This window comes from Lampetra planeri, chromosome 9, assembly GCF_965212315.1.
Source record: "Lampetra planeri chromosome 9, kcLamPlan1.2.h2, whole genome shotgun sequence".
Classification (NCBI taxonomy): Eukaryota; Metazoa; Chordata; class Hyperoartia; order Petromyzontiformes; family Petromyzontidae; genus Lampetra; species Lampetra planeri.
The window spans coordinates 1,123,614-1,193,567 of NC_136115.1; the positions used below are offsets into that span (position 1 = coordinate 1,123,614).

At 54.3% G+C, this 69,954-nt stretch overlaps 4 protein-coding genes across 7 annotated transcripts in view; all 4 read right to left on the bottom strand.

Moving 5' to 3' along the window:
* Positions 1-8,115: 8,115 nt before the first annotated feature.
* On the bottom strand, positions 8,116-25,820 carry DAPP1 (dual adaptor of phosphotyrosine and 3-phosphoinositides 1). Its single transcript, XM_078597310.1, has 9 exons — positions 25,559-25,820; positions 22,683-22,799; positions 22,024-22,160; positions 19,891-20,021; positions 15,944-15,991; positions 14,958-15,020; positions 12,933-13,018; positions 11,614-11,701; positions 8,116-9,528 (listed from the first exon to the last, which is right to left on the bottom strand). The coding sequence occupies exons 1-9, from the start codon at positions 25,594-25,596 to the stop codon at positions 9,481-9,483; spliced, it is 756 nt and encodes a 251-aa protein (XP_078453436.1). The 5' UTR covers positions 25,597-25,820; the 3' UTR covers positions 8,116-9,480.
* A 4,391-nt stretch (positions 25,821-30,211) lies between these two features.
* Positions 30,212-33,710, bottom strand: ANAPC16 (anaphase promoting complex subunit 16). The gene is made up of 3 exons (XM_078597311.1): positions 33,571-33,710; positions 31,813-31,887; positions 30,212-31,002 (listed from the first exon to the last, which is right to left on the bottom strand). Exons 1-3 carry the CDS (start codon positions 33,629-33,631, stop codon positions 30,890-30,892), a joined length of 249 nt encoding a protein of 82 aa, XP_078453437.1. The 5' UTR covers positions 33,632-33,710; the 3' UTR covers positions 30,212-30,889.
* Positions 33,711-37,521: 3,811 nt separating this feature from the next.
* LOC144720531 (neurotrypsin-like) lies at positions 37,522-55,011 on the bottom strand. Of its 3 annotated transcripts, none has more exons than XM_078597314.1 (14): positions 54,549-55,011; positions 51,902-51,950; positions 51,143-51,296; positions 49,621-49,799; positions 48,817-48,958; positions 46,939-47,138; positions 46,050-46,191; positions 44,599-44,828; positions 43,955-44,033; positions 43,222-43,347; positions 40,279-40,451; positions 39,571-39,720; positions 38,886-39,096; positions 37,522-38,131 (listed from the first exon to the last, which is right to left on the bottom strand). In XM_078597314.1, exons 1-14 carry the CDS (start codon positions 54,591-54,593, stop codon positions 37,879-37,881), a joined length of 2,133 nt encoding a protein of 710 aa, XP_078453440.1. In that variant the 5' UTR covers positions 54,594-55,011; the 3' UTR covers positions 37,522-37,878. The 3 variants fall into 3 exon arrangements, with proteins under 3 accessions (XP_078453440.1, XP_078453438.1, XP_078453441.1); XM_078597312.1 differs by having other exon boundaries at positions 37,522-38,134; XM_078597315.1 differs by lacking the exons at positions 48,817-48,958; positions 49,621-49,799 and having other exon boundaries at positions 37,522-38,134.
* Positions 55,012-64,671: 9,660 nt separating this feature from the next.
* The window catches only part of LOC144720532 (eukaryotic translation initiation factor 4E-like), a 5,668-nt gene continuing 385 nt past the window's right edge, over positions 64,672-69,954 (bottom strand). The window contains exons 2-7 of one of the 2 annotated variants that reach the window (XM_078597316.1): positions 68,542-68,684; positions 68,228-68,323; positions 66,876-66,939; positions 66,454-66,567; positions 65,293-65,432; positions 64,672-64,900 (exon numbers count right to left, since the gene is read on the bottom strand). In XM_078597316.1, the coding sequence (XP_078453442.1) occupies positions 64,786-64,900; positions 65,293-65,432; positions 66,454-66,567; positions 66,876-66,939; positions 68,228-68,323; positions 68,542-68,684 (672 nt within the window). In that variant the 3' untranslated portion in view covers positions 64,672-64,785. The remainder of the gene's footprint in view (positions 64,901-65,292; positions 65,433-66,453; positions 66,568-66,875; positions 66,940-68,227; positions 68,324-68,541; positions 68,685-69,954) is intronic. The other variant, XM_078597317.1, reaches the window with a different exon arrangement.

Consider the following 69,954-nt stretch of genomic DNA (forward strand, 5'->3'; position numbering starts at 1 on the left):
GATTGATATCGAGCTCACAACTTCGTTACTCTCATTTGCTTTAGTAATATCAAAGCGATTATCAGCTCCAACGAGCACTGCAGCTGTGTGCTCATCTCTTGCCCGTTGTCGAAATCCCACATTGCTCCGGCGGGGTCAAATCATAACTTATAGACTACCCCACCGAGTGGTAGCAATTTTATCGACCCTGGAGGGGGGTTAATGATGTGCTGGCTCCACCGCCGTGCCGCGTGGCTGCCTGGCCGCGTTGTCAGTGCGCGTTAGTGACTGCCTCGAATGCCGCGGCCGTCCATGTCACGGAGTGGCGTTTTAAACATTTATATTTTACGACCCAGTGAATCCGCCCCCACTGTGGACGCGACACCTTGCCGTGGCAATTCCGCGTCTCACATGCACCGGCCCTCCTAGTGTCACTCCAAGGCTGGCTAGTGGGGGCGTGCACTTGACCATACTTCACCACGCTGGTCAGTGCGGGTCGGTGAACGGCGAGGGAGTACAGCATATAAATTGGATGTTGTTTTGCTGTGTGTATGTAGCGTATGTTGAACCTCTTTTGCACCGTACCTAGCCAACCGTGCTAATCGGAGGTGCGGGGAAGGACAACAAAATAAAGACACAAAGCAGTGGTAAAGAAATTCGTTTTCAATCTGGATGTAAAGGTGCATAGCTCCCGTGGCGGCCTAATATCAGAAGGAAGAGCGTTCCAGACGGCTGCAGGAGCACATGTGGCGCAGTGCGATGCGGTCACCGTCTTTGTTTGATGGCCGAGAGCCGCTGCTGCTGCGAGGACGACCACCGGAGCTCACGTGACGGGGGTTTACGTTGCTTGGAGAAGATCAGCGAGGTATTGTGGCAATCGCTTTGTGTGTGTAATGAGACTGACATCGTGGCGTATTGCCCCTCTGCAGAAGCAGCAGCCTATACATGTGCCGGGTTCCCTCGCTGCATGCGGTAGTAGATGCGTTACAAAAAAGTGAGGGGGGGGGGGCGCACAAAGCGAAATCGCATAGCTTGGGCCCCACGGCCACGCGGCCCTCCAACGTGGAGACACGCTCAGCGTTCATTGGTTGAAACATCTTAACATTAAATCCCAAGGAAGCGCCAGAACCCTCGTGGTAAAAATATAAAAAAAAACAGCCCAACGTCTCAGCGCGGCTCTCCTGCATAGAGAAGAAACATTTCCAATTTTCTTTGATGGAATGGACGAGAGTGGTGGACGCAGGGCAACAAACCCCTCCAACACGTCACGGCAGGGGTCACAGCAGGGGTCACGGCAGAGGTCACAGCAGGGGTCAGGGCCACGGGGCCGCGGTCGACCTCCCCCGCGGGGTGGACGCGCTTGTCACGTCACCCTGCGCGGCGAGGCTGTGACGATGGCTGTGATCTGGAGCGTGGGTTTCACAAGGGGAGCGAGAGAGAGAGGCTGGGGAGGAGGGAGGAGGAGGAGTTCCAGATGGTGGGGGCAGCAAGCGTGAGGCCGGTGGGGCGGGGGGGTGCAGCGGCCACCCACTGCGTTGGAGGTGGACGGGGAGGCGGGGGGTGCAGGAGGGTGACGGGCGCGAGTGTTTTGATGTCCAAATGTTTGCGGAGAGCCAGGGCGGCTCCCAGCAGCCTCCACCACTTCGTCACAAGAGTTACGACGACGACGACGAATAATAATAGAATCGGGATAATGGGGACAACAACATCCACGGGGTTATAAAATAACTGGGAGGGAAGGCAGAACTCTGGGACTGGATTGACATAGTAGCGTCTACTGCATGGGGCCGCATCTCAAGGATTGGTGGATCACCGCAAGACACGGTTGTGAAACTCCCTTCCCCTGGGCGTCGAGGAGGTGCCTTCCCCCGACTCGCCAGGAGAAGTCGGTAAAGCAAGTCGACTAATCGCCACCTGTTTCCATCTGTATGGGGATAGAGCGTTGCCTCCTCGCGCGTTGCGAGGTGGCAACGCTCCGGATTCCTTCTCGCGCTTGAACAATCAACACAAACTCATCATTACTTGGCCGGAAATATCTTACGAGCAAAAACCCCAAATGTAGCGACAGGACCCTCCTGAATAAGACTCCTGCGATAACCAAATATCAAGATGCGGCACGAAATGGGTGGGCATGCATTGACTTTATAGACAGAGTCAGTGCATAAGAAGGTATTGAGCCAGAACTTGAACATAGTAGCGTGGAGCCAACAGCACGGACGGCTGGAGGAAAGAGGCTCTCGACTAATTGAGGGGGAGGATGGCAGCAGAGGAGGAAGGGTCGCCTTTCCTCCTCTGAGGTTGTAATAAAATCTGAAGACGCTGCACAACAATCGTTGGCACATTACTGGGAAAGGAGGCACAGTCTTCGTTTCGTGAACAGAAAGAGCCGCGTGGGAGCATCGGCAGGAGAGGTAATGAAGGTGCTAAGCCTGGACGTGAGTACGGCGCATGGAGCCGACAGCACGGATGAATGGGGGAAGAATGCAGTTCCAGATTTGGAGGAGTGCCCTTCCAGCGAACTTGACTGAATTTTTCGATGGAATCGTAATAGTTCAGTCCATCAGCCTATGGGCCTTCCGTACCAATGTTGGTATCTACGGATAAAAGACGCCTTACAAATGTAAAATATTGTTATTTAAGCAAGCTGGACCGGTTTCGACTTTCAGATTCTCATCAAAAGAACCGTTCCCCCTTTGAAACGTCAACGCACTTCAGTGCGCATCATTCTCAACTTCCGGGCCGCATTTGAATTTATTCACACCCCGAGGTCTGGATTTAGTTGAGCGAGACAAATATTGCCAGCCAGTCACCGCCACCCCCAACGACAATCGCCACTGCCTCAGTATCTGTTTCTCTCCGTGTGTACTGTTCGTCTGCGTCTCTCTCTCTCTCTCTGTCGCCGTCTCTGTCACTCCGTGTCTCTCTCTGTGTCTCGGTCTGTGTGTGGCCCCGTGTTTGTCTTCTCGGTGAATCTGTTGTAGGAGCGGTGGCGCAGTGGTTCACGCGCTGCGCGACGGACCCCACCTCCCGATTTCGATTCCCGCTCACGAACACCAACACCATTGACGATTATTTGAACCGGTCTTGGGCCTGCCCTAGGTCGACTCAGCCTCAAATGAGTACCTGCTGCAGTATGTAAACATCGCTACTGGGGAGATAAATGCGGTCGGGCGTGGGACTGGCCACCCACCACCTCGTGTGCTAGCCAACAGCTCTTTCCCCAACAGTCTGTTCAGTCGATACGATGCATATTTGTCCACAAAATTTAATTCTCACTCAAATATCTTTGTGCAGGATGCATCTCAGTGCGTGTCTCTCTGCGCGTGGCCCGCTTAGCGCTGAGACAACTCCGCCCAACCCAACACCAATCCAGCTCATACTTCACCCCGTGGCCATGCCGGGCCGGTTAAACCGTCGGACAGGTGAGCTCCTGACGCGCCACGTGTCTCAGGTACGCGGTTCGGTCTCGCGTCGCCGCCTGGGGGTTACGAATCGCGACACGTGGGAGAGCCACCGAGACCTATACTGTACGTACCGTACCCCCCTCCCCCCACACCACGCGCCCCTCCCCACAACACCCCCTCCCTTCGCCTCCCCACCACAACACACACAGGTGCGCCGTACACGCGCCCGCCCAGGTGAGGAGTCTTACCTGCGGCTCATTGCGCGGTGATCGTGGCCGTTTGGGGGTCTGCGGGTGGGGGTGAGGAGGGGCGGGTTGGAGGGGGGTTGGGAGTGGAGGTGCACACACACACACCTGTACCGCAGGGTACACACACACACACACACCTGTACCGCAGGGTACAGGTGTGTGTGTGTGTGCGAGACGAGCAATAACTCAGAACCTTATCACGTGACGCCGCGGGCTCCTCCTGGAGGCAGAGCGGGTAGAGTTCGTGGCTCCAGGTTGAGGAGGGCTCCAGGAATTCCACTCCGAGTTTTTGGATTCTCAGGGACCGCGTCGCGGGTGGATTCGCTGATCGTAATGGCGAGGCGTCGTGCGATGACGATGATTGCGTGAAGTGATGCCGATTACAGATTCTTGGGGCGCCGCTGTGGCGAGTTGTCAACAAGCTTCGCTGGTGAAGAGCCGAGTTGTGTTTAGCTTGTTTGCCTTCCTCGCACCTCCGATGAAGCACGGTTGGCTACGTACGGTGCAAAAGAAGTTCGACATATATACATACATGATTGTATATTCATGAAGATTGTAGATTCATGATGATGATTGCAGATTCTTAATGATGATTGTAGTTTCTTAATGATGATTGAGGATTCTTAATGATGATTGTTTATTCGTGATTATGATGATTGCAGCTCCCCAAGTTTCCCTGGGGAAATGCGAGCGCCCGTCTGGTGCAGAACGCGTTGACGATGAAGCCAGCAGTTTCTCAGTGGGTCTCTATATGAGTCGGTGGGTCTCTATGTGAATCTGTGCTTCTCTGTATACGTCTCTGTGAGTCGATGGGTCTCTATGTGAGTCTTTGGGTTTCTGTGTGAGTATGCCATTCTATGGGTCTCTGTGTAAGTACCCCATATAGGTCTCTATATGAGTCTGGGTCTCTATGTAAGTCTAAAGTATTCGTGCCATTCTGTGGGTCCCCCGTGTGAATATCTGCGAGTCGATGGGTCTCTGTGTGAGTCGATGGGTCTCTGTGTGAGTCGATGTATGGGTCTCTACGTTCGCAGTCTACGGGTCTCTGTAACGAGGCAATGGGTCTCTTTGCAAGTCTGTAAATCTCCCTGGAGGAGAAATATATACATTCTCAACTGTTTTGTTATTTTACCAGGTAAGGCCCAAAGAGCAGTATAAAAAAAAATCGGAAGCGATCTGGCCACAAATGATAGGTCAACGAAGTGGCTTGTCATGTGTAACTGTATCGTAGCCAAATACTTCAAACGCACGTTTCTAAATGTGGAGGGAAAAAGCGGAGGACCCGGAGAAAAATCCACGCGACCACAGAGAGAGAGAGAGAGACCGCAAACTCCAAATATACAGCAAGCATCAGGGTCGGGATCGAACCCACCACCTCCTGCATGCCAGGCGAGGTAGTTAACATCTCCTAGGCACCGCGGCGCCCTAAAGCGCTGACGACAACGAATGCACCGCCAGCGCATTCCACTTCCTCGGTGACTCCCCCCCCCCCGTGCACGCGTCACCGCCTGAGAATGCAGAGCCCCGAGGTGGACTTTGCAGCCTCCTCAACCTGGAGCCACGAGGCGATCCTGGCCGTCGAGCGATGGGGGTTGGTGGTGAGGGGGGGGGACGGAATGGGGGGTGAGTGCTGGTCAGGGGGGGAGGGTGGGGAGAACGGGGAGGGGGGGGGGTTTGGGGGCTGGGCTCTGCGCGGGGCCCCCACGCCGAACAATCGCGGATCCTCGCCTCGTCAGCGATTTTGATCGCGATTGTGCGCGCGCGGCAGATGGCGGCGCACGGCACGGGGATGAATATTAATGCGTTAATTAGAGCTCGCGGGGGGGGGGGGGGCGACTCGGCGCTGGAACTACTGACGCAGTGGGGACACGAACTGCCCTCCCACCTCTTCATCACAATCCCAAAGCCCCCCCTCCTCTACGCCCCCCGGGGCAAAGCTTCACCCCCGGATTGGACCCGCGTGGGGCTTGGGGTGAAGTAATCGGGGATCAAACGTTGGTGACCCCCCCCCTCACTCCACTGCCCCCTCTGCAGCCCCCCCCCCCCACCCTCTCTGGTCAGCGACGCCGAGAAGCGAACGCGACGTGGAGAGAGGCGACGAGATGGGGGCGAGAGGTGCGGGCTCGTAAGTGATTGGGGCTAGGGCTAGCAAGATCGGACAAGTTGGTAGAGTTGGATCAGTGGCAGGGCTAGAACTAGTTAATGGTTGCTTAGTTTGGTTAAGATCGTTTGCAGAGCTATTGCTATTGACTGGTGGGATATCGTCAGATTGTGTTATGCCTCGTCCTTGTGGCTGCGTGACCAGCTGGTTATGGATGAGTTCTCGTGGCTGGCTCGGGTTCGTCCTATCGAGTTAGGTTCGTGGCATGGTTGCTAGTTGTCTAGGGTTATGGTCAGTCGAAGAAGGGCTCGGATCTGGTTGCAAAGCCTCGTGCTGATGACGGATTTGGGCGAGTTCCTTTGGGCTCGTACTCGACGATGATTGGCAGTTGTTTAGTGTTCGGCAGTAGGGATAGCACTAGTGGCTGGCTGCGGCTAATCGGCGACGGTAACTCGTGAGGCCTGTGACGAAGTGACGAGTTGGATGATCTTTTTCTTCTTCTTGGTTCTTTCGGTAAAGTCACGTAGAAGGGAAATAATAAAATAATACAAATAAAACATAATAAAGTAATATTAAAATAATATTATTTCCCTTCTACGTGACTTTACCGAAAGAACCAAGAAGATGAATCCCTGCAGTCACGAAAGCTTTAAATCGAGAGTTGGATGATGTTCGGAGCTTCGCAATCCCCTCCTCGTCTCGGCGCGTGGCCTCCGTGTTGGCGTGTCGCTCACGGCGCCACCCCGCGGTCTGTGTCGCCACCTGGCGGCGCGCCGCGGTACTGACTCGGGCGGCGTCACCCCCCCCCCCCACCGCGTGCGTGATCACGACGAGTCACACCACCACGTGATGCGACGAATCGTCACAATTAATGGGAATTGAATTTCGATTTGAAGCTTTCGTGACTGCAGGGATTCATCTTCTTGGTTCTTTCGGTAAAGTCACGTAGAAGGGAAATAAAAAAAAATACAAATAAAACAGAATACAAATGTTTTAATAAAATTTATAATAAAATAATACAAAATAAAACATAATACAAATGTTATTATGTTTTTTTTTATTTTTTTTATTATTTCCCTTCTACGTGACTTTACCGAAAGAAGCAAGAAGATAATGGAAATTGGTTTGATTAGATATTCGATGTTTTCTTTTCATTTCGTTTTTTGTACTGTTTGCTCGACGTGTACTTGGAAGCGTGTCATTTGTACCGGCCGACCATAATCGCATATGATACAAAATGAATATTTCCCATGACTTCGTAAATCCACTGCTGGATGAAGGCCTCGACAAGCCTTGTCGTTCGCGTGGCGACTGTTGGAGCAACAACTTGACCCGGCTGGCCACGAGTGCGAGTCGGGGTGGGGGAGGCGGGGGGGATTAGAGCTGCGCGGGTCGCCTCGTCAACTCTGGCACTCGCCACGGAATGGCAGCCGTGGGCAGGAAACAAACTCACCACACAGCACACACACAGCATACACACAGCACACGCACAGCATACACGCACAGCATACAGCACACACACAGCACACACACAGCATACACCACACACACAGCACACACACAGCATACACACAGCACACGCACAGCATACACGCACAGCATACAGCACACACACAGCACACACACAGCATACACCACACACACAGCACACACACAAAGCATACAGCACACACACAGCACACACACAGGATACACCACACACACAGCACACACACCACATCACACACACCACATCACACACACCACATCACACACACCACACACACCACATCACACACACCACACACACCACATCACACACACCACACACACCACACCACACACACCACACCACACACACCACACGAGACGGGAAACTCGCGACTCGGGTCGTTTAAAAATGTCGATTATTAAACTCGATGCACATCAACAATACAAGAACTAAAATAGTACAACAAACAATTACACAACAAACACAATAATAAGCAACAATAACAACACGCAATACAAATAACAACAAACAACACAATCATAAACAATAACAAACGACACAAACTTCAACAATAACAACACAATCATAAACAACAACAAACGGAACAACAACAATAACAAACACAATCATAAACAACAACAAACGGAACAACAACAATAACAACACAAGAATAAACAACAACAAACGGAACAACAACAATAACAACACAAGAATAAACAACAACAAACGAAAAAACAACAACAACCGCGACGCCATCCGCGTCCAGGAGCGCGCGCTCCAACCCGGATAAATACAGTGCGTACAGTAGAGAGGAACGTTCCTATGCCGGGAGCCGAAGATGCCCCCACTCAGCCCCCCCACCGCCCCCCAGCCCCCACGCGCCCCCCTCCCCCACCGCCCCCCAGCCCCCCACGCGCCTCTCCACCCCCAGACTCGCCCCCCATGTAGCGGCAGGAGCCTCGTGACAAGGAGCCATGCGACGCAGCGTGGGTCTCCTGGATGAACGCTTACAGAGTGAGTGCGTGGTGCACAGAGTGCGTGGTGTACAGAGTGAGTGAGTGGTGTACAGAGTGAGTGAGTGGCATAGGTGGGACAAAGTCATTGTTATGCAAGTCCAAGTCGAGTCGCAAGTCATCAAATTCATGACTCGAGTCTGACTCGAGTCCAAGTCACATGACTCGAGTCCACATCTCATAGGTGGGACAAAGTCATTGTTATGCAAGTCCAAGTCGAGTCGCAAGTCATCAAATTCATGACTCGAGTCTGACTCGAGTCCAAGTCACATAACTCGAGTCCACATCTCATAGGTGGGACAAAGTCATTGTTATGCAAGTCCAAGTCGAGTCGCAAGTCATCAAATTCATGACTCGAGTCTGACTCGAGTCCAAGTCACATGACTCGAGTCCACACCTCTGGTGAGTGGTGTACAGAGTGAGTGGTGCACAGAGTGAGTGAGTGGTGTACAGAGTGAGTGCGTGGTGCCGCTCGCCAGCGGACCCAACCGCGAGTGGAAACACACAAACACACACACACACAAACACACACACACACAAACACACACACACTAACACACACACACTAACACACACACAAACACACACACACACATACACTAACACACACACAAACACACACACTAACACACGCAAACACACACACAAACACACACTTAACACAAACAACAAAACTATCAACGCGAGAACAGGCTCGGCCCCGACTGGGAGTCCAACCCGTGTGGTTGAGGGTGCGTGGCCAGGTCCAAAGCAGTCGAGTCCGCGGGTCGCTGCTCTCTTGGCTGACCGAGTCCCCCTAGGTCGGCGCCACTCCAAGTAGACCCCTCAGGGGGTTCCCCAATCCCCTTCGCCCCCTCCCCGTGGCGAATGGTCTCCCCGAAGGCGTGGCGGGGAAGTGTTCATCTGTCCAGGCGTTCATCTGCCCTGGTGTTCAACACCTCGGGTGTTCTGTCCAGGTGATCGCTTACCCGGGTGTTCACCTCCAAAGATGTTCACCTTCACAGATGTTCGCCTACAAGGATGTTCAACGGCTTAGATGTTCGCCTACAAAGATGTTCACCAGCTCAGATGTTCACCTACAAAGATGTTCACCAGCTCAGATGTTCACCTACAAAGATGTTCACCTACAAAGATGTTCACCTTCACAGATGTTCGCCTACAAGGATGCTCACCGGCTTAGATGTTCACCTACAAAGATGATCAGCAGCTCAGATGTTCACCTTCCTAGATGTTCACCTACAAGGTGAATGTGTAGAATGTGCACCTACACGGTTTTGGTTTTCCGCAGCAACCTTTGTTTCTGTTCTTGATTCTGCCGATCAAACACACAACACGCGCACAAAGATAAAGATCCCCAATTTAGCCTGCATACATTGTTTGGGGCAAGTGTCGTTAGCACCGATGAAGGCCGGCACGGCACACGAGGACGTGGTTTGGACAACACCACACCCGGCCGCCTTTGTCTCCCAATGTACTGATGTTTACACACCGCATTAGGTAACTCGGATAATCGCTTGCCACTGATGTTGGCCGAAATTGAAGCCAGGTGGCCAGTTTAGTAGCACAGTGCGCTAACCACTCCGCCCTCACTTCACTTTACACGCGCACCACTTTACACACACCGACGCACACATGTACAACAACAACAACCGCCGCTCGCCACTAAGTGGCGGTGTCGTCATCACGGCGCTTGTGCCAGGCTAGGTGCACCTTGAGGCCATGTGAAGTGAGGAAGGCTCGCTGGCAGGTCATGGGACAAACCCAGCAGGTGCCATGGGTTGACCGACTGAGATTACGGGCAGATACACCATCTGTGATGCCCACTGTGCCAACTTGCTGCGTTTTAGCCGCCCGGCGCTCCGCTCATTGTTGTGAGCGTCGCTCCTCCGCCCTCCATTGATAATGGAGGGCGACTGCCTCCAACTGCCCATCAGCGTCCTTCATGAGCCTCCTCCTCCACAGAGGCCGATCTTGATACCGCTGGTACCAGTCTTTGGCAAGTCCACTCAGTTCCACATCCTCCTGTACCGCATTAGTCCATCTCTTCAGCAGCCCGTGTGGTGCCCGTCTACTACCCCCTCTATCTGGCCAAACAGAAGCTGCGGTGGCCACAGGAGCTCAATGATGCATCAGCACCACCCAATCATCGATCATTCATTCAATCAAAAGTAACTGGCAGCACCCCACCTATTGCCATCCTTAAGAGAAAGAATGGCGCTCCGCTCTCCGACCCTCAGGAACAGGGTTTTGAGCATTCCGTGAGGTGAAGCCACTCGGCTCAAATTCCATGGGGCAAGGCGATGTGGACCCGTTTGGGGCTGCCGTGCCGCAAATACCGGAGGAAGTAGCCACTTCCTGGCTGGCTGATGTGCACGTCCATACATGCGCGCACAGATGCATTTACACAAAGACACAGACGTCCCGCATAGCCTTGACAGACTGTTCGGTCAAGTGAAGGGCATGCACAGCACACGAGGGGATGGGTGGCGAGCACCACGCCTCACCGCCTTCGTCTCACCAGTGCTGATGTTGGTGCTGGTAGCACATTCACACAAACGCACAAACGCACACATGTATTCACACGCACACACACACACATGTATTCGCACGCAAGGGGAAGTGCGAGTCAGAGGAGCCTGACTGCACATGGGTGACCGCAGCAGTGCCAGGCTGCGTGTGGTGGCGACTCCCGTAGCAATGGTAATCAGTAAGACGCGGCTCATCTATCCAGCAGAGGCACGCTGAGTCGCAGGACTCTTTTTCAAGAGGAGCTTGCTGCTGCTGCTCCATTGGGTCTTTATCGAAAGATGTTTCCAGCCAATGAATGGTGAGTTCGTGTTGATTATACCACGTGGGAGGAAACCGGAGCGCCCGGAAAAAACCCCACACAGAGCGCGAGGGGGCAACGCTCTATCCCCGTACAGATGTAAACAGACGTCGATTAGTCGACTTCTTGTACTGCCTTCTCCTGGAAAGACAGGATATGGCACTCCCTCGACACTGACGGGTTGGGAGATGCACATAGATCTGTGTGACCCACCAACCCTCAGTGCCTCCACAGTGCTGGATGACAGGCCACGTGCACAGCCACCACTACCTGGCGAGATGGGACTCGGGGGGGGGGGGGGGTGCGTGTGGGAGCGGTGGTGCAGCGGTTACCGCACTGCGCTACAGACCCTGATACCCGAGTTCGATTCACGTTCACGGCCACCATCAGTGACGATCTTCTGAACCGGTCAAGGGCCTCCTCTATGTCGACTCGGCCTCAAATTAGCGTGTAAACATCGCCACTCGGGATACAAAGGCGGCCTTCGTAGGTGCTCGCTAGCAGCACTTTGCCCCAAACAGAGCGCTCGAGGGGGATCTTTGTCTTTGTGCCTCTGTGCGTGCCACTCACCATCTTCCAGCGCAGGAGCTTGATCCACTCGTCAGCCTCCAGCGCGTTCTTGGCGCACAGGAAGAACGTCCTCTCCGGGAACACGAGGCTGGGGGACAGCGGCACGAGCGTGGGGTGGAAGGTGACGGGGTGGAAGGTGACGACGGGGTGTGGGGGGGGGGGTCACGTTGACACTCGGGAAGCACTCGATACGCTCCTCGTCAGTAGCGCTTCTGTGGCCTCAGAAGGAGACATTTATCAGAGGCGACGTTTCGAGGGGCAATCTGATTTCGTTCACATTCAGGCGGCCAAGCCCAGAGAAGCCGCGGCAGGAGCAGCTGAGCTGCGTGTCGCTGCGATGTCTGCGTCGTGTTTGCGGTGAGTCCATTGGCGTCGCTGTTGTACGTCCTGTGCTGCGTGAGCAGAGTCGCACACGACCGCAGAGGCAATGGTCCTTCCTCGTAGCACGAACCATGGCTACGTGGTGTTTGCTTCCTGTGCTCGTGCACCACTGCCAACGCAGCAGCAGCAGCAGCACCAAATACTTTGACGCAAGTGGTGGCGATGGTGTACCTGGTACAATTGATGATGATGATGATGGTGGTGGTGAAAATGCTGATGATGATAGTAGTGGTGTTGATGGTGGTGATAGTGAGTAGTGATGAAGATTGTAGGTGATAATGACGGTGATCCTCATGGAATCGATTACAATGACGACGACGATGATGTTGTAGCAAGCCCCTCTTCGAGTCCAGCGTCTCGTTATTAGTGAGTGTGTGTTGGTGAGTGAGTGTGTGTGTGTTGGTGAGTGCGTGTTGGTGAGTGTGTGTTGGCGAGTGAGTGTGTGTGTGTTGGTGAGTGTGTGTTGGTGAGTGTGTGTTGGCGAGTGAGTGTGTGTTTGGTGAGTGTGTTTGGTGACAGAGTGTGTGTTGGTTAGTGTGTGTGTATTGGTGAGTGTGTGTGTGTGTTGGTGAGTGTGTATTGGTGAGTGTGTGTTGGTGAGTGTGTGCTGGTGAGTGAGTGTTGGTGAGTGTGTGTTGGTTAGTGTGTATTGGTGAGTGTGTGTGTTGGTGAGTGTGTGTGTGTGTTGGTGAGTGTGTATTGGTGAGTGTGTGTGTTGGTGAGTGTGTGTGTGTTGGTGAGTGAGTGTGTGTTGGTGAGTGTGTATTGGTGAGTGTGTGTGTTGGTGAGTGTGTGTGTGTGTTTGTGAGTGAGTGTGTGTGTGTTGGTGAGTGTGTATTGGTGAGTGTGTGTGTTGGTGAGTGTGTGTGTTGGTGAGTGTGTGTGTGTTGGTGAGTGTGCTGGTGAGTGAGAGGGCGAGAGGCACGTTGGATCCTCACCAGAAGCAGTTCACCTTCTCGCGGCTGTAGTCGAACTGCACCGCCGTGCACCGGCTCAGGTCCAGGGCTTTGATTGGCTCCTTGTCCTGGTCACGGGTCCCACCACAAGAAAACCAGACCACGTGGTGGTGGTGGTGGTGTTGGTGTTGTTGTTGGTGTTTCGGAAAATAACAACAACAACAACCAACAGCAACAGCCTCCACCAGCACCAGCTGAGTCAGCCGAAAAATGTCACTCATCGCAGCCCCACTGTAAACGTGGCCCCTGCCGTCGCTACCGAGATAGTAACTTTGTTGTTAATTCCCCTGACACCGTGCGCTGATGCAAACGACTTCCTGGTGCCATAGTCCAATGTTTAAAAGTAGAACGAGAGGCGCACTCATGCCGTGGTTTAATGTGAACCTGCCCATGGCACCGTGGTTTGATGTGAACTACCCATGGCACCGTGGTTTAGTGTGAACTACCCATGGCACCGTGGTTTAATGTGAACCTACCCATGGCACCGTGGTTTTATGTGAACCTACCCATGGCACCGTGGTTTGATGTGAACCTACCCATGGCACCGTGGTTTAATGTGAACTACCCATGGCACCGTGGTTTAGTGTGAACTACCCATGGCACCGTGGTTTAGTGTGAACTACCCATGGCACCGTGGTTTAGTGTGAACTACCCATGGCACCGTGGTTTAGTGTGAACTACCCATGGTACCGTGGTTTAGTGTGAACCTACCCATGGCATCGTGGTTTAGTGTGAACTACCCATGGCACCGTGGTTTAATGTGAACTACCCATGGTACCGTGGTTTAATGTGAACTACCCATGGCACCGTGGTTTATTAAATGGCATGGAGCCCGATGCCATCACTGGCCTCGTGGCACCGGCATAGAGGAGCCCTGGTATCAAGGCCGAATGCAAAACGACACCAAGTATGTGGTTAGAACTTCACTTGGGTCCTCGGTGTGGTTAAAGAGTAGGGGGCTGAGGGGAACAATAGTGGGGGAGGGGGGGGTTGGTGGGGGAAGGAGAATGATTCCCGCACACCTCCTCATCACAGAGTCTGTGCTTAGACTGGAGGAGGACTCCGATGAGCTACGAAGCTTTTACACAGATGTCCACTCGGTTCACAGGCGTCCATGTCAAATGTGACTCCCCCCTCCAATCCATCTCGCACCCCCCCCCCCCCCCAGAGCCGCGACACGCGTCTCTTCACGCGCCAATATAATTCCCCCCCGCCCCCCATCAAGCGCCCCCCCCCCCCCATCAAGTGCCCCCCCAGCCCTTCAACCTTGAACGTCTTCAACCCCCACCCGACTTCCCCATCCCCTTTCAACCTTGAACCCGCAACCACCCTCATCCATAAACCACCACCCCCCCCCCCTCTCTTAGCCCCTACCCAGGTGTGGGAGACACGCGCGCGCGTGTCGTAAGGTTCGGCGAAAACGGTGACTCGTGTGCGTGCGTGTGTGTCTGTGTGTGTGTCTGTGTGTGTGTATGTGTGTGTGTCTGTGTGTGTGTCTGTGTGTGTGTGTGTGTCTGTGTGTGTGTGTCTGTGTGTGTGTGTCTGTGTGTGTGTGTGTCTGTGTGTGCGTGTGGGGAGTTGTAGTGTAGCGGTTAGCGCGCTGCGCTATGAACCCGGCGACACGGGTTCGATTCCCGCTCGCGGCCAACACCAGTGACGATTATCTGAACCGGTCCCGGACCTCCCCTAGGTCGACTCAACCTTAAATGAGTACCTGGTGTGGTGTGTAATCATCGCCACCAGGGAGACAAAAGTGGCCCGGGCGTGGTGCTGGCCACCCACCCCCTCGTGTACAGTACCGACCTTCATATGTTGCTTGCTAACAGCACTTGCCCCAACAGTCTGTTAAAGCTATACGGGAGGTCTTTGTGTGTTTGTATACACGTGTGTACACACGTGTGTAACATGTGTACACACGTGTGTACACAGCAGCATCTACCCCGCCAGTCTGCATCTCGGCGTATGGAGGGGGTTCTGCTTGAGTCTGGCCTCAGGCTCGCGAGTTACCTTCCTGTCCTTGAAGTACTTGAGCTCGTTCCTCTGCAGCGTAAACCAGCGGCGCTTCCACGTCTGTCACACAGACCACGGGGAGAGCAAAGGCAAAGGTCCCCCGTGTAGCCTTCAACAGACCCTTGGGACGTGTTCCGTTATGAAGGGAGGCACGGCGCACCAAGTGTTAGGTGGCCGCAGCGCTGGTGTTTACACAACGCACCAAGTTCACATGTCAGGGGCTATTGGTCGTGGGCGATAATGGAACTCGGGTCGTGCAAAGCAGAGCACCCATCACCTTCACCTGCCCCCCTCCTCCCACTACCCCCCTCCTCCCAGTACCCCCCCCCCCCCCCACCATTCCCTTTCTCCCTGCCCCCCTCCAGCCCCGATCCACTCCCTCCAGGCCCTCGGCACTACTCAGGGCCGTGCCACATGGGACAGTGCGTAGGGACAAACAAATGCAACCGAAGATTGACAATGGGATTGACGATGGGATTGACGATGGGATTGACAATGGGATTGACAATGGGATTGACAATGGTCTGTTAGGGAATCGTGAATATCGCAGGAGCAGAGAATCTCGGCTGTCAGTGCCAACCGATAACATCGTGTTGCTGTGTGTATAGTGTTATTGACGAACGTGTTGAGTTTTCTTTTGTGCAATATAACCTTCATAATAACAATGTAGATGTATTAATATTGTACTAATTATTAAAAGTATAAATCCCGCTGGCAATCTACTGCTGGATGAAGGAACCTCAAAGCAAAAAGAGCGGAGTTATTTTTCAGAGAACAATTAACATAAAACAACTAAATACATTCGTTGATAATACCGCTAGTGTGTGGCCTTACAGTGATATTTTTTTATATGAAAAGCGACCCTTCTGCATATCACGTGAATGGAACTAAACAGAGCGGCGATGTCCGTCAGCAAAGGGCCTCCGCTGGCGGGCGGACCTGGGTGCGGGGTTGAACCCATTGGGTAGATGGTGGTCGCTCACCTTGACGCGGCTGCCCTGTTTGGTGAGGAATCCCTCCTTCGTCCCCACCTGGGTTGAGGGTAGAGGCAGGGATGGACATAAACAAAGGAGTCATTCTCCTCTGCTACCCCCCCCCCCGCCCCCAAGTCTCCCCCCACACCCCCATCCCCTTTCCCCACCCACAGTGAGGCGGCCCAGCTGCAGAGCGCCTGCCACTCGTTGCAGAGGTCCACAGTTCGAGCCCAGTGGCCGCCCTGATTAACATTGCAGGGTGTCATAGTGCAGGGTGCGATAGCCGTAACACCACGACGCGCCGTCCACTCAGACTCACAGTGGGATTTAAAGATCCCCCCGCCCCCCCTGGCGTGAAGATTCCACATTCATCACCACCCCCCTCCCCCCTTTACTGGAAGACGACTCTGACTCCAGGTCACTCTTGCAAATGAGACTCATCGTGGTCTCTTTGGGGAGATGTTAACTCCCTCGCCTGGTATACAGTCGTGGGTTCCATCGTGACTCTGATGCCTGCTGCTGCTGCTGTAGATTTGAAGTTTGCATTTTCTCCCCGGGGTCGCGTGGATCTTCCTCCGAGTCGACCGCTTTCTCCCTCGACATTTAGAATCATGCGTCTGGAGTATTTGGCTGCTTTACGTTTCCACGCGAAAAGCCACTTCGTTGAACTATCATTTGTGGCCAGGTGGCTTCTGAAAAAGACCCACATGGCTCAGTGGGCCTTCCGTGGTAAAACAAAATATAGTTTAGTTCATATTTTGGATTGACCATTCATTAGTATTGTGTATTGTATTATATTATTGTGTATTGTATTATATTATTGTGTATTGTATTATACTATTGTGTATTGCATTGTATTATTGTGTATTGTATTATATTATTGTGTATTGTATTATATTATTGTGTATTGTATTGTATTATTGTGTATTGTATTATATTATTGTGTATTGTATTATATCATTGTGTATTGTGTTATAAACAATTGCGTACACGTGTGAATAGCGTGCTTCAGTGTGGGCACGTGCATCTATATGGATGAGGCTCTGTCACGTGACTGGCTTGGCAGCTTTGTTTCCCATTAAACGGGGGCTGAGACTCGCAGAAGGTGAACGGGAGAGAGACCCCGCGAGTGGAAAGGGGTCGAGACCTCGCGGTCTCGGCTCACGTCGCGTCCACAAGAGATAAAGACACAGATCCCCCGTGTAGCCTGTAGCAGACTGTCGGGGCAAGTGCTGATAGTGAGCACCTATAAAGGTCAGCACAGCACACGAGGAGGTGGGTGGCCAGAACCAGACCCGGCCTCCTTTGTTCCCCGAGTGGCGATGTTTACACACCTCGCCAGATACAGTATTGATTTGAGGCTGAGTCTACCAAGTAGACTTGGTAGACTCAGAGCCGGTTCAAATATTTGCGGGGATCGTAGTGGAGCGCGTGAACCGCAACTCGGCCGCTCGCAACTCCTCACCCGGTCACTCCCTCACCCTCACCTCCATCACCAACACCTCCCTCACCTCCCTCACCCTCACCTCCCTCACCCTCCCCTCCATCACCAACACGTCCCTCACGCCCCTCGCTCTCACCTCCCTCACCCTCACCTCCATCACCAACACGTCCCTCACCCTCACCTCCCTCACCCTCAGCTCCCTCACCCGGTCACTCCCTCACCCTCACCCCCCTCACCTCCCTCACCTCCCTCACCCTCACCTCCCTCACCCTCACCTCCCTCGCCCTCACCTCCCTCACCCTCACCTCCCTCACCCTCACCTCCCTCACCCTCACCTCCCTCGCCCTCACCTCCCTCGCCCACACTCCAACATTCGCCAAGCCCTCACCCCCCCCCCCCCCCCGGTGAGGGCTGTGGGTTTACGGCGTTTGCGGGAAGTGGAGCAGAAAACGAATTGGCGTCAGTGAGTGAGTGAGAGTTAGCGTGCCCCGTTCCGGCCTTCACAGGTGCTCGCTAGCAGCACTTGCTCCTACAGTCTGTGAAGGCTATACGGGGGGTATTTGTTTTTATTCGTGAGTGTGTGAGTTAGCGAGCGAGTGTGCGCGTGATTTAGTGAGTCCGTGAGAATGTGAGTGATTGTGAGTGAGTGAATGGTTTCGTGAGCGGTAAAAATGTCGAGTGGAGAGTGAGTGTGTTAATGAGTCATTGAGTGTATGAGTGAGTGAGTGTGTGAGTGTGTGAGTGAGTGTGTTCGTAAGTTAGTGTGTGAGTGAGTGTGTGTGAGTATGAGTGTCTTAGTGAGTGTGTGAGTAAGGAGCGACCCTCACAACAACGACCGGAGGGTCGGGTGGTTAAAGCACAGCAAGTTGGCACAGTAGGGGGCACAGGTGGTGCATCGGCCACTCATCTCAGTCAACACTTCACGTGGCCTCAACGTGCACTTAGCCTGGCACAAGCGCCGTGGTGACGTCACCGCCACTTAGTGGCGAATTGTTGTTGAGTGAGTGAGCGTGCGGGCGCGTGTGTGATTTCATTCGTGCGTATGCATGTAAGTGCATTAGTGAGTGTGTGAGTGTGTGTGTGAGTGAGTGTGTGGGTGAGTGAGTGTGTGTGTGAGGGAGTGTGTGGGTGAGTGTGTGGGCGAGTGTGTGAGTGAATGTGTGGGTGGGTGAGTGAGTGTGTGAGTGAGTGTGTGGGCGAGTGTGTGAGTGAGCTAGTGAGTGGATGCATGAGTTAGTGTGAGAGTGAGCTCTTAAGTGCGTCGGTTAATGAGTGCGCAGGTGAGGCAGTGGGTGGGTGGGAGAGTGCGCGCGAGTTTAGTGAGTGCACGAGTGATTGCGTGATTGCGTGCATGAGTGAGTTAATGAGTGAGTGCGTGCGTGAGTTAATGAGTGAGTGAGAGCGCGCGAGTGCGCGCGCAGAGCCTTAATTAATCCTGCCCCGGCAGACGGGTGCTCCGTGAACGTGCATCGATCGAGAGCAGAGTGTGTGTGGGGGATGACAGGTTTCTCACAGGGGGAGGGGGAAGCCCCCCCCCCCGCCCCACCACCCCCCACCCCCTCCATGCCCCTTACCCCTCCCTGCGTTCGACCCTGAAGCTCCACGGCCACGCATGATGAGATTCTGTACGGCATCGCTTTGTTTTGCGTTGGACGGGTGTGCTCTAGTTACATGGCCGTGCCCTCGCCAATAACGTCTGGCAATCCAGCAGAGTTAGTTTAACACAATCATAAACCCTGCAGACGAATCAGCGGATGTCGACACAGGGCCAGATTTTTGCATGTCTTGAAACATCGCTGCTGCAATGATGGGTGATGCAAGTGTGTAATAGAAATATTTTTTTAGATTTAGTATAATGCGACGATTTGTGTGCTTAATAATTTCGTTACCTATCGCTTAGTTTACACAGACTGTCGGGGAATTAATAAGATATTCGTTGTTGTTCGCGAGCTGAGTGCTCACTATTCTCTGCTTGTGTACGGTGGCAGTCGCCATGCGGCTCAGGAGCTCCACGATTCCACGTCGAGGGCTGCTGCTGCTGCTGGCCACGGCGATAGAGGGCTTCAGCAGAGAGAGAGAGAGACAGAGTTTGTGTCGCTGTTCCTCCTCCTCCTCCCCCGTTGAAGGAGCGCAGATCACGGCGGGTTCACTCTGCAGTCCGTAGCTCGGCTGACATGGCCACAGCCCCAGGGTTGGGGATTGCTTTTAATATATCTCTATGGGTTGCTATAGGTCTCTATGTGTCTCTATGGGTTGCTATGGGTCACTATGTGTCTCTATGGGTTGCTATGGGTATCTATGTATCTCTCTGTGTATCTGTGTGTCTCTATGAGTCTATATGTATCTCTATGGGTATCTGTGTGTCTCTATGAGTCTCTATGTATCTCTATGAGTCTCTATGTATCTCTATGGGTATATGTGTGTCTCTATGGGTATCTGTGTATCTCTATGTATCTCTATGTATCTCTATGAGTCTCTATGAGTCTCGATGTGTATCTGTGGCGTTACGCACGGAGGAGGCGTACGTGGGGACGTCATCGATGGTGCGCCCCGAGCGCATCGCCGTGTGCACGATGATGGGGTCATAGAAGGAGGGCTCCGCCACCTCCCGCGGGAACGGGAACCGGAGGCTGATCAGGCCTCCTGCACAACGAGGGGGGAGGGAGGGGGGGAGAGGGGCACGTGGGCTGGGCGCCGTCGAGAGCACGCGGACCCCGAGAGAGTTGCCGTGGCCCGGTGGGGCGCGAACGAACGCGTGCCGTGCACTTGCGCCGGTCTCAAGCGGATCGGCTGGTTTGTGTCAGCCAGCCAATCGCGCCACCGCACTGCAGGTCGGAGGCTGACACACCCACCCACGCACGCACTCACACATTCACCCACGCACGCACTCACATTCACCAGCCCACGCACGCACTCACACAGTCACCAGCCCACGCACGCACTCACAGTCACCAGCCCACGCACGCACTCACAGTCACCAGCCCACGCACGCACTCACACAGTCACCAGCCCACGCACGCACTCACACAGTCACCAGCCCACGCACGCACTCACACAGTCACTAGCCCACGCACGCACTCACACAGTCACCAGCCCACGCACGCACTCACACAGTCACCAGCCCACGCACGCACTTACACAGTCACCAGCCCACGCACGCACTCACAGTCACCAGCCCACGCACGCACTCACACAGTCACTAGCCCACACACGCACTCATACACTCACCCACGCACACACTCACTCACACATTCGCCCACGCACTCACAGTCACCAGCCCACGCACGCACTCACACAGTCACCAGCCCACGCACGCACTTACACAGTCACCAGCCCACGCACGCACTCACAGTCACCAGCCCACGCACGCACTCACACAGTCACTAGCCCACACACGCACTCATACACTCACCCACGCACGCACTCACTTACACATTCACCCACGCACACACTCACTCACACATTCGCCCACGCACGCACTCACATTCACCCACCCACGCACGCACTCACACATTCACCAGCCCAGGCACGCACTCATACACTCACCCACGCACACACGCACTCACACAGTCACCCACCCATGCACGCACGCACCCGCTCACTCACCACGTTGCAGGTCACAACAACAGACTCACCCACTCACTCGCACACACTCACCCATTCACCCACTCACCACACTGCAGGTCACAACAACCGACTCACCGACTCACTCACACGCACTCACCAATTCAGCCTCACACGCACTCACCCACTCTCCACACCCCAACGATCTGGCCCACCCCACAGTGTGAATGGGTACGGCACAGGGAGTGGATCGGCAGGTCGCGTGCAGTGGTGGGGTAGAGTGTGGGTACGTCCACCTCTTCCAACACGTCTGGTCAGTGTGGAAGAGTAGACCAAATTCCGCTCTTATAGTTGTCTCTAGTGAAGGCCTTTCCACGACCAGTGGCGTGAGCAGGCAATTGCAGCGCCGCACCTTTATCCTTGCAGTGAGAGAACACTAAAAGATGTATCTATTTATTTATCTATTACGTACTTCTCTATCCGGGAGAGCCACGCTGAGTCAAACGACTCTTTTTCAGGACGGTGCTGGCGCTACATTTTTTTCAAATTTATTTAAAGATGTTTTCAGAAAATTTACGATGAGTTGTGTTGTTTGTTATTCGCGTGGGAGTGAACCGGAGCACCCGGAGAAAAGCATGCACGAGAGGGGGCAACCCTCTATCCCCGTACGGATGGAAACAGATGGCGATTAGTCCGCGTGCTGTACCGCCTTCTCCTGGCGAGCCAGGAGTTTGGCACCTCCTCGAGAGCCACGGGAAAAGGAGTTTCACGACACTTTGCGCGTTGATCAGTGCTGGGTTCGATAGCCACGAGCTGCCACATTGACGCTCACCAGCGCCGTCTTGCTCCTGCTCTTGACGCGTTACAAATGCATTTAGCGGCGAGCAGTAGGGCGCTGCTTAGCGCTACAAAGCCAGAAGTGACCCGAGTTCGATTCCCACTCACGACCAATAATAATACTGATATTCATTTGGGGGCGAGGGGCATTACACCGCCCCCCCCGCCCCCCCCCCCCCCGGCTGGCTACTGAAGAACGCGGGCACCGTGGGGGGCGGGGTTGGTGGGGTGGTGGAGCGCTGACCGGTCTCGCTCCCCAGGATGGGCTCGTTGGCGAGGTGATCGGCGAACTCCTTGACCGTGGGGAAGATGGTGAAGCCGAAGGAGAAGCCCCGAGTCTCGCTCCAGCTCACCTGGAAATTCCTCACCGAGTCCTTGGACCTGGCGAGCGGGGGGCGGGGGGCGGGGAGCCGTGGGTGCGGTGATGGTGGCGGTGGGGCATGGAATATGGGATAATTGTGGTGATGGTGGTGGATGGATTAATGATTACGACTGAAATGGTGAACGCTTAATGATGTTTATTGTCGGTGATGATGGTCGTCATGGATGGATTGATGAATGATTATTTATTGAAGATGATGATAAGGGATGGGTGGCTTGGTGATGATTGATGATGGGGTTACTACGTCGGTGTGCTAGACATGCTGGTTTGCTATGGGTGCACGATGCAGCGTGCGCTATGCGGCAGTGCTATGCGGCAGTGCTACACAGGCGTGCTGTTTAGGGTGTGCTGCGCAGAATGTTACGTCGGGTGTTGTGTGCAATGGGTGTGGTGCAGTCGCTGCTATGCAGAGTGAAGTATACAGGGAGGCGAAGCGACAGTGTTCTATGGGGGGCACCACACAGGGTGTCGGGTACAGGGAACGTCCCGTGGGGGGTGCTGTGGGTTGGCTCTGCGCTCACCTGGCCCCCAACACGAACTGCCCGTCCAGCCCCCGCCTGAACAGGTAGCTCCCGTCCTGCCCGTTCTGCATCAGCATCGCCTCGGCCACGTGGCGGGACATGGTGCCGTGGTACCACCTGCGGCATGCGGGCACAGCGGGATGGGGGGGGGAGTGAGGTGACGGGGGAAGGGGCGGTGGGGGGGGCACGAGTCTGTGGGGCTGTAGTGCCCCCCAGGTCTATCGCTGGGGAAGAGGCCTCTGGGAGTCGAGAGACACGTGACGTGCAGGCCGAGTTGGAGTTGGTGGAGAGTGATGCTGGGGAGGGCGACTTCCTGTGGGCCCCCTTGGCTACTCCACACGGAGCCATCGGCTATCCCACGAGCTGCTCTCATTAATCCCATACACGTGACGTAAAGATCCCCCATATAGCCTTCAGCAGACTGTAGGGGCAAGTGCTGTTCGCGAGGAGCACCTGTGAAGGCCGGGACGGCACACAGCGGGGTGGGTGGCCAATACCACTCCCGGCCGCCTTTGTATCTCATTTAAGGCTGAGTCGACCTATGAGAGGCCCAGGGGCCGGCTCAGACAAGCGTCACTGGTGTTGGCCGTGAGCGGGAATCGAACCCGGGTCGCTGGGTTAGTGGGGCAGCGTAGCGCTAACCCCTGCACCACCGCTCCCCACTGCACGTGACAGGCACTCACACACACAACACACCTGGCACACACACACACACCACCTGGCACACACACACACCACCTAGCACTCACACACGAGGCCAAACGAACACTCATTCATTCGCAGGATCCTCCTGAAAACAAATAGAGAGGCTCAAGACTTGTTGTTGATATGATTATTAAAACGCTCTAAAATAAAATCACTTGTACCGCGCGTCCTTTCAATTGCCTGTAAACGCATACTTTAAATCCGCGTACATCACCTGCTCGGCTTGACATGAGGGTTTGAAACATTGACATTTACCCACACAAGCAGCGTGAAAACAAACGAAAGCGCACCAACAATGACGGAGAGCTGCATTCTTAGCATTGCGCGAATTAAACAGGACGAGCGAGATCACGTTGGACGACTCAAGTGCATACCTCTGCAAAACGTGAGATGGTGTGGGCACGCAAGACACGCGGGTCGCTGGAAGGAACGGACTGACTAACTGACTAACTAACTGACTGACTGACTAACTGACTAACTAACTGACCAGCTGATTAACTGACTGACTAACTGACTGACTAACTGACTAACTGACTAACTAACTGACTAACTGACTAACTAACTGACCAGCTGATTAACTGACTGACTAACTGACTGACTAACTGACTAACTGACTAACTAACTGACTAACTGGCTGACTAAGTGACTAACTGATTAACTGACTGACTAACAGACTAACTGACTGACTAATTGACTGACTAACTGACTAACTGATTAACTGACTAACTGACTGACTAACTGACTAACTGACTGACTAACTAACTGACTTACTGACTGACTAACTGACTGACTAACTGACTGACCAACTGACTGACTAACTGACAGACTAACTGACAGACTAACTGACTGACTAACTAACTGACTGACTGACTAACTGACTGACAAACTGACTGACTAACTGATTGACTAGCTGACTAACTGACTGGCTGACTGACTAACTAACTGACTAACTAACTAACTAACTAACTGACTAACTAACTGACTGACTAACTGACAGACTAACTGACTGACTGACTGACTGCCTAACTGACTGACTGACTAACTGACTGACTGACTGACTGACTAACTGACTAACTGACTAACTGACTAACTAACTGACCAACTAACTGACTAACTGGCTGACTAACTGGCTGACTAACTGACTAACTGATTAACTGACTGACTAACAGACTAACTGACTGACTAATTGACTGACTAACTGACTAACTGATTAACTGACTAACTGACTGACTAACTGATTAACTGACTAACTGACTGACTAACTAACTGATTTACTGACTGACTAACTGACTGACTAACTGACTGACCAACTGACTGACTAACTGACAGACTAACTAACAGACTAACTGACTGACTAACTAACTGACTGACTGACTAACTGACTGACTAACTGACTAACTGATTGACTAGCTGACTAACTGACTGGCTGACTGACTAACTAACTGACTAACTAACTGACTAACTAACTGACTAACTGACAGACTAACTGACAGACTAACTGACTAACTGACTGCCTAACTGACTGACTGACTAACTGACTGACTGACTAACTGACTGACTGACTGACTGACTGACTGACTAACTGACTGACTAACTGACTGACTAACTGACTATCTGACTAACTGACTAACTAACTAACAGACTAACTGATTAACTAACTGACTAACTAACTGACTAACTGACAGGAACCGCGCACGAGAGAACGTCCCGACGCCCGCCCGCCCATCGCCCGAGACGGGAGGCGTGAACGTGGCCCGTGTGGAGAGGCCGAGCGGCTCGTGACATCGCGAGGCCTTGAGACGTGGCCAGGCGACGTCTTAGGGGGTGTCCCCTTCGTCCGCCAGTGGGCAGATCGGGGCCGGCGATAAATGATGGATTAAGTATGTTGAACTTCTATCGCACCGTACGTAGCCAACCGTGCTAGTGATGGGTGATTATGATGATGATGGCGATTTTAAACCGCGCGTTGTGTTTCATGCGCGCCCAGTGACCAAAGGTCGCCCGCGAGCTCCGATCCGCGAAGGAGACAGAGGCCAGATCCGGACAGCGCATGGCGCGCGGGGCAAACACGAGATCGCAAACACAGGAGGAGGAGGGGGGGGGGGGCGAGACGGGAGGGTGGGGTGGAGGGAATCCACGGGTGGAGGCAGGGAGAAATGTCCAGGACTCACTGCAAGGTGGACAGCTCCTTCTCCACGCTGGTCCCCATCGTCCCCTCCTCTTCCTAGTCGCCTCGTCGTTACACCGCGCATCTCCTCCCCATGGCGCTCGTCAGGAGTGGCGGCTCGCTCGGGGTCGCGTCCAGACGGACACGGCGCGACTCACGACTGTACCACAGCTCCAGAAGCAGCAGCAGCAGCAGCGGCGGCGGCGTGCAGTGTTGGAGGTGGCTGTGGTTGAGGTCTCTCTCGCTCGCTCTGTGGGTCAACGCGGACTTCAGACCGGGCGTGTGCACGTCCGAGGGCGCGTCCGAGGCGATTGGTCCCCGGTGGATGCCACCCCCCACTCAGCCCCTCCCCTCTGCCACTTGTGCGGTCAGCTGATTGTGGTGACGGTGATCATGATCATGGTGATGGTCACGAGGATTTTAAAGAATCCATCTCATCCTGCTGATGCGGCTGAGATTCAGCCAATAGTGGTTATCATGGTGGTGATGGTGGTAGCGATGGTGGTCGTGATATGATAGTGATGATGACTGTGGTGGTGGTGGTGGTGATGATGATAATGATAATAAGGATGAGAATGATGATGCTCGCCGTGGTGATGATGATGGCAATAATGATGGTGGTGGTGGTGGTGGAGGAGGCAATGTTGGTGGTGGTTGTGGCGGTAACGATGGTGGTGGTGTTGATGATGATGATGGTTGTGACATCATAACTCCACCTGTAAAACATCTATTTACCGCAGCTGCTGCTGAAACCTTCCTCCACGCTTGAATCACATCCAGAATCGACTACGGCGACTCTCCTCTCTGACCAATCCACTCGAGGATCCAACGTCACCGCCAGACTTCTCACCCACACCCCGAATCCTCCCAATCCATCCACCGGCTTGAACATCCAATTCTGGGTTTACTTCAAGATCCTCCATGTACTCAACCCCTACCTCTCGCTCCTCTCTCATCTCACTCTACTCCCCTCCACGCACTCTCCTACCTCTCATTTCACTCTCCTCCCCTCCTCGCACTCTCCTACCTCTCATCTCACTCTCCTCCCCTCCTCGCACTCTCCTACCTCTCACCTCTCATCTCACTCCACTCCCCTCCACGCACTCTCCTTCCTCTCCCATCTCGTCTCACTCTACTCCCCTCCACGCACTCTCCTACCTCTCCCCTCTCATCTCACTCCACTCCCCTCCACGCACTCTCCTACCTCTCCCCTCTCATCTCACTCCACTCCCCTCCACACACTCTCCTACCTCTCCCCTCTCGTCTGACTCTACTCCCCTCCACGCCGCTCTCCGTTCTATCAACGGTGGCTTTCTGTGGAATCTCCCAGGTCAACCTGCTCAGCAACAGGCCCAATGTGTTTTTCATTCTCTTGTTAATGTGCCCGTGACCATTTCTCCGAATACCCTTCGCTCACTTGCACAGGAAACCCACGTCCCGATGTTTCCGCGCCACGTCCGAGATATTGCCCTGCAGTCCAAACGTTAGATCTTCCTCTTTCACACGCCTGGTGGCTCACACACAATGCCCATAGTTGATGCCGTCTTAAGATGCAGTCGGATTCCGACGTGATGTAAGCCTCTCTATGGAAATTATATTGTACATAACTCAAAATAATCACAAGCGTTTTCGTGGAGAATAGAAATAACCTATGAGCAGATGTCTGCTTCTCACGTGCGCCTGTTTTGCATGAACAGACAAATAACTCGTTAATGGTGTTACTTGTATTCTCCACAACGACGCCAACGATGAGTATGTTGAGTTAAGTTGTTACTTTATACATTGAGTCGAACTCGGAACGCCGTAGCGTACAGCAAGCGAGGGCCCTTGCCTCCTGTAAGGCGGAGGGCAACAGGCCTCGCTCTCCTGATGAGACACTCCGTGTCGATACCGCTCCACAGAATTGCCCGGCTTGAAGCAATGTTGCTGATATTTTGTGCATTCCCAGAATGCCGCGCGGCTGATGGGATGAGTAAGACACAGTTGCGCCGTTTTGTGTACGTGGAGATGCGCACCTGGAGCTGTATTTGTTTCGTCTCGAAGTGACTTTCCTACTCCAGCTCCCTGCCCACGTGCATGTGCAGGCTTCTACACCCTCCTCCGACGGCCACTTGTTCAGCCTACACAGATGTCCACGTTCCACTTCACCCAGCAATCCAGTGGACCAAATCGGATCGTGCAGACCGTGCCGGTCGGTGGCAGGGTGACACGAGTGTTCACACTCACAGCAATAAGGGCCTCGGTTAGATTCTCGACTGGGGTGGCTTTCAGCAGGGAGCTTGTACGTTCTCCCCGTTGTGCATGTGGTTTCATCCCCTGTAGAAAAAAAAATGACGATGTAACTGGTATTGGCCAAAACATCTCAATGCTGGAAACACATTTTACATTGCAAACGACTCAATTGGGACCTCACACCCCCACAGCCGCAACATCGCCCCCCGCTGCGAAAACTTCACCCGGCGGGGTTTTCCAGGCTAAACCAGCGTACAGTACTGTAACCAACACAATCATAACACAACTTATGGCGCCACGGTGGCGAGATGTTAACCACCTCGCCTGGTATGCAGGAAGTCGTGGGTTCGACCCGGACCGTGACGGCTGCGGTATATTTTGAGTTCGCATGTTCTCCCCGTGGTCGCGTGGATTTTTCTCCGGGTCCTCCGGTTTTTCCCTCCACATTCAGAATCAACATCACGCGTTTAGAGTATTTGACTGATATAAATGTCCACACGTTGATAAGCCACTTCGTTGAGCTATCATTTGTGATCAGGTCGCTTCTAAAAAAAATACCTATATAGCTCAGTCGACCTTACCTGGTTGAAAAAAGTTGTATTTGAATACCCCAACCCCAACTCGATTTCCACCCGGCGCCGTGTAACGCCACGTGCAGCCGGGCTGCGTCGCAGCTGAGCCCATCTCTTGCGATTCCCACACCCCACTACCCCCCACCACTAACCCCCACTATCCCCCCCACTACCCCCCACCACTACCCCCCACTACCCCCCACCATGATCCTCCCCCCCGCCCACCACAACCCCGGCTTCCCACCATCTCCGAACTCACGATGCTAAGAGAGTGGCGCCTTTGAGCAGAAGCTCACTGACAACGCAATGGGTTAGCCCCGCAATATTGACAGGAAGTGATCCGTCATTGTACACCGACAGCTGTCCATGAGCTCTTCGGATGGTACTTCTTTTATGTACTGCGAGGTCAAGGCTCTGTCCATGGAGGGCTGCTCGGGGTTTTTGCCGGTGCAGCAAACTGCCCTTTGCCCCCCGCGAGTTGTGGCGGTTTACCCAGCAGCTTGTTCATTTCCTGCTTTCCACGCACGAGACGCATTTGGATTTACGGATGAAATTCGTGACTTTACAAATGTTAATTGTTATTATTAGACGCTGTCTCCCCGACAGACCTGGTCTTCACCTGAAGACGGCTGCTTGCGTTGTGGCCGAAACGTCGTGAGAATTATTTTATGTTTAATTTGTATTATTTTATTACTTCCCTTCTACGTGACTTTACCGAAAGAACCAATAAGATGTTATTATTAGTGCTCCAAGTGACTCAACGGACTCTCGATCCATGGAAACAATCGCGGATGCTTCAAATATCCGCTTAGAAATCAAACCCGAATACACCGGATAAGTGTCATAAGCCAACGATTCTCCCACCTCTAGGCTGCGTCTCTCATCTATTTGTTGTGGACACTTCGCTCATTTCACTACATCCCTTGTCTGCATCTCTTCTGCTCTCACCAATATGTGTTTAACAGTTGAAAGGGTGGCCCCACAAATAGCCAATTCCACCTAGGTGTCCCCAATGGGCGAACAACGCGACTGCCCACGGATCTCATTCCCAGGGAAAACTGCCCCATCACTTATCCCCTCCTCCCTCGTCGCCTGCCGTACCAAGTCCCTGAAGGTTCAGCTCTCCCCTCCCCCCACCACCGCCACCCATACATTGTGGTCAAAATGTTGGTAGGATGTTTATACTTTATTTACACTGTATAGCCTCTCAAAGTCTCAACTCTTTTTCAAGAGGGTCCTGCCCCACCCCTGCTGGACATCAACGATAAAGAACTTTACAGCTCATTTAATGCCTCCATGATATATAATTAGCAGTAGAGCACGACGTTGCCATGTGTAATCCCAATTGAGTAATTTGATTATTTTTTACACTTGGATATATTTGGCCAACACCAGTTACATTGTTAACACCAGTGGGTGGGTTTCCATTAGCTTATCCTCACATACATCACCAAGCACTCCAATCAGCACGACTCCCAACCCTATCCAACACCAAGGGACCGGAGACCCTCACTGCCGGGCATCGTTTTTCTCCGTGGCCAACCTCCGCCATCTGGAACGCTGCCATCATCGTCATCATCCCGCCGTTACTGCACATTCACAGAAGCAGCGTTCAATTTCTAGACTACAAAACACATTTAAGAAGCTCACGGGGCTCTTAAAGACCCCATCTCTTTCTTAAAGGCTCCATCTTTCGCTTGGCTTTTCAGCGACCAAGAGCCTGGCTTCTCGCTATGAATCACGGGGTCATTTAAGTCCGTGTAATATGGTGTGAGCGTTACAAATTGCCTCGTCGCTCCATCCATATATCCTTCCTGACCATGTCCACAAAAAAAGAACGCAATGGCTTTCCCTTACAGAAATGCAATTGTATGCAATTTTATTCAAATATACACAACGTATATACATGGTGTACGAGTGGACGTAAGGTTTGCGTGCGCGCATTTAACACCGAGGCCATCTCCAGTAGCGACGACCAAGCGCGGGTTAAAATAAACCGCTACTCACCACGGGAGAGGTGGCAGCGACTGAGGGGAGACCTTCATCTAGCAGTGAATTGATCATGGCTAATGGTGTTTGTGACCTCAATTCCCACTCCATCATTAGTGCGGTGACAGGAACCAGAACTAATCAGCGCCACCAACTACCAAACGGCTGTTTCTAAAAATTAGTATTCTTGGCAGAGTAGTGATTCATGCACTGCACTATGAACCCTGTGACCCCTGCCCCCCACTGCTCAGAACCCCAGTGTAACCCCTGAACCAGGTCGCATGGCAATGGCCACTCACATTCCCGTGTGCCGTGCCGGCCCTCATTGGTGCTCGTGAACAACGCTTGCCCCAAAAGTCTGTTAAGGCTTTAAGGGGTGTATCTGATTGTTTTTGTCTGTGTGCAATGTTAGATGTGGATGGCTCTGTGTGTGTGTTCACAAGTACACAGCAGTGTTTTGTGCACAATTGCGTGTAAGTCTGCACGCACACACAGGAGGGGCACAAGTGTTCACAAGTGTTCACAAGTGTTCACATGCACAGTCAGGATTGGTTGGAAAATCCCAGCAGCTTCTCCACCGGCCGGAAGCGCCACTCATCTGCCTCCAGCTCTTCCGCTAGGCGCGCCAGCTTCAGCAGCCGTGCGCAGTGTTGCTCTACAGAGGTGGCACATGTCATGGGGTCAACAGAGCACAGGGGAAAGGGGTCGCCAGGGAATGGGTCGCCAGGGAATGGGGGGAATCACAATATAAAATGTGACGATTCACTATCGCAAAGATTGAACGTAATCCTTATGCTCATGACACATGCGTAAGAAGAACTATACATATCGAGATTTATTTACGAATCGTTACGAAATCAAAGCATTACGAGTTCAAGTCCCGTTGTGGAGAAAACGCTCAAACGATCATCCACGTGGAGTCAATGCAATAAGCATCAACACATTCGAGGTGCCCAGGTGGTTCTGGGTCGGAGTGCCGAGTCGGCACTGGGTACTGAATCCCACAGAAAGCCGCCTCTGATTGAACAAGCTTGTCGAGTGGAGGGAAGTTGATGGGCCTCAGCCTGGTCACCAAAGTACTGCACACAAAACAACCCACCACTCATAATTTGGTTCTGTATTGAATTTCAGTAATATTACAGCCAGCCTTAAATGGATTATTCATGTCGTGGTATGACACCAGTGGTACACTTGGGACCAAATTTGGAAGATACATTTTAGGTGAGATTTTACAGAGTTGTTAATCGCAGTTGTCCTTTGGAGAAATTGGCCTTAGAGGAATATTGCATTTCCAGCATTGGCTCAGCGTCCATTTGAGCATTGTCAGAGTTATGTGCCAGGGTTATGGTTAGAGTCAGGCTTAGATAAGAATGAAGATGGTTTAGGGTCAGTATTAGGATTGGAGTTCGGGTCTGGGGTAGTGTCAGCTTTGGGTGAGGGTTGAAGTCAGGGTAACAGCACGTACCTCGGTTCATCTCGCGCTGCGTGTGTGCAATCTGGTAGTTGAAGATCATGTCGCATAGAACCTTGTCCGACACATCTGAAGGGGAGCGGGATGAAGGTCGTCCGTTGCATCAACACACAAACACCCGTGCATGTCCACGCTAAACACTCAGAGGCAACATTACAAGCAAACCATAACCCACAAACAATACACGTGCAAAAAAACCACGCAACCTTCGTCTCATCTCAAGAGTTGATGTCGATATCACGTGTAGTACCTGGTCCGCCATTTTAAACTGAGTTCACCATCAACTTAATTTCACCAGGTAGGCACCAGGTAGGAACCAGGTAGGAACCAGGTAGGAACCCAAGGCGATTGTTGCATTTACGCAGCGCCTAAGTGCGCTGGCAACGCAAGACGCTCTACAATGAAAAACAATCCTTTTAAACTCTTAGGTTTTTTTCGGTAAAGTCACAAAAAAAACCTAAGAGTATGAATCCTTGCAGTTACGAAAGCTTCAAATCTAGAATCTTTTTAAACTAAGTTGGAGTAGAGGGGCGAAGGGGATGGAGGCATGGGGGTGGCGATCGGGCCAGGCAGGTCAGCACCAATGAGTCTCTTAGGGGTCACCCACCAAACGAGTCCACGGTTTAAACTGGACGGTCGGTGGTGGTGATGGGATTCACGACCAGGAGTCGAACCCAGAGTTGCGCGGATCATAGCACAGTGTTATAAGATATCTGTAATGTCGCGAACCGGTTCAAGATGACAGTAGTACTTTACACACACACCTGCCACGCTAGGATGCGGACATCGCGTACACCTCATACACCCCAATCACACTATGCACCCACACACACAACACCATCCACGCAGTCATAACCAACCCACACCATACACAGCCTCATCACTCAAGCACAAAACACACAAAACACCAAACATTTTAACACGTAGGATTTGTATACAGTTCGCATATTACGCAACACACGGAACACATTACACACTCCCCACACACACCCTCTCAACACCCTGGTTACGCCTGATCCCATCAGCACTCAGAAGCTAAGCAAGTTGGCGCCTGGACTGTGTTTGTGACAAGCACTCGCACACAAGAACACGTGGTGTGGGCAAGCAGAGAATACTGTATAGGACTATACCCATCCATTGTTGTTCCATTACGTAATCCACATTCACTCATCCGCACTGACCCAGAGTGGTAAAGTATGGTTAGAGACGCCAGGCGTGGGGATAGTGGTGGTGGTGCCACCCCTAATGGTGATGATGGTGGTGATAGTGGTGGTGCCACTCCTGATGGTGATGATGGTGGTTGTGGTGGTGGTGCCACCCCTGATGGTGATGGTGGTGGTGTCACCCCTGGCGCTACCCTGATGGTGGTGGTGATGATGATGGTGGTTGTGGTGGTGGTGCCACCCCTGATGATAGTGGTGGTTGTGGTGGTGGTGGTAGTGGTGGTGGTTGTGATGGTGGTGCCACCCCTGATGATGGTGGTGGTTGTGGTGATGGTAGTGGTGGTGGTGATGGTAGTTGTGATGGTGGTGCCACCCCTTGCTCTACCCTGATGATGGTGGTGGTTGTGGTGATGGTGGTGGTGGTTGTGGTGGTGGTGCCACCCCTGGCGCTACCCTGATGGTGGTGGTCATGATGATGGTGGTTGTGGTGGTGGTGCCACCCCTGGCGCTACCCTGATGGTGGTGGTCATGATGATGGTGGTTGTGGTGATGGTGGTTGTGGTGGTGGTGGTGCCACCCCTGGCGCTACCCTTCGGTGCCGGGTAGGACGTCGCCGTCTTCCCCCGCGTCGCAGCCTCCAGATCGGCCATGGTCACCGCGCAGGAAGTGACGATACGTCACGTCCTGTGGAGGGGGGAGGGGCCTTCACAGGGGGAGGGGCTAGCGAGGAGAGGGGGTGGGACTGAAGTGGGGGAGGAGGGAGGCAAGACAAAGACAAAGATCCCCCGTGTAGCCTTCTCAGACTGTTGGGGCAAGTGCTGTTAGCGAGCATATTTGAAGGCCGGCACGGCACACGAGGGGGTGGGTGGCCAACAACCACACCCGGCCGCTGAAACGGGTACTCATTTGGGGCTGAGTCGACCTAGGGGAGGCCCCGGACCGGTTCAGATAATCGTCACTGATGCTGGCCGTGAACGGGAATCGAACTCGGGACACCAGGGTCACGCCACATCAGTGGATCACACCAAAGTCCCACCACACCGGGGTGGCAGCAGGGGGAGACACACCAAGGGCGTGATTATAATAGAAATTGGGGAGGACACATCCCCCCCCAATATTCAAATATGCTCAAAATGCCCCCCCCCCCCAAATATATTGCAATAAAATAGATTTCTGTTTATATGATTGTGGTTATGGTTGTGTTTTATTAATCCATAGTCTCTGCCATTACATACAACGAAACAAGAAAAGGTAAAAAAGAAAAAAAGAGAGCAATGTAATTCAATACACTATTAGACATTATTGTACAAAATTAATAAAAAAAAAGTCCATCCTATGTTAGTGATTTTTCTAATATTTTAGGCAGGAAATATCAGGAAATTCGTGTTAAAATTTAGATTTTTTTCTTGGGGGGGGGACCCCAGACCCCCTGGAAGATTTGCTCCCCCCCAATATTGACACCATGACTACGGCCTAGAGACACATCATACACCTGCGAATCAAACACCACGCCACACCCTTTCAAATACCCCCCCCCCCCCCATGTACCAGCACCCACCATGGCAGAAGGTCCCACACCGTCACCTTGGCTGGCACGTGCTGGGGATGCTAACGAGTGAGGGAGGGTTACCGATCGACGTCGCTTGGGGTCACTAGAGGGGCGCCGATCACCCGCAACATCACAAGTCTCCCGCGACACAGCAGCCAGCGCGGGGAAGTATGGCCAAACAAACCGCCACGTCGGGACAAAGTCCCTGGAGGCGACCTTCATCCAATGGCGGATCGACAGAACGGCTCCGATTTTTCTTTGTTTCACCACAAGTCTCCATCCACGCCGGGGGACTTCCACACCTGCACACGCAGTCTCACCACACCTCTTTCTTTGGTTATTGCGGTAAAGTAACGTAGAGAGAAAATAATACAATGAAAATAATTATCTCCGCCTGATGACGACCGCTTGTGTAGTGATCGAAACATCGTGAGTCTTTGGTTTTTTATCATTTTTTTATATTTTTATTTTTATTATTTTTTATCTACGAGACTTTACCGAAATAACCAAATAATATGAATTCCTGCAGTCACTAAAGTTTTAAGTCAAAATTTAAGTATCACTTTGTGGGGAAGTCAACGTAGTGGTCACGTGGATAAACTCGCCCCCGCCATAGGAATGTGGAATTTTGGCCACTGGCTCAAGGTTATAAACAGGAGACAAGCACCAATGCTCAGATAAAAGAAAAATGCACGTTTATTCTCGAGATAGTATACATCAACACGTTCACATGTATACGTTAATGTAAACACATTAATACAAAGACAATAATGCGTACGAGAAGTCATCAACATTGTGTCCCGTGGGGCCCCGAGGCGCCGTGAACACCAACAGTGAGAAACAGTCGGTGATGTTGGAGCCCAGAGGTAGGGTTGGGGTCAAGGGTCAGCACCCTGCGGCTGCGTTGGCGCATGCGGCTCTTTGAGGACCGCTTTGTGACACCGTTATTCATTGAGGACCACCACCGTCTCGTATTCATGCGGCATTGCGGCTCATGACACGTCAAGCTTTTAACCGAATTCGAAAGAATGGCTCTTCCTACAGGTAGGGCGAGCGCTTAGATTTTGGGGTCAAGACTCGTCTCGGATTGGCTAGTTTTCAGACAATAGAATTAGGGCGATTGTCCGAATGGAAAGTGAAGGTTGTTGTACTGACCAGGTAAGGCCCACTGAGCTTTGTGGCTCTTTTTCAGAGGCGACCTGCCCACAAATGATAGCTCAACCAAGTGGCCTGTTATCGTGTGGAAATGTACAACAGCTAAATACTCTAAACGCGTGTTTTCTCAATGCGAAGGGAAAAAACCGGAGGTCCCGGAGAAAAATCCACGCGACCACAGTGAGAGAGAGAGACACGGCCAACTCCAAACATACAGCAGGCCTCAAGGGTCGGGGATCGAACCCACGACCTGCTGTAGACCAGGCGAGGTTCTCGCACGTGGTCTGCAGCTATGCCCCGTGTCCAGGGCTCGTGTCAGAATGGCTCGTTTGTTAGGGTGAAGGGTACGGGTAGCGTGTGCTCTGCTGGACTGTTCCAAGGCGAGGGTTAGGGGCTCGCCGCCTGCCGCTGTGCGTGTGCAGCCTGCCGCTTCGTTACCCACGCCAGGCTCACAGCCCCCCCCACCCCGGCATAAATTACACGCCGCTACGCACTCCCTCCTCCGCATCGCCGATCGCGAACCTGTTAGGACATCAGGCTATGCGATCTAACAGCCGCTAGCCCGTGACAGCACCATCATCGTCGTCGGTAATGGGAATTCGTGTCTAAATACGATCGCACCGATGGCTTCATTTCTCGCTCCACATTCCCCCGGAACGCTGCCTGCTCGTTTGGAGTCTCGTGGTCATCGGCGTGAGGTGCTACAGCTACAAGGTAGACCCATCCACAACAAACCTCCGATATCATTGTACCGTGTATATTTGTACCAGAATCATCCTATAATGATGAAAAGAAGATGAGAAGATGGATGTGGCATGGTCAAAGCAATTGCCGGAAGAGCGTTCTGGACTGTTCCAGCTAAACGAACATGATCATCACCACCACCACAACACCATTATCACATCATCAACACATATTCCAATGTCAACATTATCAGCACCACACCATCATCAGGATCACCATCGTAATCATCACTGTGACCATGGCCACCATCACCATCATCATGGAACATCAACCTCAGCATACGCCAAGCAACGGGGGCGACTTGTAGGTGTCGTGAGTCGCCCTCCAATGAGTGACAAGCAACGATGGACCCACGAACCCATACCTATGACCCTGTTAGGGACCCGTAATTACACATCTGAATCCTTGTTTAGGAACCCATGAATCCCCTTTGGGAACCCATGAACCCGTCTAAAGGATTGATGAACCCCCACTCAGGAACCCAACAATAACCCAGGAATCCCCTTTGGGGACACATTAACTTCTGTTAGGGTCATACATTAAGGACTTATAAACCCTTGGCTATTGAACCATGAACTAAGGTACCCATGTGCCCCTGTTATAGGGACTTGTGAACCCCTGATTAGTGACCAATCAGCGCCATAATCAGGCCTGGCTCATGTGAGGGTGGCGAGTTGCACGTGCAAGCCGCCGCAAGCGACATCTTCATCGTCCACCTTGCCGCTGTCACGTGACCACCTCGTCGTGTTTTAACACGTTCCTTCGGAGTGGGCAGGTAGGAACTTGGTTGGACAGTGCATTCGTGCACGACAGACAAATATGCACGACAGACAGACAAATAATCCCTGGTGGGCAGTGTGGAACCTGTTGTTCCTACCTGTATGATCTCCATCAGTGAACACGGGACACACCGCATCATCCCCCCCCCCCCATCATCGGGGAGCGTTCTCGGCACGTCCGACAGGGCAGTGGTCGAGCGTGGTTGGCATGGAACTTGGTGCAAGGAATGAAATGGGCTACCCCGCCCCCCCCCCCCCCCGGTCCCACCCCCCCTCCTCCCTCTCCTCCTGCTGCCCATACCCCCCTCCCACTCTCCCCCCTCTTCGTAGCCCGGCGACTGGGCCTCCAAGTCCGTGGGCCCCGTGCAGGTGCACCGCCTGCGCACTCGAGAGCTACGACGAACAAGTCCGGATCCTGCACGCCGATCCACCATGGCGCGTTGAGTCATCGACAAATCCCGGCTCAGAATCACCAGCTTCCCGACTCCGGAATCCTCGGCGTCAAAGCCAGGGGCGGCATCGACGGGAATCGTGGCGGATCACGACCCCTGACCCCTCGCGCTCTTCTGGCCCGTGCGGAGGTGTCGGGTCAAACCTGGCAACCCCCACAGAGTGGTGGGGGGGGGGGGTGCCCCTCACCATCCACAACCACGGCCCCCCCTTAGTCGCGCTACTGCGATGACTGTATGGCCGTCACGCGATGGATCCAAGCGACGTAACGCGACACGCGCGTGTACACGCCGGGGGAGTCGCGCTCCCCGCAGCCGTGGCCCCACGACGTCACTGCCGCTACCACCCAGCGGCCCCCCCTCCCGCCACCGCCGCCGGGGGGGGCGGCGTCCGCTCCCCGCAACGACTCCTGGCACGAGAGGGGCCCCCCGCTGTCTCCTTGGCAACTGTCACCAGCTCCTCCTCCGCCGCTGCTGCTGTGATCGATACAGAGGGAGGGGGGCGGGGGAGGCTGAGGGGCACGACAATGCACTGCTGCTGGGAGGGCTTTTCAACCATACTTCACCGTTCTGGTCATCAGTGCTGCTCAGTGCCGGTTTGGTAAAGGCTGGGAGTATAGTCGTGGGAGCATATTGGTACAGTGCAACCATTGATGTTGCTGCAATGCCCTCGACGACCCGACAACGCAGCTCCGCAGCAGCAGCAACAGCAGCAGCAGCAGCCGATCGCAATTGCAGGGCTGAGGTTCCTCGACGCCCAGGGGAAGGGAGTTTCGCAACATCTGCGTCGTGACCCACCAACCCTCGCTGCTGCGTCCGCGGTGCTGGGTTACGGGCAGCCACGTGCAACGCAGCCGCCACCACCGCCAACGTTGCCCGCTAGAGACGTTGATGCACGCAGCACACCCGCTCCATCAAATCGTGACATCGGGGTATGGGTGTGTCGGGCACTGTGTTGCATGTACAATTTAAAAGCACTCAAATACCATTACGGAGTCTGTAATGTGTACTACGTGAAGGGTTTACGGTGCATTTAAAACGTTTATGAAATGGAACAGAATTCCGTTATGCCGTGGGTTACTTTTTTTTTAAAGCCGCCGGTTCCACCGTCTGTGCCCAGACGTACGTTGGCATCACACACGCGCGCACTTGCCCCCGTGCCCTTCCACCCCTCCCCCACCACCCCCACCCCACGGCGAGCGCGCGAAGGGCACGCGAGGTCTCGTACCCGTGCTGCGTCGTCTGCTGGCGACCCCATTGGCCGCCGATGCCGCCGTTGCTGGAGGCGTCACGGGGGGTGTCCGTCGGGGTCGGGGGTCGCGACCCTCGCGCGCACACCATGCGGCCGCCCTCGAAGCGGCCCCCGTAGCGCAAGCGGCACAACCGCCCGGGCAGCACCGACACACGCGCCTCCTGCAGGGTGCGTGCGTACGAGCGGCCTGGGGGGCCGAGGGAGCCGGGGGGGGGGGCAACGGAGACCAGGAGGAGTGGGGGCACAGTGGTGTCATCACAGGGTCATGGCGGGGTCGGACGACGAGGAAAGAGGGATGAGAGCAGAGGACAAAAAATATGGTGAGAGAAGAGATAGAAATAAGACAGGAAGAGAGAAGGCGGTGAGTGCAAAAGAGAGTTTATGAGAGTAAGGGAGAGAAAGGCAGATGAAAATCAAGGGGCGGGCATGAGAGAGTGTGAGATAAGACAGAGAAGAGAGCGCTAGGCCAGAGGCAAAGTTCAGAGAAGCATAGCAAGAGAGATGGGAGAGAGACAAGGGGAATGGGAGAGCGATAGGTGATGATAAGAGATGAGACAGCAGAGATATCAGAGGCAGGGAAGGGAAGGGCAGAGAGAGAGAGAGAGATGGGGCAGCATGGAGAGAGGGACAGGGGAGATCTCGAGGGCCCACGCCGGCTCACCCGTGTCGCCCCAGCCCGTGATGAAGCAGGAGTGGTGGCGGCGCGGCAAGCGCCCCCGCCGGCCCGGCAGGCACGCCGGCCTCACCGCCTCGCTGAACGGGACGCACGTCCCTCCCCCGGGAACTCCAGAGCCCTCCGCTCCATCCGGGCCTGCAGCGAGATGCAAGGTCACAGCCTGACACGGCTCCCCTCGGATACTCTACATAGACCCCCGCCCCCCCCGCTTGCTATTAGACAGTGTGGTTGTAATGGGGGAGCGGTGGTGCAATGGTTAGCGCAGCGCGCTATGGAACTGGCCGCCCGCGTTCGATTCCTGCTCACCCGTCATGGGCCTCCCTCTAGCTAGACTCATCATATAAGTGATTTGTTCACCTTTGCTATTCTTTGCACTCCTATCGTGTTTTTTGTATCGTTTGTTGTTGAAATGTTGTGACCCACCCCGACTCGCCACCTGCTACAAAAAGAGCTTTGAAGCTCATCGGCTTCCTCAAGTATAAATACAAATTCTGCTTCTGATTCTAAATAAGTACCTGGTGTAGTGCGGCAGCACTGGGGAGACAAAGGCGGCCGAGCGTGGTGGTGGCAGCCACCCATTCCCACGTGTGCCGAGCCGGCCTTCACCATAAGTGCTCGCCAACAGCACTTGCGCCGACGGTCTGTTAGAGGCTACACGGGGAAGGCGGGGGGGTATCTTCGCACGCGCGTCACCTGTGTGCAGGGTGGACACGCGCAGGAGCGCGATGTCGTGCACGTGCCGCGTCGGGGAGTAGCGCTCGTGCACCACGATCCGCTCGACGCGCAGCTCCCGCTCGGCGCGGTCGCGCACCAGCCGGTGGTGGTCGCCCACGCGCACCGTGTAGAAAGCGCCGCCCGTGCCGAGCCTAGCGGGGCAGAGGGCCACACCCAGCGGTGGTCACGCCGCGGCCAGGTCAAGGTCAAGAGGTCGTCGGGCCCATAGCCGTCGAGGCCACCGCCGCACCTTGTCGTCAATTCTCCTCCGCCGGGTGGTGCAGCTACTGCCGCACGGTCGAGACACGCGCACAGTCACGTGACCGTGCACATGCGTGGCCTTACCGTGCCGAGCGGGGGCGGGGGGGTCACGCGGTGCGGTCACCGAGAGAGGATTTTGCTCGTGCTGGGTGCGTGTGGAGGTTATCGTTTCAGTATTAACTCATCGGCTCCGCTGACTGCACGGGTTTTTCTTTGATTGCCGTCTCGAATTTAGTTGCTCTTCGTCGTGCGGTGGAGACTGCTGCCAACCTTGTTCAAGGGCAGACTCTAACACCATTTTTGTTTTCACCCATTCATGTACCTCTACAAAGTATCTGGAGATGCTGTTACATAAAAGTGAAGATAAAAATGTGTTTAGCCGCGTCTCCAACAAGCGAAGGTCAAACTGTCTGGGAGCCGCACGTCGCTGTGGCGCGTCGCTGTGACGACACGTGGCTGCAGCGACACGTGGCTGCAGCGACACGTGGCTGCAGCGACACGTGGCTGCAGCGACACGTGGCTGCAGCGACACGTGGCTGCAGCGACACGTGGCTGCAGCGACACGTGGCTGCAGCGACACGTGGCTGCAGCGACACGTGGCTGCAGCGACACGTGGCTGCAGCGACACGTGGCTGCAGCGACACGTGGCTGCAGCGACACGTGGCTGCAGCGACACGTGGCTGCAGCGACACGTGGCTGCAGCGACACGTGGCTGCAGCGACACGTGGCTGCAGCGACACGTGGCTGCAGCGACACGTGGCTGCAGCGACACGTGGCTGCAGCGACACGTGGCTGCAGCGACACGTGGCTGCAGCGACACGTGGCTGCAGCGACACGTGGCTGCAGCGACACGTGGCTGCAGCGACACGTGGCTGCAGCGACACGTGGCTGCAGCGACACGTGGCTGCAGCGACACGTGGCTGCAGCGACACGTGGCTGCAGCGACACGTGGCTGCAGCGACACGTGGCTGCAGCGACACGTGGCTGCAGCGACACGTGGCTGCAGCGACACGTGGCTGCAGCGACACGTGGCTGCAGCGACACGTGGCTGCAGCGACACGTGGCTGCAGCGACACGTGGCTGCAGCGACACGTGGCTGCAGCGACACGTGGCTGCAGCGACACGTGGCTGCAGCGACACGTGGCTGCAGCGACACGTGGCTGCAGCGACACGTGGCTGCAGCGACACGTGGCTGCAGCGACACGTGGCTGCAGCGACACGTGGCTGCAGCGACACGTGGCTGCAGCGACACGTGGCTGCAGCGACACGTGGCTGCAGCGACACGTGGCTGCAGCGACACGTGGCTGCAGCGACACGTGGCTGCAGCGACACGTGGCTGCAGCGACACGTGGCTGCAGCGACACGTGGCTGCAGCGACACGTGGCTGCAGCGACACGTGGCTGCAGCGACACGTGGCTGCAGCGACACGTGGCTGCAGCGACACGTGGCTGCAGCGACACGTGGCTGCAGCGACACGTGGCTGCAGCGACACGTGGCTGCAGCGACACGTGGCTGCAGCGACACGTGGCTGCAGCGACACGTGGCTGCAGCGACACGTGGCTGCAGCGACACGTGGCTGCAGCGACACGTGGCTGCAGCGACACGTGGCTGCAGCGACACGTGGCTGCAGCGACACGTGGCTGCAGCGACACGTGGCTGCAGCGACACGTGGCTGCAGCGACACGTGGCTGCAGCGACACGTGGCTGCAGCGACACGTGGCTGCAGCGACACGTGGCTGCAGCGACACGTGGCTGCAGCGACACGTGGCTGCAGCGACACGTGGCTGCAGCGACACGTGGCTGCAGCGACACGTGGCTGCAGCGACACGTGGCTGCAGCGACACGTGGCTGCAGCGACACGTGGCTGTGCCACCACCACGAAGCTTCCCCCCTCCCCCCAACCGCCGCCAGGGTCTCATTGTCAATCCACCGCCACGAAGGTGAATTTGTTCCACTGCCTCTCTCTGAACCAGTCGTACAAGTTCCACTGCCGCTGCTGCGGCTGCGGTGGTGGTGGTCGTGGCCAGCAGAAGTGCACCGAGGGGGAGGGGGGGCAATGGGGCAGTTTTCCACCCCCCACCCCCACCCCCTCCATGGACATTTTTCGATGGGCGTCGTACGTCACCGACCTTTTTTTGAGACGTTTTTTTTTCTTTCTCCTCCACAAAAATGTGGAACTGCAGTCGTTTCCGACCTCCCCTCGGCAGGGAAACAACGTGACCCCTGTGCAACGTTTGGCTCGGTGCGCCACTGGGCGGCCAGTCGAGCCACGTGACCCCTGCATGCGTACCCCTGCGGTCGTGCCGTACGGCCCTCCGACGAGTTTTCCGGCTGTTCGGCACGATGTCTGACGTGTCAGTCCACGTCCCTTGGGAACTTTGTTCAGCTTCTTCACGAAACTCTCCCGAGCGCGTTGCGTGAAACGTCGGACATCGCGCGGGACACAGCACGGAAATGCGTCCAAGAGCTGGCCTCTCCACGGGCCATCTGCAGGGAACTTCCCACTAAGAGCTACCCCCCCCCCCACCGCAACTCCTTGTACCCCCCCCACCTCAACCCCCTGTACCCCCCCCACCTCAACCCCCTGTACCCCCCCCCCCACCTCAACCCCCTGTACCCCCCCCCCCCACCGCAACCCCCTGTACCCCCCCCCCCACCCACCGCTTGAAGCAGTGCGCAGCAGTGAGGAGCCAGCAGCTGCTGATGAGCGTGGCTCCGCACAGGAGGCGACTCTCAGTGTGGGGACCGGCGCGCACCCACACCGAGGCCTGCCACGGCCAGCCGCCCCTGCGCACACGGCAGACGCATGCACACACGCACGTGTGTGTACACGGACGCACGCACACACACGTGTGTGTGTACACGCACGTGTGTGTGTGTACACGTACGCACGCACGTGTGTACACGCACGCACACGCGTGCATTCATTCCCACGTGCAAGCAAGCGCCAGCGCACGCATGTACACATTCACAAGTACAAGAACGCACCGACACACGTGCAGACCTTCAGCGGTACTCTCAAGATAAAGTTCCCCCGTAGAGCGTTAAACACAAACTGTTGGGCCAAGTGGCGCCAGCAAGCAACTCTGAAGGCCGGCACAGCACACGAGGGGGCGAGTGGCCAGCACCACGCCTTGCCGCCCACCTGTCTCCCTCGCGGCGAAGTTTACGAACCGCATCAGGTACTCGTTTAAGGCTGAGTCGACCTAGGGGAGGCACATGGATCGGTTCATAAATTCGTCATTGCCGCTGGCCATGAGTGGGAATCGAACTCAGGTGCCCGGCTTTGTCGCGCAGTGCGTTGACCACTGCGCCACCACTCCCCATATGCACTCACTTACATGGACGGACACACGGACGGACACGTGAACTAACAGACAGATGCGGGCCCCACCTGAGCGACTTTGCGCCACCCACGATCCTCTTCCTGCGGTGATTGCCCAAGCGCCGTCCGCACACCTCAGAGAGGGGACCTCGGTGTGGCGGAGGGGCCATGCGGGGGGAGGGAGGGGGGCAGCACCGATCACGTCGACTATTCAAATGAGCTCCCCAAAATTCAGAATATAAACGTCACCAAAGGGGGGTTGCTGTTTAAAACACGCGTCCCGAGCCAGAGGAATCGATAAGAGCCGATGTTCCCCGAATAGAAACACCGAATACATTGAGTTGACATCTCCACCGCTCCCCCCCCCCCAATCCTACCTACAACATTCGACAGCCCCCCTCAACCACCCACTCTCACTTCCCCCCTCTCACTCCCCGCCATGCTACCCACGCACGCTTCGTTCCTCGATAACCTGGCCACAAATCCTCCCTTTAACTTCTCCCCTAAACCCCCTCAACTGCACCCCCCACCCCACTCTACCTCCCCAACTCCCCCCTCTCTACCTCCTCCCCACCCCACCAGCACTTCCTTCCCCAACTCTTCCTTCACTCGCCCCACACCACCCCCTGCACCCTCCAACTTTCCCCCCACCCCCACTGCCCCCCACTCTCCCCCCGCCCCCGAGGGGGGGGGGGTGCCCCCGTGCCCCTCACCATCAGCGAGCTGCGCGGCGTCCCCGGGGTGGTCCCCGAGTCGCGCGGGCTCCGCGTGCTCCCCGCACACCACCCCGGCGTCCTCGCTGTGCCGGCAGTTGTGCTCGTGGGACGCGAGGTGGGCGCACTGGCCCAGCGCGCGCTCCCAGCCCGAGCACTTCACGTTGTCCAGGTGGATGGGGCCCGAGCCCTCACCGAAGAACGCCATCCCCAGTGCCCGCGCGGGGCCCCTGCATGGACGATGAGGAGGGGAGAGGTGGGGGAGGGAGGTGATGGTCACCGCCGGTGTGTCAGGAAACTGGGAGGCGTCTGTGTTCAGGTGGCAGGAATTGGCCGGTCCCGGTATTTTGAATAATAAAAATATCCAGGAGAGCCACGCTGAGACGCACAACTCGTGTTCAGGAGGCTCCTGCAGCTACATTGCGTTTTTATATTAAGATGTCATCAGCCAATACACTGCACACTTTTGAGAAGAGGCATTGGCTGATTGAGAACGATGTCTGAGTTTGGTCTGTGGCAGAGGTGGCAACGCCCAGCTGGTAAAGGTCTCTTGGCGAGACTCCGTCAGGCGGCGAGGAGGACACGGGGATCACGTGACGCCTTGGTGCATTGCGTGCAACACAACCTCGTCAATCATCATAATCACTAGCCGGATGAAGGCCTCCACAAGCTGCCACCACCTTTCACGAACGCAACTTAATGGGAATGTATTGACAGAGGGTTCGTACGTGTATATACACACACACACGAATGTGCACCCATACATGTACACGCACGTAGTGTAGTGGTTAGCAAACTGTGCTACGGACCAGTTCTATTTTCAGCTCTCGGCCAACATCAGTGACGAATTTTTAAACCCGGTTCTGGGCCTCCCCGAGGTCGACCCAGCACTCAAATGATCACCTGATTGTAGTGCTTCAACTTCGATAACCGGGAGAGGACAAAGGCGGACCGGCATGGCCGCTATCCACCCCACGCCCTCGTAGGCTCACCGTGCCGCCACGGTGGCTAGGAGATGTTAACTACCTCGCCTGGTATGCAGGAGGTCGTGGGTTCGACCCCGATCCTGACGCCTGCTGTATATTTGGAGTTTGCCTCTCTCTCGCATCATCATCACGGTGGCTAGGAGATGTTAACTACCTCGCCTGGTATGCAGGAGGTCCGTGGGTTCGATCCCGACCCTGACGCATGTTCTCCCCGTGGTCGCGTGGATATTTCTCTGGGTCTTCCGGCTTTTCCCTCCACATATGCAATAATGTGGCTACTGCCATACATTTCCACGTGATGATAAGGCCACTTCGTCGAGCTATCATTTGTGATAGCCAAGTCGCTTCTGAAAGAATAGACACGCAGCTCAGTGGGACCTTGCCTGGTAAAATAAAAATAGTTTAGTTTTGGAGTTTGGTTCATCCTGTGACGGCTACTGGAGTGTCTCTGTGTGGTTCACGCACGGGAGGCCCAGCTGCGTGCACACCACGGCAGCGTCCTTGTCGCTCCAGCCGTCGTCGCACACGGTGCCCCACTCGCCGGCCACCAGCACCTCGACGCGGCCCTCACGCCGGCCCTCGCCCTCCACCAGCCGCACGGGGGGCCCTGCCTCGCACGCGTCGCGCACGGTGACAGGGCAGCGGTCGTTTTCACGGATACTCCTAATTGGTCGATTGATATTGCCGTTTGTTAATGATATGGCTTAGTTATCCAGCAGAGCCACGCTCAATCGTAGGGCTCGTTTTCAGGAGGGTGATTCTGCTGCTGCTGCACCTCCGATTAACACGGTTGGCTATGTACGGTGCAAACTAAGTTTAACATATATACAATGGGGAATTTATTCTAAGATTATTTTCAGCCGATTAATGATGAGTCGTGTTTATTACAACAAAGCGTGGGAGGAAATTCTCGCACCTGGAGATAGCCCACGCATTGCACGAGGAGGCAACGCTCCATCCCCGTACAGCTGGAAACAGATGGCAATTAGTCCACCTGGTATATGGCGAGCCAGGGGTACGGAAAGGGAGTTTCACAACAACATCTGTGCGGTGTTCCGCCAACCCTCGCTGCTGCCTCCACACTGCAGGATTAGACAGCCACGCGCTGCAGCAGCAGCCACCGTGCAACGAAATGGAATCACGCAGAACACCAAAGCCAAAGATCCCTCGTATAGCCTTAACAGGCTGTTGGGACAAGTGCTGTTAGCGAGCACCTATGAAGGCCGGAACGGCACACGAAGCGGTGGGTTGACCACGCCCGGCCGCCTTTGTCTCCCTAGCGGCCGATGTTTACTACGCACGGCACAAGGTACACTCAAGGTGCCCTCCCTCAACCCCGCCCGTGCGAATCTACCGAGCGCGGGGGGCTGCGTCTCGGGCCCCCCCTTGCACAGGACGCCCGCGTCCTCGAGGTGCGAGCAGTCGTGGCGGCCCCACTCGCTGTGCCCGCACTGGCGCAGCGCCGCCTCCCAGCCCCCGCACGCCACCTCATCCAGCAGGATGAACCCCGAGCCGGGCCCGAACTCCAGCTCCCGGGACACCAGCGCCGTCCCCCTAGTGGCGGTGGGGGGAGGTGGGGGGGCGTGTGGGGGGGTGGTGAGCAGTAGCTGAGAAGGGGTTGGTGGTTGTGTAAGTGTTGTTGCTTGACTATTGTTAGGTTCGTTTGCCCAGGGAAGCCTCACTGAGTCTCAAGACTCTTTATTCGGGAGGATCCTGCCACGTTTTCACAGTCCCGGGCAATGCTTACTCTGTGCAAACCCCTATTGAGTAGTTTTCGTTGTAAATTTACTTTTAAATGTGGTAAATTTGATTGTGGTGGTGTTGGTGATAGTGGTGTAAGTGGTGGAGTAGTTAGTGGTCGTGGTGGAGGTGTTAGTAGCGGTGGTGTAGGTGTTAGTGGTAGAGAGAGTGGATATGGCAGCAGTAGTGGTGGTTTTGGTAGTACAGTAGAACCTCTGGTCACGACCATAATTCGTTCCATAACTTTGGTTGCAACCCGATTTGGTCGTGACTCGAACCTAATTTACCCATTGGATTGTATGTAAATACGATTAATCCGTTCCAGACTCCTATGAACTGTATATAAATATTGTTTTTTTAATGATTTTTAAGCACAAAAATAGTTAATTATGCCAAAGAATTCACAGTGTAATAGTAAACTAAATGTAAAAACATTGAATAACACTGAGAAAACCTTGAACAACAGAGAAAACTAACATTGCTGCGTCAAGGTTTAGAATTGTTCAACAAGATGATTGTTTCGTCTGCTACATCAGTCGGTCGATTCTGAGAGAGAGAGAGAATATTCGTATGAGCAATTCATGTTTCTATTGAAAGTAAGTTAACGGTAATATTTGGGTACAGTATTTTTTTGGAAGTATTCACCGTAATATCGTGTGAGCGTTTACTTCACCGCATCATCGTATGAATGATGCGAGAAGAGATTAACGGGTTCTTATGTTAGCGATTTACGTACTCGGCGCTTTTGCTCTCTAAATTACGGCTTGAATGAAGGGGGAGGGGTATGACTACACTCACAAAATTAATATCTTATATAACAAAAGTTATATACAGTTATATACATAACTGTTATGTTTTGTGTAATTCAACAAAACAAACAAAACTTAACTCCGAGTTCTCTCCGAATTTCACTAGTCCATTCTAGACCCCACAGTTTTTTAAAGAGTTTTAATAGACTGATTACAAAGCGAGACTGACTGAGCAAGCGGCCACACGTGGGTCGCTGTTGTAAACAAACAACAGGAAATTTGGCGCTTACAAAAAAAAATCGGCCGTGGCTATGTTTGATCGCCACCCGAGTTTGTGTTCGTGACCAGATTCAAAAATTGTGAAATTTTTGGTCGGAACCCGATTTGGTCGTGGTCAGAAGCGTTCGTGACCAGATGTTCTACTGTATAGGTGGTGGGGAGTAATTGTGGTGGTGGTGTTGGATATGCTGGTAGAAATGGGCGATGTTGGTAATGATGGTGGTCGTGCTGGTGGTAGTTGTGATGGTAGTGGTGTATCCTGCTGGTGACAGTACTAATAGCGGCAGTGAATGATGGACGAATGAATATACTGCTGATGATTATTATGATTACTTAAGAGATTATAATGATGATGATTGCTACTGATACTACTGATGGCTGAAATAATTGGATTGATAAGTGCCGATGATGATGATGCTGATGATGCTGCTGCTACTGATGATGCTGCTGTTGATGCTTCTCACGGTAGGCCGAGCTGGCGACACACCACGGCCGCGTCGCGCTCGTCCCACTGGTCGTCGCACACGGAGCCCCACTCCCCGGCGTGGTACACCTCCACGCGGCCCTCGTGGGGCCCCGAGCCCCCCACCAGCCGCACCGCGCCCTCTGTCGCCCCACGGGATCAAGGGGCATGGGGGATGAGTGGTCACGGGGGCAGGAGAGATCAAGGTGGTGAGTCTCACGTCTTTGTGACGTAGTTTCGGTTTGATCGGCATTATCGTCGTCACCTTCCCTTGCCGGGGTCCTCTGTTTTTTTTTTATTGGGGCGACTCGTTTATTCCATCTCATTTGTACTGTCCGTCTCGATTGCATCATCTGTCGCGCATGTTCTATCCATTGACAAGGCGATGCTATTTCTAAAAATACAACTTTGGATTTTAACAATTTCTAAAATCGGACCGCCAGAATGCCATGTGGTGGGCGTGCGTATTTATAGAGGGAGGGCGGTCACGAGGGGAAGACAATGAAGGTTCAGAGCCTCCATCACTTGAACAGGAGCAGGGGACCCACAGCACGGAGAGCTGGGGAAGGGAAGTTGCGGGAACAGACGATGGGGGCAGCCAATGAGAACGAGGGACCTCGCACTGAGCGGAGGCTGACATGGGGGATTGACAGGGGGAGCAGAGAGCGCGTGGAGGGGAGTAGCGCGAGACAAGCTGGGTCCCCACCAGACCATCCTGGAGCTTTGAGTCCTTCCTTCTCCCCGTCCAACGCAGGGGGAGTGCTGTGGGGTGAGGGGAGGGGGCGGGGGGGGGGCTCTCCCTCACCGCTGTGGGGGTCGCAGGAGACCCCCGCATCCTCGCGGTGGGAGCAGTCGTGCTGGCCCCATGGCGCTCGCTCGCAATCGCCGAGCGCGAGCTCGTTCCCCGTGCAGCCCCCCTCGTCCACCCACACGGGTCCTGTGCCCTCGCCAAACCGCGCCCAGGTCCATGCGCGCACCCGGCCCCTAGGCGCACGGGGAGCGGGCGGGTGGATGGAGGAGACGCAGCAGGGGCAGGGTTAGGGGGCACGGGGACGTGGAGGAGGAGAAATGGGAGCACGAGGGAGATGGAGGAGACGCAGGGAACGTGGGGACATGGAGGAAGAGACGCAGGGTCGCAGAACATGGATGGGGAAAATTATAGCTATAAGCACACGAGGGGCATGAAGGGGGGATGAGGAGGAGGAATTCAAGGATGAGGAGACACGGGATCATGGGGATACTGGAACATGGAGAGAATACTGGAAGAGACAGGAACACGAGGGGATAATGGATGGTTTAACAAAACACACACAATGTGGATGTGTGTGTCGTTTGCTTGACAATGGGCTGATCGTTACACGCGGGGCTTAAGATCTCGCTCGACATTCTTCCTGGATACGCTACTCGGGGATGGCTTGGTTCGGGATTATCGGTGTAAGGCACTATCATTAGAGTACAAGGTAGGTCTATCGATTGTAATCCTATCTAATTTTACCCCATATTCCTATGAACAGCTTTATTAAAAGAAAGCTCCATGCCCTTTTAGGTTTCTCCAACAAATGTTAGGGGGTCAGATCGCGGGAATGAAATGCGTGTGTCGTACTCCCTCCTCCACCCGACATGGCCAATGAAGAAGTAAAAGTCCCCCCCCCCCGCCCCCGTGAGTGGGAGTGCGAGGTGTGTAGCGGATGATCGCTCTCCAGCACGCCAGGGGTGCTGACCCAGCAGTGACACACTAGCAGCCCGTTGGCTCACGTGACGACTTTACTGAATTGGCTGTGTCGGGTGGAGGAGGGCGCACGACATCACATTATACTCACGCGATATGACCGCAAAAATCAATAGCGAAAACGCATTTGTTTATTAACCACCGGTTTCACCAACACAGGGCATGGGCTATCCACGGCGCCCGTCACGCGTTCCTGCCCCAGGCTGCGAGATTGACCTCTGGGTTAATGAGTCTCGACGGGCCCCTTGCCCCTAACCCCTCAAGCTCCCCCCCCTCCCCCCCCAGGCCTCCCTGGAGTGGTCTGGGGGCCCAGACGTCCCCAGCAGGAGGCGCTCCTCGTTGGTGACATCATCGCAATTAGGATCTCTGGGCCGCGATCAATTCCCTGAAGTGGGACTCTGCTGCACGACGTGGGAGGTTAATTAGCGGAGCGCGACGTCACCGATCGCTCAGGGCCGGACCGCGGGGATGTGTGGTGGCGGTGACGTCATGTGGGAGAGATGGTGGTGGTGGTGGAGTTGGTGGCGGCAATTGTAATGATGCTGCTGATAGTGCTACTACTGATGATGCTGATGCTGCTGCTGTTGATGTTTCTCACGGGAGGCCGAGCTGGCGACACACCACGGCCGCGTCGCGCTCGTCCCACTGGTCGTCGCACACGGAGCCCCACTCCCCGGCGTGGTACACCTCCACGCGGCCCTCGTGGGGGCCCGAGCCCCCCACCAGCCGCACCGCGCCCTCGACCACCAACCCTGCACCGTCACGCACGCGTACAGCAGAGACCACTCACCAGCCCACCGCCCCCACCGCGACTATACAGCCCCAAGAAACTGTTGGGGGCAAGTGCTGGTGAGCCAGCAATATGTGTATGTGTTGCATGTGTGTGTACATTGAATATGTGTGTGTGTGTACATTGTATATGTGTGTATGTATTGCATGTGTGTGTACATTGTATACGTGTATGTTCTGCATGTGTGTGTGCATCGTCTCTGTGTATGGATTGTACTTCAAACTGTCCACGCAAGCAAGTGGGCAAAGGGGCATGACGCGCCTCTGGAAGGGAGCAGGGTCAGAGGTCATGAATGACGCACCGAGGAGATGGAGCAGTGGGATGTCGCGCGCGGTGGGGTAAAGCGTAGGCAACTCCCCACCTCTTCCAAGACGTCTGGTCAGCGTGGATTGAGAGTCGTTCAAACACATGTTTAGTAGGGGCTTTCTAAGAACCCCCATCTAGCGGAGGCCCTTCCAACAGAAGTGGCACGAGCAAGCCAAGCCACGGCAGGACTGCACCTATACCTACACACGTGTGCGTGTACACGTGTGTCTGGCTGTCCGTCCATGCGGGGTTGGGTCTTACCTGCGCGCGGGGTCACGACCCCTGGCTCCAGGGCCCTCGTCCTTTGCTCCTGGGCGCAAGGGAGAGCAGAGAGTGAATGGGGGACCAGGAGGGGTCAAGAGTGAGCTGTGGGGGAGGAGGTCAAGAGAAGTCCAGCTTGATGGGCGGTGGGGTGGGGTGATGGTCAGCAGGAGATGAAATTCGCTCACGCTCTGACCCCCCCAGCCCCCCGTGCCCCCCACTCCCAGACCCCAGTCCACCCCCCCCCCCCGGGGGTGCCGAGTTTGGGCTGAGCCGCGGAAACCCCACCGACTTGGCAGCGAGAGAGGAACACGACCAGGGGTGCCTTTAAGGTGTCTCGTAACGTGCGTCTAGGAATACCGGGGCGCGTTATGGGGATTGGTGGAAATGTCGTTAAATTTAGCGCCTCCCGAGCTGAGGGCTCCCAAGACGTGCAGGGGGGGGGGGATGATTGTGATGGGAGCTACAAACGACATTCGGGGAAGATTTCACATTCCCCCTCAATATCAGGGAAAACACTTAGGGGGTGTTTGTGATGCATGGGACTCGCGGGGTAGGGCAAGACGAGGGACTCTCACGGTGGGTGGGGTGGGGGTGTGAATGGTGGTGGTGGCAGTGTTGTTGATACCGATGGCTGTGTGGGGAGCGGTAGTGTAGCGGTTTGCGTGCTACGCTACAAATCCAGCGATTCGCGCTCACGGTCAACACCAGTGACGATTATCTGAACTCGTCTTGGGCCTAACCCTAGGTCGACTCAGTCGCAAATGCGCAACTGGTGGCGATGGTAACTTACCCCTCGTGTTCCGTACTGGCTTTTCATAGGTGTTCGCTTACAGCACGTTCCCCAAAGAGGCTGCTACGGCTATACGGGCGATCGTTATTGATGGGGATAGGTAATTGTGGTGCTGGTAGTGGAGGTGTTGGTTACCATGTTGATGGTGTAGCTGTCGTTTATATTGGTGGCTAGTTGTGGTTGTTAGTCGTGGTTGTAGATGCGGTGGTAGGTAGTTGTGGTGGTGATGGTGATTGGTTGTTGCCTAAGTTCTGCAATTCAGGCTGTGTGGGATAGTCCCCGGAGACAGACTAGACTACGACTCAGGTAAGGCCCACTGAACTATGTCGCTTTTTCAGAAGCGACCTGGCCAAAAATGATAGCTTAACGAAGTGACTCACCACGTGGAAATGTATAGTAGTAGCCAAAAACTCTAAATGTGGAGGAAAACACAGAAGTAACCGGGGAACAGTCCACGGGGCGAACACGCAAACTCCAAATATACAGCAGCAGGCGTCAGGGTCGACCCCACGAGTTCCTGTACACCAGGCGAGGTAGTTAACATCTCCCCCTCGCGACGCCCCGGATGGCAGGGGCAGCTGGTGATGCGGCTTTCATCCAGCAGTGGAGAGACAATGGCTGCAGATGATTGTGAACAGAAGTGGAGCGGTTGAGAGAGGAGGAGGAGGAGGGGGAGGTAGGGGATGGCGGGTGGGACGGAGGTTGGTGGGGGGCGGAGCAGCAATGAGTGGTGGTGCTGAGTGCAGACGGAGCATCGTGGGAATTTCAAAGGTCGAATTCACGGCGAGACGAAGAGAGGTGGGGGGGGACTTGGCCGGGGTGAGGAGTAGGGTGAACGCGATGTATGAGTATCGGGTGTAGGGAGTGGGGCAAGGTGTGCGTGCGTGCGTGCAGGGTGTGCGTGTGGAGTGAGGTGTGAGGGATGCACGAGTGTGAGGTGTCGGGTGTGGGGGTGTCCGATACGTGTGTGGGGGCTGTTACATTGAGGAGGGATGGGGGGGGGGAGTGCGGGGCCCGGGGCGATTCCCACTGCGTGGACCCCCAGGACGCCTTCAAACTAAACCGGACGTGTCACATCTGATATCGACGTCAAAGCGTGCCACCGACTCACCCTCCCTTCCCCCCAAAGCACGGGGCCCGGGGCGATCGCCCAGATTCGCCGTACCCTAGGGATGGCTATGCGCACAGGTTAGAGTTGTTTCACGATAAGCAGTAGCCGTTTTTATAATCGTTGTACCGGTTTTATTTACCAGATTTTGTTACAGGCGGTTACCGGTTATAAAAGAAACAAAATATGTTAACAGCCCCAGTTTAGGTGTGGGGGGGTGGGGGGGTTGGATGGTGGGTGGGGGGGTTGGGTTGTGGGGGGAGTTGGGTGGTGGGGGGGGTTGGATGGTGGGGGGGTTGGATGGTGGGTGGGGGGGTTGGATGGTGGGTGGGGGGGATTGGGTGGTGGGGGGGGGTTACGTCTGGGACCCACGTGCTGCTGCTGCCTCCGTCTTGGCCTCACTGCGAGCCGCGCGTGCGATGAGGATGGGGGGAGGGGTAAGGGGGAGGGAGGGGAGGGGGCGCGGGGGAAGTGAGAGCTGTAGGGCAGCAGGGTTTGGAGTGCTGCTGGTGAATGGGATGGTTGTGTTGCTTGTTGCCGTGTTGTTTGCTGTTGTGACTCTGTATGGCTGCTTGTTGTGGTGTTGCTGTGTGTGTTGGTATGTTGCTGGCTGTGGCTACGTCTCCTGTTGTGTTGTCGGTTTCATGCATTTCTGGTTGTATTTCTGCGTGGTGTTGCTGGCTGTGTGTTGCTTGCTGTGTGTGTTGCTGTGTGTGTGTGTTGCTGTGTGAGCATCACTCACGCACCCGCAGTATCGCCAGCAGCGCGCAGCCCAAACCCAGCAGCCGCATGGCGACTCGAGACGCCGGCTCGCTCACGCTCGTCAACTCGCGCGCTCCCTCCTGCACTCTCTCTCTCTCGCTCCCCACTCTCCCTCTCTCTCTCCCTCCCTCCTGCACTCTCCCTGTCTCTCTCCCTCCTGCACTCTCCCTCCCTCTCTCTCGCTCCCCACTCTCCCGCGTTCATGCACTCACATTCTTTCTCGCTCTCTTCATCCCGCACCCTTGCTCTCTCCCCTACCATCTATCTTGCACACTCCTTTCACCGTGCACGCTGCTGCTCTCTCCTCTCCCGCGCGCTCCTTCTCTCTCTCTCCACCGCTCTCTCTCCTCTCTCTCTGGCTCCCTGTGAATGAGCTCCGCGAGCCCGGCGAAACAAAACAGCTGACTGCTGGTGACGTCACTGCTTCGATTTGGGTGCGGTCCCAACCAATCATAGCGCACTGGGTCGCCCCCCCCCCTCCTCGTCCCCCCCCCCTCCTCGTCCCCCCCCCCCTCCTCGCCCCCCCCCTCACCCCCCCTCCTCGCCCCCCTTCATCACCTCTCACACACTTGGGGCCATCCCATTCCAGCAGCTCTGCCCCCCCCCACGACCCCCAAACAACATTACATCACCCCCCCCCCCCCCGCAGAACAGAGCCGTGCAGGGTTCACAGTTCGACTCCTCTCGCGAGGCGGGAGAGGCAGCGACCCCTCCACCGAGCCGCAGTCCACCCCCTTGCACGAGGGGGTGGGGGCGAAGAGAAACGCTGACCCCGGCTAAAGGGTAAGAGGGGGGAAGGGGGCAGAGAGGCGATGGGGGTAGGGGGGGTCACAAGAGCGATGTCCCCTCGACTCATGCCATCTTCACCGACGTCACCCATTCATTTCCAGCAGTGATTCTTGTTTTTATTGCGCTCTGAGACCGCGGGTTAATGATTCCGCAATATAAACACAGACTGTGATCGCGGTGGCCGTGGCGGTGTCGCGCCGAGTGACACAACAAACAAGGAGGGCGGCCTCCACGTGGCACGCGCCCGGCACGTGACACCCGTCCGAGAGAGGCCAGCTGATCGATGTCACCAGAACGTCGCCCTCGCTGATGTCATCCCAGCGCCGATTGATGCGCCGCATTGAGACGTGGGTTCATACGCACGACGATGATTATATGTGTAACAAAAACATCATTGTTTTGCTCCTGGGTAGTAAGTGTTATTTTCTAATTGCTTATGCTTTAAAGGTACAGAAAATGGCTGTTATTCCCCACAAACTTTGCTTTTGTGACCAGGACAGTGATATTTGAAATTTTCAATGAGAAAACGCGGTGTGCATTTGTGTCATTCATTCACAATAAAGTCCTGGTCACAAAAGCAAAGTTCGTGGGGAATAATAATAGCCATTTTCTGTACTTTTGACGCATAAGCAATTAGAAAATAACACTTTACTACCCAGGAACAAAAATCGTGTTCCATAGTAAGATGACAATTATTACGATTGTTTACCCAAGAAAGCATCGCTGGTTCCCGTGAATCGGCGATGCGCTCTTATTCAAGGAGGGCCCTGCTGAGGTTCAAGGAGGGGGCAGGGGGCGACGCGGGGCGTGTCGGAAGTGAGTATTGCAATATATACAGTGCTGTACTGTATTATAATTGAGTAAGCTTGCGGGTAATTGATCAAATTTGGCAGCTGATGGTGATGATGAGGGTGGTGATGCCGATTATGATCTCATCCAGAGCGACGTCACTGTCGGATGTCACCCTGGGAGTGTCGCTGTGACGAGATGTTAACTACTTCGCTTGGTATACAGGAGGTCATGGGTTCGATCCCGACCCTGACGCTTGTTGTCTTTGGAGTTTGCGTGTTTCTGTCTCATCATCTTCACGGTGGCTAGGAGATGTTAACTACATCGCCTGGTATGCAGGAGGGCATGGGTTCGATCCCGACCCTGACGCCTGCTGCTGTATATTTGTAGTTTGCGTGTCTCTTTCTCTCCCCGTTGTCGCGTGGATTTTTCTCCGGGCCCTCCAGTTATTCCCCCCACATTTAGAAACGTGCGTTTCGAATATTTGGCTGCCATAAATGTCCACGTGATAAGCCACTTTGTTGAGCTATCAATTGTGGCCAGGTCGTTTCCGAAGAAGAGCTGTGCAGCTCAGTGGGTTTTATCTGGTCAAATATAAAAAAAATAGTTGAATAGACGAAACTTACAAATGCCACCCAGCGCCTGTGGGTGCGCACTGGGAGCTGCTGAGCGTCGCGTTATAACGAAATGTGTCGGTGCAAGAGATCTGACCGCAAGTCTCGGCGTAGCGGTGGCCGTGTCAATGAAGTCACTGTGAGTGATGTCACCCAGTGACTCATGTTTTACGCACCGAGATTTGTGGCGACGTCTGTACATTATGATAATGATGTCTGACTAGGGTCACCTTGATGTCAGCAAGTGAATTGTTGCCCATAAAGATCCGTGTTGAAAATTGCGCAAAGATAATGAGAATGATTATGAGAGTGGTGGTGGTGATGATAATGATGGTAGTGCTGTTGCTACTGCTGGCTATGATGGTAATGCTTATGATGTCACCCTATCAGATGAACGTTACATTGATGATGACAATGGTGATGTTGCTGGTGATGTAATGATTGTGGTGATGCTGCTGGTAATTCCGCTGCTGCTGGTCATGATCGTGGTGATGTTGCTGGTGATGCTGCTGCTGGTGGTGATGGTTCTGGTGGTGAAGATGTTAGCAATGCTTCTGCTGTCGACGATGGTGGTGGGTACGGTCACGTTTCAACTTCAGATTTCACGGACGGGCACCCTGAGATCATTGACGCTAGTGGAGACGCTGCTGTTGCTGCGAGCACTGGTGGTGATGACCGTGCTGGCTGGTGCTAGCAATGATCATGGATGATGTCTCTCCTCTCAAATGTCACCCCCCGCCCCACCCCACTCAGCCACGTGCCGTCACGCACGCGAATTCTCACCAGAATTATCCCGGTCTCTTGGGACCGCGCATTCTAATCTCGGAATCCCCTAATGTGGAGTCCCCTAAAAGGGGGTCTACTAAAGCACGGTCCTCTAAAGTGGGGGTCACCTGACGTGGGGTCCCTGAAACGAGGTCCCCTAAAAAGGAATTCAAAAGCGGGGTTCTCTAAAGTGGGATGCCCTAACGCGAGCTCATTGGTTATCCTATAGTGGGGTCCCTAAATGATGTTTCCTAAATTAGGGTCCGCTATCGCGGGGTTCCCCTTAATGGGGTCCTCCTGTGTGCGAGCGAGGTGTGAGGATCAACTCGGTACCCTCTTCCAAACGTGGGCAATGCTGAAGTGAAAGCACGTGTGTGTGTACGTGTGTGTGTGTGTGTGGCACAGTGGGGGGCACAGATGGTGCATCAGCCAGTCGTCTCAGTCAGTCGACCCGTGGCACCCGGGTCTGCCCCGTGACCTCCTGCCAGCGGGCGTTCGACACTTCACGTGGCCTCGAGGTGCACATCGCCTGGCACAAGCGTCGTGGTGACGTCACCGCCACTTAGTGGCGAATGGCGGTTGTTGTTGTGTGCGTGTGTAGCGGTTAGCGCTACGCTGCGCTATGAACCCGCCGCCCCGAGTTCGATTCCCGCTCACGACCACCACCATTGACGATTATATTATCTGAACCGGTCCTGGGCCTCCCCAAGGTCGACTCAGCCTAAAATAAGTACCAGGCGCGATGTGTAAACATCGCCACTGGGGAGACAAAGGCGGCCGGGCGTGGTGCTGGCCAATCACCCCCTCGTGTGCTGTTCGGCCTTCATAGGTGGCCGCTTACAGTTAATGCTCCTACAGTTTGTTACAGGCTTTACAGGCGATCTGTGTTTTGTTTGTATGTGTGCGCGCGTGTGAGAGAGCGTATGTGCGTGTATGTGCGTCTCTGTACGTGTCTGAACGTGCGCGTGTGTGTCTCTGTATGTGCCACCCTAGCCAGGTGCTGCGTCTGAAGCAGGTTCTGTTTGCGAGCACCTATCAAGCCCGGCACAGCCCACGAGGGGTCGGCCGGTATTGCCACATTGCGCGATCTCTGTTTGTTATTGGAAAGCTCTGCACGTGTGTACGTGTCTGCGTGTGCCGATGCGAGTGTGGAATGTGCGCGTTTGTGTTTGTGCGCTTGTGTGCTTGTTTTGGGAGCGATGGCGCAGTGGTTAGTGAGCTGCGCTCCGAACCCGGCGACACGAGTTCGGTTTCAGCTCACGGCCAACCAGCCCTGGGTCTCCCCTGGTTCGACCCAGCCTCAAGTGGGTCGCTGGTGCCGTGTGGAAACAACATCATTTGGGAGACAAATACGGCCGTGGGTGATTCTGGCCACACCACCCCATCGTGTGCCGTGCTGGTCTTCATAGGTGTTCGCTAAAAGCACTTGCCGAAACAACCTTTGTAGGTTGCACGGGTGGTCTTTGTCTTTGTGTGTGTCTGTGCACCGTATGTTTGTGTGCGCGCCTGTTCGTGTCTTTCCGCCTGTGCGTGTGTGTACACGTGTATCAGTGTCGTGCCCGCGTGTGTTTGTCCCGTTTGGTTTATGTGTGCCGATGTGTCTGTGTGCGTGCTGCGTAGCGCGTGTGTGCGCGCGCGCGTGAGCGTGTGGAATGCGCGTGTGCACGTGTTGAGAGGCGTCAGATTTCTCCCTCCCCTCCCCCACCCCGGGATGACCGGGCAGCTGCGCTCCACGTCCTCCAAGAATCCAGACGACCACCCCGTGGTGCGCCTTTAATTAGCGATAAGGCGCCCGTGCGCCTTTAATTGGCGAGACGGGGCCCGTGCGCCTTTAATTAGCGAGACGGGGTCCGTGCGCCTTTAATTGGCGAGATATTGAGACTGCCCCGAAGCGCGGCGCCCCCCCCCCACCTACGGCCCCCCCCCTACGCCCCCCCCCACGCCCCCCCCCCTACGCCGCCCACCCCCCGACGCAACCCCCCCCCTACGCTACCCCCCCCCCCCTACGCCATACCCCCCTCCATCGCGACAGCATACAGAGTCCTCCTTGTACTCTGCACTGCGACAATCGAGAGACAAAGACGGTCGGGCGTGTCCCTATCCACACCGCGTAGCGACCCTAATAGATGCGTTGCATGGCCACCGCCACCCCTCCGGACCAACGCAGCTCCACCCATCCACTCCCCAAGCGCTCACTGCGTTTACAATGAATCAAATCAAATAGAGTTGCGCCCAGCCTCTGTTTTATGACACGGGTGGTCTCGTTTTGCCAGTTTCCCGACTATTGTACACGCGGGATCGGCGGTGGTGCCGTGAGCACAACAGCAGCGACAACCCCCCCCCACCCCATCAATATGAATGTAATTTACCCAGTAAACACCACACAAAGTGTGGTCGTACATGTTATGTATATCGTTTATTGTTAAATTTGACTTGCATCCCACTGGGATTTTTTGCACACAGCGTTGAAATGCGGTGTTTTTTTTCTGGAAGACTTCGCTGTTTTTTCCAGGATTTTTCTGTTGCGTGTAGTGACATTAAGACGTTTCTGGTTCATGTTTTGTTGCGGTTGCACCCGAGTCAAGAGCCGCATGGCTCACAGGGTTATACCTAATACATGAAACTGAAACCGCGAAGTTTGTCGTGGTCTGTGCTGGACCGTACAGCTCTCCGATGATGTATTTTCGGGTTGTCCCGCTGTGTGTCGTTTTGCCACGATGACGAGACACGTTTCACTCGACGCCCCGTGAGATGTTTCAGTAACTGCAGCAGCGTGCAGCAGGCCACTGAGTCTCCCTCGATTACAGCGCGTTGCCGGCCGCTGCTAATTGCTGGTGAAACAGAGCGGCTGGCCTACATCAAACACTGCACGTGCAGCGAAACATCGGACGTCACGCCAAACAACAGTCGGCTGAACCAGCAAACACATCAGTCTTTTCAGGAGAGCCTCTCTGAGTCTCAGCACTCTCATCACGAGAAGGGTGCTGATGATGGATATTGGCCCAATTTTGTTTTATTCTCAAGTGATCTGTTTCAATCTTGATTTGAAGCTTTCGTGACTGCAGGAATCCATGCTCTTTGGTTCTTTCGGTGAAATCACGTGGGTAGAAAAATAAAATAAAAATCGCGACGTTTCGATCGCAACACAAGCGGTCGTCCTCAGGCGGAAAAGATCTGTTTCGTTTCGAAACCGGGGCACCCGGAGGAAGCTATGCGGGCACAGATGGGTTCACGATCCCGCTTGCTGAAACTCCATCTCCTGGTCACAGGGCCCTCCACAGGGGGGTGGGGCCCGGGGCGGTCGCCCCGATTCGCCGTACCCGAGGGACGGCTCTGCCTGGGTCACCTCTCGTGGCGACCGAGAGTGAATTTGAGGACACCTGTGAAAAAGAGCTTCATAGCCCATCGGATTCCTCCTGTAGTCTAAATACAGATTCTGATTAAATACAGTGCTGGCCTTCAATCGGTTGGCTCCTAAATATCTCACCACCGATATATCTACTTAAGTTTTATAGTCAACTGCGATTCTGGTCTCAACTCATTATTCCAAAGACCGGAGACTTTGTTCAACGGGAAATATTTTTGCAGCCAAGCTCCGCGATTGTGGAATGGCCTTCCTTCCTCGGGCCATGACGGGACATCTGTGAAAAAGAGTTGCAGAGCTCATCGGATTCCTGCCGTCCAATACAGATTCCGATTCATGAGAGAATCTTGAGTGTTAACACGTTTTAAATCGCGTCTTAAAACTCGCGTGTTGCAGGCTTTCTACATAACTGAAGCTTTGCATGAAGCACTTTGAGACGCGGTGCGAATTTCGCTGTGAAACAAACCCGAGTTTATTATATTTATTATTGCACTGAACTCCCACCCCCCTCCTGAGGTAGGTTGCCTCATGCCGGTACTCGGCAGCCTCGTGGCACGCAGGCGCCGCCTTGTGGCAACAATGACCGCCACACCGGTCCCATGCGCAATTTATTTGTTGAACTTCTTTCGCACCGTCCATAGCCCACCGTGCTCATCGGGAGTTGCCGGTGGACAACAAACTACACACCACATTTTTTCGAAAGAAATGAGTTTTCAGCCGAGATCAATTAAAAAGTTCAGATCTTTTTCGTTTCTCAATGCCAGTGGTGCGGCTAACGGACACGGGCAGGTTTGTGGCGGTCCGTTAGTCAGGGTAGCGGTGTGCTGGATCCGTCTCACGACCTCCTGGAAGCGAACCGACACTTCAGGCTTGTGCCTAGCCTGGCCTAACCTGGCACAAGCGCCAGTGACATCAACGCAACTTAATGGCGAATGGCCGCGGCGGTGGTTGTTGTTGCGTGTATTCAGCTCGAGTGCGCAATGCGGCTAGAGACGGGCCCGACCGTCTGTCTTCATACGCGTCAAAGGGTTGATTTTGGATGGCAGGCGAGTAGGGATTAGGCACATCATTCGGGGTCATCGGGTGAAGTTTCTCATTACAAGTCGCTCAATAATCCATGACGAGCGGAATTTCCAAAATAAAAATTGCCTGCTACTGCTGTATTGCCAGTTGTGCACAAGCACAATAAACAAAGTCCAAATCGTCAATAAGTGGTCTAATTGAAAAAATTCACACGAAACGTTTTGGTCAATGGCTCTTCTTCACAGCCGTTCTTCACGTGCTATGAAATATGGCCAATGCCGAAATGTTACCTCTTAGTATTTCCTTCAAGGCCGCAGTCATTGACAAATGTGTTGTTTTTTGTACTTACAATAAGTGTGTGCCAGGTTAACACACGAGCATAACAAGACTCGCAAGTCACGCCCAAATGGCTCAATCTTCGTGACAGAGATGCATTTTGTGCATCGTTAATGCATTTTGAATTCGTCGTTGAGCCAGCGAGTAAGTGCTGAGCACTTGAGATCGCCGTGTTCTCCAGCAGAAAAAAAAACTTCTGTTACGGTGCCAACCTTCCGCTGGAGGGATAGCACATTTTATCTAGGACGTGCAGTGTCCATCGACAATGTATCCCCATGAGCCATGGCAGGTTGCAGAGACAGCAGGCTTTGGAGTGACACCCATGTCACCAACCAAGGGAAAGTCCTAAAGTCAGACGGTTGTGGTAATGCGACTGAGAGAAGCCCTTCACGGATGTGTTCACCATTTACCAAGGGGAAGCCTTAACACTGGACGGTAATGGTGCTTTACGAGACTAAGCGCAGTCCTTGAAGGGCGTGTTGACCGCTTAACACAGAGGGAAGTCATCACGCTTGATGGTGGTGGTGGCGACGAGGCTGTAAGAGCAGTTCTTGGTGGGCAGAAATTGACCGTGCCAAGTTAGGGATGTGGCCAAGGGGAGCGATGTAAGGTGTCTTGCAAAATGCAGGACACAAAAAAAAGGAGGAAAACACGAGCTTAGAGACAACATCCACACCCACAGAAGCAACAAAACTTCAATATAGTTTTCTGTTTATTTCGTCTCCGGTAAAATATAAGCGCGTCTCTAGTTTTGCATTCACTCGCTCGCATGATGCAGTCAATGCGACTGTGAGACGTCAACCAGGCCCAGCGCTGCCGCCGTCCCAACCGCTATGGCACCACTCTCGCACCGATACCCAACCCTTGGTCAGGGGTCACAACAATAAGAGGCTGCAGACTCCCCCCCCCAACACTAGCCCCGGCAGAGGCGTCTCCCTGCTAGGGATACGAGACACCTGCCCAGTTAAAGGCCACCACTGCTCACCCGAAAGGGGAAGACAGGCTGAGAAGGGAGAGGTGATGCTCTTTTTTTTCTGGAATATAAATATGACCCTTCCCAAGCCCGGTCCCCCCCCCCCCACCCCGTCCTAACACTCCGCACCGTTGCTGCGGTTAAGAGAGTCTCGGTAAGGTGCATTTGATCGGGCTACGGCGAGATCCGTTACGAGGAGATTTTGAACACTCCTGACCGTGCGCCGACGCTGGCGAGGCATCCCTCACCCCCCACCGTAAATTTGTGCACGGCACATACACGTGGCAGCGGCGGTGGCCCTGCCCCAGACGTGGCTGCACCTTGGCGGGGCACGTGGTGGCCGGCCTGGGCCAGGCTGGCGGTGGGGCTCAGTGTGGGGCGCCAAAAGGGTGAGTGGTGGGTCGCGGCCACATCAGTCACGCGACGGATCGCCGGCACCACCACCACCAGCCTGGCCAACTGGGAAATCTGACCACAGCAAACGCAACAGGCAGCAGCCACTCCCAACCAGCCACATAAAACCAAAGCACTCGAATCAACAGGACACGCTAACCACACCATTTCGTTTTTGGCCACAGCAATCGCACCGACCACACCGGCCGACACTCAACCACACTGATTACATCACACACCAGCCCTCGTTCCCGACCGCTGGGTGGACAGGCCCCATGTGTGCGTGGACAAACCTCTCGGCCGGCATATCACGGCGCACTGCAGAGGTCTCGCCACCTCAGTTTTTTTTGTCTGTTTTTGTTTTTTCATGCGAATAATGCAAGGTTGGGTGGGTGACGTTTCCACGCGTGGCACCCATCGGCACGTGTGCCACCGGTCCTGATGCGCCACCTCAGCTCGGTCTAAATTCGCGCCGGTGCCTCCCGGCGACACTAAAAACCAAACCCGGAGAGAACCGCGACCCCTTGGGGCCCACGCAGCAGCAGCAACAACCATTCCGACAAAATCACGTCGGACTCGCTTCGCACCTGCTGCCAATTCAAAACCACTATCTGCGACTGTTAAAGAAAATCGAATTAAATAAAAATTAACGTAAAATTATCAGAAGCCGTGGGGGTGTGGGGTGGTGGGGGTTGGGGGGGCAGCGCCACACGTGTCACGACCCCCGCAAGGTCATGCGACTAACCTGCCCCCCTCTTCCCCCGCCGCCTCCGATGCTGCTTGCACCGTCACGCCACATGGCAGACTCCTCCACGCAGGGAAAAACAACAAAACCCTCGTCCAAATAATTCTAAAACGCTTCGGGGGACATCCAGCCGTCTCCCCCGAATACCCCATCGCCAGGCAGAGTGACTTCTTCCCTCTAGCCACCCATGGCAGCCCACCCATCCCCGTCCCCAACTCCGCTCGTTCCCCGTCTCCCTAAGCGCAGGGTACTCGTGAGCCCCAGCCCTGACATCCCACAGATCCTCTCCCACCCCACCCCCCCGTGTCCCCCCCACCGCAGCCACCTCGCCCCCCAACGTGACTGGATCCGTGGCCGAGTCCGTTCCGGCGCTCCGCCCCAGGGCCCCCGCCGTGGGGTGTGCGGCAGGCTCCATGTGGCTCCATGGGGCTCACACGGTGAACATGCTCTTCGTGGTGGAGCCGCTCTTGGTGGCCGTGTCTGAGTGGGACTCGTAACCCAGGTGCACCTTGCCAGGCAGCGCCAGCCGCTCCTTGTAGACCTTCCTGTAGGGGGGAGGGGCAAGGGGAGGGGGAAGAGGAACATGGGCAAGGGGGGAGAGACGGGGAGGTGAGATACTCAAGATACTCAAATGTCTCACCGTTGCGTATAGTACGTGTGTGAGGGTTGGTTGGCGAGGGCGCAGTCGTAAGCGCGTGGTGGTGTTGGTGTACTGCTAGGTGTGTGGTGGCGAGTGCATGGAAGTGAGTATGGCTGTGAGTAATTGGTGGATGAATGGTGTGCGATAGTGAGGGAATGCTGGCAAATACGGAATGGGTTGCGTCGTGTTCAATGGTTGTTACTGTGGCGAGTGAGCAGTAGCGCGTTGGTGATGGTTATGGTGAGTGTGTGGTCGTGAGTGTGCAAGTAGCAACCGTGTTGTGTTGACAGAACTCACCCGATGGTCATGATGCCCTCGCGGTCGTCACAGTCACGCGTCCACACCGCGATCTTGTCTCCTTTGCCGCGGATGTTCACCACGGCGCCGCACACGTTATCGCTGTGGTCGTCAAACGCCTCGCCGATCAGACACAGGAGCTGCGGGCACCGTGCGGGCCATGGGCCACAAACGCGACACATTTACATGGCGCCTTAACGGGGGCTGCCCACATGGTAAGGTGGCTCAGCGGAGTGGCTCCGTGCCCGAGACACGGAGCCAGCACTGCTGATGACACTGCGGTGGAATCCACATTTCGGCCGCCTGTGATTTCAAGTGTGGCTGATGTAGATGCAGAGCAACAACTACAATTTAAGTCAGATGGTCAAGCCAGACATCCGCATCAGGACCAGCGGAGTGTATTGCTGTAATGTCTCCTTCATATTTGTGGATTGGGCATTGTGTCATCATATGTTTTATGGTCCGTTCTGGATGACCACAGTTGCACATTGATGCACAAATGGAATGTAATAAAACTCTCCAGATATCTGCATCTGCCATGGTTTGTGTGGATGTGGTTTAGAGTGGACTTTGGCTTAATAATGCCCCTGTACTGTTCCCATTCTGATGTAATGTGCACTGATGCCTAATTTATTCAGGCCAATATTGGCACGTAAAATAAATATTGATTGATTGATTGAAGCTCTGTGGAATTAATACAAATAGGATTTTAACACGTAGGCTTTCGCGACCAATATTATTCATAATCAACGTTTTTGGGTTTAGATCGCGTTGGGTGGTGGAGGGTTACGACACATTTATAAATAACGCGATCTAAACCCAAAAACGTTGATTATGGACAAATAGGATTGCCATCGGACAAACACGCCCTCAGAGCAGGGCAGGTGAGAAAAACGTGCAGCATTCTCTGGTGTAGATTTGAGGATGCTGGAAGGGAACGTCGGACATCACGCCAAATGACACCCGGCACACAAACACGCTGGAGAGCTAGAAATGAGCAATCATTATTATTGTTATTGCCAGCTTTTTGCCTGGTGACGAGCACGACGGGTGGGGTGGTCAGAACGTTGTAACGTTTGTTTGAAAATCTTTATAACTCATCGAATTCCTCCAGCTTAAATATTCAGATTCTGAGTGTGTGGGAGGGGGGGGGGGCTGCACCGTCTCTAGCCAGACGCGGTCGAGGTCCGAGTGGCGCTGGCCCTTGCTAAGCGTGACGAGCCACCGGCCCCCGCGCTTGTTCTGCTCGTCCTCCCACATGGGCTCTATCCCATCCTGGAGGACGCAAACAAGACACAGCAGGTCTCTCTACAATGCATTATAACAAACACAATTCTGTGGACAACACCTGCTGTCTAATTAATACATCACCTTCTGACCCAGGAGGGAGGTCATTTCGTCACTGGGAGGGTAAAGTCTTATTGCTGCAATATAAATGGTATAACCACGGTTTAAATAATATAAATGACTGATACTCCGGGGTCCAAATCTTTTTTTGGGGTCAAAATACGATCTCAAACCGGCACCCGGGAGACCGCTGTGCACGCGTGACGCTTGGCGTAGACTAACGTGGCACCACTCACCTTGAAGAGGGAGTAATCGCAGCCTGACAGCAGGTGGCTCGCCACCTGAATGTGGTTGTACAGCCTGGGGGCGGGGGGGGCACATGGCAGCACGGGGTACAACTAATTGATTTAATTTCCAACCCTTTGCCAGGCGTGACACCAAGACTCCTTGCACTTAGAGACTTGTGACCTCCTCAGCTGCTAGATGGAACCACGCGTGTGGTTACTGGCACACCGTCGTTGCCAAGCCACACCAGACACCAAACCAAACTCAGTAAAGTTAAACATGTATCGTGCAGTGTTGTAGAACACTGTGGTTAATGAAATTGACGAGCATGTGAAAAGGTTTGCTACCGAATGTGGACGAGAGGCAACTAAAAATACCTCTCAGCTAATTTTGCGATACCAGTTGAATTGCAGAGGTATGCATTGCTCTGTGAGATTTCCAAAGGGATTCGTCATCTTATTTGCATGATACTGATAGCACGATTGGAATATAATTTTTTTTAAACCCCTAAAAAAACAATTAAATCATCAGTTCCTGTCTTTTGACCATCTCTATGACTACAGTGGAATAAAGTGTTGAGCATTTAATTTTGCTATCGAAAGATTCAAAAGTTAATATCCCATTCTTGTGTCAACTCCACTTATGGGTTATATAAAGAGTATGACTTTGTCCAAAGGTTTTTTCCTATGGCCCCACCACGGAAATATGGAATGTATGCCCCGGGTTAATGACCACTAAAAGTGGCAAATACTGCCCCAATGCTGGTTTGAGGTTTTCTGGGCCTAATTCCCGTGTTATCGACCACCCCTTTTCAATTGTCAGATTTTGTAAAAAAGATATGGTAATGACTCTGAGGTCTCAAATCACTAAAAATGGGACAAACTGCCCAGGTGCCGCATTGCATTTCAGATGTTCGATGAAGACATGAATCTGGCCCTCAAGACAATTAACTTGATCCATCAAATCAAGGTGACAGCGCAATTTACGAACACCCCAACCACCCCCCCATCATGCGCCGAGACCAAGTTGCCTCGCACTGTGGATATGTGCGGAACCATTAGCACAGTAGAGAATGCCGGTGGTCTCTCTGCTAGTCATCTCAGTCCCATGACTCCCTGCCAGCAAGCCTTCCATGTGGCCTCCTAGTGTACCCAGTCTGCCACAAGGAACGTGTTGACATCACCACGACTACGTAGCAAATGGTGTCTGTTGTTGTGTGTATGGCAGACCTGGGATCAATTGCAATTGTTATTTTTTCCAATTCATTGCAATCGCAACGTAATTGAAATTATAAATGAACCCCAAGTCTGGTGTGAGGCTCCTGGAGGAGAGATAGGTCAGGGAAGATGGGTGGAGCACTCACGCCCAGAAGTCCTCCACCGTGTCCACCTTGGAGATGAGGCGCAAGTTCGCCTGCCAACTTTTCGTTTTGTCGTTTTTGAAAAACCATAAGGCCCACCTGTGGCAATGCACACATGACACACAACCTAAAATCAGTAACTGGTACAGTTTGTGTTGCTGGTCACATCACTCTCTCGTGCTGGCCTTACTAAGCGCTTGCTTACAGCAGTTGCCCCAACAGTCTATGCAGACTACATAACACTATGCAGGCTATACACCAACACTCAATCTCCTTCACGTCATGGCGTTTCTCTTTCTCCCCGTGAGAGGCCTCACCGATTCTCAAGCGGGTGTTTCATCTCCGTTTCTGGCAAGACCACCTCCTGGCCAGTGCTGTCCTCCTGGCTCTCCTCCCCATCCGATGCCGAGGCCACTGCGATTTCAGTGACTTCCGGCGCAGCCGGGACATCCAGCCCCGGCTACAAAGACAAGGAGGGAGGGAGAGATAGTCTTCCCGAGACACACAGCATTGGTGAGAGACACCTCACACGGGGGAAACACGGTGTGACAAGCCACAATGTGACACGACAGTGCCACACGACACAACTCTAACAGCACGGTGGGTGCGATACGCGACAAATCCATGTCGCAATGGTGAGACACAGCCATCTGTCACAGCCACGGCATGACATTAGCACACGACAACCCCGAGGTGACAATCACGTGACACCATCGCACCATCTCCTGTGCCGCCAACAGATTAACGCAAACACCAACTCGTCCACCACACCTCCATCATCACCACCACCGCCCTCGCGTAACAATGCTAGACTAATGGTGCAAGTGGCCATGGCTCCCGCGGAACGGAGAACCACCGGCTTGGGTACCATACTGTCCAGTAACTCTGAGCCTAACTCGTAATAGCTCCTCGTCACTGTGTACATTACTATGTATTAAAGTTACTATTATTATTTTTACCAGGTATAGTCCACTCAGCCATATGGTTATTTTATTTAGAATAGACCTGGCCACAAATGATAGCTCAACGAAGTGGCTTATGTGGAGAAGTATAGCAGCCAAGTACAGTACTATAAAGGAATGTTTTTGTTCATGTGGAGAGAAAACCGAAGGACCCGGAGAAAACAATCCACGCGACCACGGGGAGAACACGCAAACTCCGAATACACAGCAGCAGCAGGCGTCAGGGTCGGGACGAACCCACGACCTCCTGTATACCAGGCGAGGTAGTTAACATCCCCTAGCCACCGTGATGAGAGAGAGACACGCAAACTCCGAATATACAGCAGCAGCAGGCGTCAGGGTCGGGACGAACCCACGACCTCCTGCACACCAAGCGAGGTAGTTAACATCTCGTAACACGCGGCGCCCCTATTGAATGTGCGAGTCTCGCAGCTTCAAGAGATGAAGGCAGAGTTGTTTTTACTCACGGACGTACACGTACAAGTACTCGCAGAGTCCCTTTGAACGAGTGTCTGAGTATACGACTCCACGAGTAATTAATGCATCTCCGTATCCTTAAATCTCCGAGTTGTTACCCAGTTGCTTTATCCATGGATCTCAGAGTGCCTATGTCGGAGTTCCTGGATCTAAGAGTCCCTGGATCCCTGTTTCTCAACATCTGTATATCTGCCAGTCGCTGTACATACGAGTATCCGCGCCTGTGGGTTCGTGAGGACTGTATCTCTGAGGATCTATCAGACTTGGGATACCCCGAGACTCTGTATTTGT

Bases quoted from the DNA above. Each gene is read 5' to 3' on its own strand.
- LOC144720531 (XM_078597312.1), bottom strand. From the start codon at position 54,593: ATGCGGCTGCTGGGTTTGGGCTGCGCGCTGCTGGCGATACTGCGG. The intron at 43,348-43,954 runs GTGGGGCCCGCA...CCGTGTGCGCAG, and splicing joins GGTGGCGCAAAGTCGCTCAG to GGGCGGCTGGCCGTGGCAGG. The intron at 39,097-39,570 runs GTGAGCCGGCGT...TCGGCCCCCCAG, and splicing joins CACGGGCTGGGGCGACACGG to GCCGCTCGTACGCACGCACC.
- DAPP1 (XM_078597310.1), bottom strand. From the start codon at position 25,596: ATGGGGACCAGCGTGGAGAAGGAGCTGTCCACCTTGCA. The intron at 22,161-22,682 runs GTGAGCGCAGAG...CCCGCTCGCCAG, and splicing joins CAGTTCGTGTTGGGGGCCAG to GTCCAAGGACTCGGTGAGGA. The intron at 9,529-11,613 runs GTGAGTGGCACG...TTTGATCGGCAG, and splicing joins AGCTCCTGCGCTGGAAGATG to AATCAAGAACAGAAACAAAG.
- ANAPC16 (XM_078597311.1), bottom strand. From the start codon at position 33,631: ATGGCCGATCTGGAGGCTGCGACGCGGGGGAAGACGGCGACGTCCTAC. The intron at 31,888-33,570 runs GTAGCGCCAGGG...GCTCCCCTTCAG, and splicing joins GTCCTACCCGGCACCGAAGG to ATGTGTCGGACAAGGTTCTA. The intron at 31,003-31,812 runs GTACGTGCTGTT...CCACCTCTGTAG, and splicing joins GCAGCGCGAGATGAACCGAG to AGCAACACTGCGCACGGCTG.